The 71,262-nt window shown below is 52.9% G+C and overlaps 1 protein-coding gene and 1 non-coding gene across 2 annotated transcripts; one reads left to right on the top strand and one right to left on the bottom strand.

Moving 5' to 3' along the window:
• Nucleotides 1-20,849: 20,849 nt before the first annotated feature.
• On the top strand, nucleotides 20,850-20,977 carry LOC119936070. The gene has a single exon (XR_005453638.1). It is a non-coding gene; the product is annotated as a U6atac minor spliceosomal RNA (small nuclear RNA).
• A 667-nt stretch (nucleotides 20,978-21,644) lies between these two features.
• Nucleotides 21,645-65,459, bottom strand: TNK2 (tyrosine kinase non receptor 2). The gene is given in 17 exon segments (XM_038740886.1): nucleotides 21,645-22,573; nucleotides 22,754-22,881; nucleotides 22,992-23,087; nucleotides 23,357-23,546; nucleotides 23,548-24,676; nucleotides 25,742-25,786; nucleotides 26,446-26,537; nucleotides 31,722-31,916; nucleotides 39,331-39,425; nucleotides 39,732-39,878; nucleotides 47,640-47,766; nucleotides 49,242-49,519; nucleotides 50,337-50,489; nucleotides 51,890-52,117; nucleotides 53,579-53,649; nucleotides 55,501-55,714; nucleotides 65,342-65,459. Coding segments are annotated over 17 exon segments (3,249 nt in total). The 5' UTR covers nucleotides 65,396-65,459; the 3' UTR covers nucleotides 21,645-22,566.
• Between the last annotated feature and the right edge of the window lie 5,803 nt (nucleotides 65,460-71,262).

The following is a 71,262-nucleotide window of genomic DNA, read 5'->3' as shown; positions in this document are numbered from 1 at the left end:
AAGTTAAGTGACTTGCCCAAAGTCACACAGCTGACAATTGGTGTAGCCAGGATTTGAACCCATGACCTCTGACTCCAAAGCCCGGGCCCTTTCCACTGAGCCAGGTTGTTGAACGCCTTGAGTGCAAGAACAAGGCCTTGGGCTTCTGGTCTACTCCCCCTCCTCCCCCTCCCCATCCCCACCGCCTTACCTCGTTCCCCTCCTCACAGCACCTGTATATATGTATATATGTTGTACGTATTTATTTCTCTATTTATTTATTTATTTTATTTGTACATATTTATTCTATTTATTTTATTTTGTTAATATGTTTTGTTTTGTTCTCTGTCTCCCCCTTATAGACTGTGAGCCCACTGTCGGGTAGGGACCGTCTCTATATGTTGCCAACTGGGACTTCCCAAGTGCTTAGTACAGTGCTCTGAACACAGTAAGCACTCAATAAATATGATTGATTGATTAATTGCCAACTTGTACTTCCCAAGCGCTTATTACGGTGCTCTGCACACAGTAAGCGCTCAATAAATTCGATTGAATGAATGAATGAATGAATGAATGAATGAATGCAGGTACAGTGTCCTGCAGTCAGAAGTTGCTCAGTAAATTCCATAAAGTCTACTATTTCAGTGTTGAGAACCCAGGAGCCTGGGCTGGCCATGAGAAAGCATCTGGCTGGCTTTATCTCTCAGCTCCCGGGCCATCCTTGTCGGGCCCTGGCAGTCAGCTCAAGACCTGGCTCTCAGAGGATGGGAGATGTTCCCTTCCGGGAACCAGCCTGGGCCTGGGCCGGGGCCCGGGCCAGAGAGAAGCCCTTCTCTCTGGGTGTGGCAGCCACCCTTCTGACTAGCTCCCCGAATCTGCCAGTCCTCTCTCCGCTGCCCTCCCCCAACCACCCACTCTATCCTCTTCCCATAAAGCTTCTCTCCTAGCCTGGGGCCCCACTTTGAACAGCAGACCCCTCCTCTGGGGCTTGCCCCCTTCTTTCCCTTCTTATCTTGCCCCTTCTACCGCACCTCAATTCTCTCTTACTACAACCCAGCCTTCACACTTGTCTCCTTTAACGCTAACCTTCTCACTGTTCCTCATTCTCGTCTATCTCTCTGCTGACGCCACTGCTTCAACTACCATCTCTACGCTGATGACACCCAAATCTACATCTCCTCCCCTGTTGTTTCTCCCTCCCTCCAAGCTCGCATCTCCTCCTGCCTTCAGGACATCTCCACCTGGATAATAATAATAATACTAATGATGATGGTTGAGCATTTACTATGTGCCAAGCACTGTTCTAAGCGCTGATGTCCTCCCGCCACCTAAAACTCAAAATGTCCAAGACTGAGCTTCTTATCTTCCCTCCCAAACCCTGTCTTCTCCCGAACTATCCCATCACTGTGGACGGCACAACCATCCTTCCCATCTCACAAGCCCATAACCTTGTTGTCATCCTTGACTCTGCTCTCTCATTCACCCCACATATCCAATCCATCACCAAAACCTGCCGGTCTCACCTTCACAACGTCACCAAGATCCGCCCTTTCCTCTCCATCCAAACCACTTCCATGTTAGTACAATCACTCATCCTATACCTACTGAATTACTACATCAGTCTCCTTTCTGACCTCGCAATCTCCTGCCTCTCCCCACTTTAGTCCATACTTCACCTTGCTGCCCGGATTATCTTTCTACAGAAAAGTTCAGGGCATGTCACCCTCCTCCTCAAAAATCTCCAGTGGTTGCCTATCTACTTCCATGTCAAACAAAAACTCCTCACTATTGGCTTGAAAGCTCTCCATCACCTTGTCCCTTCTTACCTCACCTCCCTTCTGTCCTTCTCCAGCCCAGCCTGCACACTCTGCTCCTCTGCTACTAACCTCCTCACTGGGCCTTGATCTTGCCAGTCTCACCACCGACCCCAGGCCCATGTCTGGAAAGTACAATACAGCAATGAAGAGAAGCAATCCTTGCCCACAACGGGCTTAGAGTCTAGAGGAGTGGGAGACAGACATCAAAACAAGTAAACAGGTATCAACATAAATAAGTAGAATTGTATATATATATATATAAATGCTGTGGGGCGGGTGGGGGGGAAGAGCAAAGGGAGCAAGTCAAGGTGACGTGGAAAGGAGAGGGAGCTGAGAAAGAGGGAGCTTAGTCTGGGAAGGCATCTTGGAGGAGGTACGCCTTCAGTAGGGCTTTGAAGGGGGCAAGAGTGATTGGCCGATTTAAGGAGGGAGGGAGCTCCAGGCCAGAGGAAGGACATGAGTCGGTGGTGAGACAGGAAAGATCAAGGCCCAGTGAGGAGGTCAGTGGCAGAGGAGCAGAGTGTGCAGGTTGGGCTGGAGAAGGACAGAAGGGAGGTGAGGTAAGAAGGGACAAGGTGATGGAGAGCTTTCAAGCCAATAGTGAGGAGTTTTTGTTTGACATGGAGGTAGATAGGCAACCACTGGAAATTTTTGAGGAGGGGGGTGACATGCCCTGAACTTTTCTGTAGAAAGATAATCCGGGCAGCAGAGTGAAGTATGGACTAAAGTGGGGAGAGGCAGGAGATTGGGAGGTTAGAAAGGAGACATGTAGTAATTCAGTAGGTATAGGATGAGTGATTGTAATAATAATAATAATAATAACAATAATAATAATAATGGAATTTATTAAGCACTTACTATGTGCAAAGCACTGTTCTAAGCGCTGGGGAGGATACAAGGTGATCAGGTTGTCCCACGGGGGGCTCACAGTCTTAATCCCCATTTTACAGATGAGGCAACTGAGGCACAGAGAAGTTAAGTGACATGCCCAAAGTCACACAGCTGACAATTGGTGGAGCTGGGATTTGAACCCATGACCTCTGATTCCAAAGCCCGGGCTCTTTCCACTGAGCCACGCTGCTTCTCAAGTACAGTACAGTACTCTGCACACAGTAAGTGCTCAATAAATATGATTGAATGAATGAATGGGGCCAGCACAGTGTGCCCCCTTCTGTCATCCTTTTCCGTGTGTCCGAGGGTCCCCTCAGTACCCCCCTTCCCACCCTCCCTGGACAAGGAGGGAAGAGGACACTGGAGCTCAATGAAGACCTAGTAAAAAAGGAGCTGGGTTCTAAGTCTGACTCTGACAATTGTCTGCTGTGTGACATTGGGCAAGTTGCTTTACTTCTCTGGGCCTCAGTTTCCTCAAATGTAAAATGGGGATTCAATATCTGTTCTTCCTCCTACTTAGACTGTGAACATAATGACCTTGTAATAATAATAATGATGATGGTATTTGTTAAGCGCTTACTATGTGTAAAGCACTGTTCTAAGTGCTGGGGGGGACACAAGGTGATCAGGCACGTGGGGCTCACAATCTTAATCCCCATTTTACAGATGAGGTAACTGAGGCACAGAGAAGTGAAGTGACTTGCCCAAAGTCACACAGCTGACAAGTGGCGGAGCTGGGATTAGAACCCATGACCTCTGACTCCCAAGCCCAGGATGTTTACACTGAGCCATGCTGCTTCCCGTGTACCTACCCCAGAAGTTAGAACAATGCTTGGCAAACAGTAATTACTTGAGAAATAGCATTAATAATAATAATAACCTCTCCCAACCACCCAACCTGCCTGGGGAGCTTTCAAGGGGGGGTCAGAACAGGGTGGGACTCTTGGTTCAGCTGAGAGCCACTGGGGCTGCTGGATACAATCAATCCACCAATCAATCAATCAATGGTATTTATTGAGTGCTTACAATGTATAGAGCACTGTACTAACTGCTTAGGAGAGTACAACACAACAATATAAGAGTCACACTTTCTGCCCCCAACAAACTTACAGCGCAGAGGGACAGTGCTCTGCACACAGAAAGCACTCAATAAATACTACTGCCTGATCAATTGAAATACGTATACCTACTTAAAGACACACATCAGTTTGTGCTAATGTGAACCTGTATAAATCTGCTGTGTTGTACTCTTCCAAGCATTTAGTACAGTGCTCTGCACACGAGTGTTCATTAAATACCATCAATTGATTGATGGATAGTGTGTGTGTAGGCCAGTGTAATAATAATAATAATAATTGTGGTATTTGATAATAATAATAACGATGGTATTTGTTAAGCACTTACTATGTGCGAAGCACTGTTCTAAGCGCTGGGGAGGTTACAAGGTGATCAGGTTATCCCATGTGGGGCTCACAATCTTAATCCCCATTCTACAGATGAGGTAACTGAGGCACAGAGAAGTTAAGTGACTTGCCCAAAGTCACACAGCTGACAGTGATGGAGCCGGGATTTGAACCCATGACCTCTGACTCCAAAGCCCGTGTTCTTTCCACTGAGTCACGCTGCTTCTCCTGAGTGCTTACTTTGTGCCAGACAGTATACTAAGCGCTGGGGTGCATCCAAGCAAGTCGGGTTGGACTCAGTCCCTGTCGCATGTGGAGTCTCACAGTCTCAATCCCCGTTTTACAGATGAGGTAACTGAGGTCCAGAGAAGTGAAGCGACTTGCCCAAGATCACACAGCAGACAAGTGGCGGAGCCGGAATTAGAACCCATGACTTTCTAACTCCCAGGCTTGGGCTCTATCCACTGCACCATGCTGCTTCCGTGTGTGTGTGTGTATAATTAAATAAATCAATCTTATTTATTGAGCATTTGCTGGGTGCGGAGGACACAATAGTACTGTTTGTACTGAACTAAGCACTTGGGAAATTGCAACAGAGTTGGTAGACATGTTTCCTGCCCACAGGTAAGCTCAGCTGGACTCAGCAGTACTGTGTGCACTGTACTAAGCGCTTGGGAGAGTCCATTATCACAGAGTTGGTGGACTCGCTCCCTGCCCACACCGAGCTCTGCCAGGCACAGAGGTTTGGAGTCTGTCGGTCTGCTCACAGGCTGTTCCCCAGCCCTTCCCACGTCTCCCTGCTCAACCAAAGTGACACGTCTTGTGGAAAAAATAATAATGATGGCATTTATTAAGCGCTTACTGTGTACAAAGCACTGTTCTAAGCGCTGGGGAGGTAACAAGGTGATCAGGTTGTCCCACGGGGTGCTAACAGTTTTAATCCCCAAAGTGAGGGGACCGGCCTTACTGAGTAGATTCCAGGACAACAGGCCGGGTGTGGGCAGGGATTGTCTTTATTTGTTGTTGAATTGTACTTTCTAAGTGCTTAGTGCAGTGTTCTGCACATGGTAAGCGCTCAATAAATACGACTGAATGAGTGAATGAACTCTTCATTGCCCAGAATACTAATTTTTTGGTAGGCTGTGCTTAATCTCTTCCAAGCCAAGACCTAAGGGTCTGTGCTTCTAATAAAACAGTGGTATGTGTGGTGTGTGTGGATGTGTCTGTGTGTACTGTACTGTGCTTGGGAGAGTACAGTACACACAGACACACACAGACACACCCACAGACACATCCATACACACCACACATACCGCTGCTTTATTAGAAGCACAGACTCTGACACAGTAAGTACTCAGTGAACTGTTGATTCATCCATCATCATCATCATCATAATTATGGTATTTGTTAAGCACTTACTATGTGCCAAGCACTAAGTGCTGGGGTAGATACAAGGTAATCAGGTTGTCCCACGTGGGGCTCACACTCTTAATCCCCATTTTACAGATGAGGTAACTGACACTCAGAGTAGTGAAGTGACTTGCCCAAAGTCACACAGCTGACAAGTGGCGGAGCCGGGATTAGAACCCATGACTTCTGATTCCCAAGCCCGGGCTCTTTCCACTAAGCCACACTGCTTCTCAGCATCCATTCATTCAATCGTATTTTTTGAGTTCTTACTGTGTACAGAGTACTGTACTAAGCACTTGGAAAGTACAATTCAGCAACAATCATTCATTCAATCATATTTTTGAGCACTTACTGTGTACAGAGCACTGTACTAAGCACTTGGAAAGTACAATTCAGCAACAATCATTCATTCAATCATATTTTTTGAGCACTTACTGTGTACAGAGCACTGTACTAAGCACTTGGAAAGTACAATTCAGCAACAATCATTCATTCAATCATATTTTTTGAGCACTTACTGTGTACAGAGCACTGTACTAAGCACTTGGAAAGTACAATTCAGCAACAAAGACAATCCCTGCCCACAACGGGCTCAAAGTCTGGAAAAGGGGCGGGAGACATGATGATTTGTGCCCAGCTGATGAGTGGCGTTGGTACTATGTCTGACCTGATTATCTTGTATCTACCCCAGCGCTTAATAACAAAAACGGATGAGTGCATCTGTAAAACGCTTACAATGTGCCAAGCATGATACTAAGCGCTAGAGTAGCTACAAAAAAGCAGAGAGAAGAAGAAGCTACAGAGAAACTACAGAGGAGCAGCATGGCTTAGTGGAAAGAGCATGGGTTGGGAGTCAGAGGATGTGGGTTCTAATCCTCGCTCCACCACTGGTCTGCTATGTGACCCTGGCCAAGCCACTTAACTTCTCTGTGCCTCAGTTACCTCAACTGTAAAGTGGGGATTAAGACTGTGAGCCTCACGTGGGACAACCTGATTACCTTGTATCCACCCCAGCGCTTAGAACAGTGCTTGGCACACAGTAAGCGCTTAACAAATACCATAATTATTATTATTATTACAAGATCATCAAATCGATCAATCAGTCATTTTTATTGAGAGCTTACTATGCGGAGAGCAGGGTACTAAGCACTAGGGAGAGTACAATGCAACAGAATTAGCAGATATGTTCCCTGCCTATAAGAAGCTTACAGTATAGAGGGGGAGGCAGACATTAATATGAAAAGGTATTTTAAGGCATGTTTGCTTTCTTTGTGGCAGTTCATCCTTGCGCAGGCATTTGTGCTGGGGAGGAGGCAAAACACAGGGATTTCAGGGGCCAGAAAATCATTACTTATGCCCTCGGACAGTTTCAGAAAGCCAGAGAACAAATCCAACTCCTAAGAGCCACTTTTCTGAAAATAGAAGTCCTCTTGGAGAGGAGTAATAATCATAATAATTGTGGTCATTGTTAAGCACTTATAATGTACCAAGCACTGTACTAAGCACTGAAATAAAATAACAGAAAATCAGATTGGATCCAGTCCCTGTTCCGCCTGGGAAATGAATCCTCATTTTACAGATGAGGAAACGGAAGCCCAGAGATATTCATTCATTCATTCAATCGTATTTATTGAGCGCTTACTGTGTGCAGAGCACTGTACCGAGCGCTTGGGAAGTACAAGTCGGCAACATATAGAGACGGTCCCTACCCAACAACGGGCTCACATTCTAGAAGGCGGAGACAGACAACAAAACAAAACATCGTGACTTGCCCAAAGTCACACACCAGCCAAGTGGCAAAGCCAGGATTAGAACCCAGGTCCTCTGACGCCCAGGCCTGTGCTCTTTCCACTAGGCTACTCTGCTTCTATTCAGAGAAAACAGTGAAAAACTAAGTGTACAGCTATCCTGTTAATCCATAAATCAACCGATCAATCAATAGTACTTATTGAACGAGGGACTGTCTCTATATGTTGTCAACTTGTACTTCCCAAGCGCTTAGTACAGTGCTCTGCACACAGTAAGTGCTCGATAAATACGATTGAATGAATGAATGAACATTTATTTTACTTGTACATATTTATTCTATTTATTTTATTTTGTTAATATGTTTTGTTTTGTTGTCTGTCTCCCCCTTCTAGACTGTGAGCCTGCTGTTGGGTAGGGACTGTCTCTATATATTACCAACTTGCACTTCCCAAGCGCTTAGTACAGTGCTCTGCACACAGTAAGCGCTCAATAAATACGATTGAATGAATGAGTGAACTTTTATTTTACTTGTACATATTTATTCTATTTATTTTATTTTGTTAATTTGTTTTATTGTCTGTCTCCCCCTTCTAGACTGTGAGCCCGCTGTAGGGTAGGGACTGTCTCTATATGTTGCCAACTTGTACTTCCCAAGCGCTTAGTACAGTGCTCTGCACACAGTAAGCACTCAATAAATACGATTGAATGAATGAAAGAATATTTATTTTACTTGTACATATTTTTTCTGTTTATTTTATTTTGTTAATATGTTTTGTTTTGTTGTCTGTCTCCCCCTTCTAGACCGTGAGCCCGCTGTTGAGTAGGGACCCTCTCTATATGTTGCCAACTGGGACTTCCCAAGCGCTTAGTACAGCGCTCTGTGCACAGTAAGCGCTCGATAAATACGATTGAATGAATGAATGAACTACCATGCGCGGAGAAACAGAACCTGGAAGAGTACAGTAGACGTAGAAGACACAGTCCTGTCCACAAAGAGCTTATCATTTAGTAGAGGAAGAAAGACTTGAAATAATTGACGGAAAAGTGCTCAAATCGGACAACGGGTAAATCGATACATCCAAAAGGGCAGCAGAAAGTTGTGAGGGCAGGAGAGCAGAGAGGGTGCCAAACCATAGAGGTGATCGTAGGGACCGGGTAACCTGGAGAGAAGAAAAGGTGATCAGGAAAGCCTTCCAGGAGAGGATGGGACTTTGAGAGCTTTGAAGATGGTAGAGCATTCAGACAATTAATCAATCACTGGTATTTTTTTAATGGCATCAATTAAGCACTTAATAATAATATTAATAATTATGGTTCTTGTAAAGCACTTATTAAGTGTCAAGCACTGTTCTACGTGCTGGGGGAAATACCGGGTAACAATGATAATAATAGCGATAGCATTTATTAAGCATTTACTGTGTGCAAAGCACTGTTCTAAGTGCTGGTGAGGTTACAAGGTGATCGGGTTGTCCCATCACAGTCTTCATCCCCATTTTCCAGATGAGGGAACTGAGGCCCAGAGATGTGAAGTGACTTGCCCAAAGTCACACAGCTGGCAATTGGCAGAGCCGGGATTTGAACCCCTGACCTCGGACTCCGAAGCCCGGGCTCTTTCCACTGAGCCACGCTGCTTCTCAGCGTCGTAATCAGGTTGGTCACAGTCCCTGTCCCAGGTGGGGCTCATAATGCTTATCCTCATTTTACAGATGAGATAACTGAGGCATAGAAAAGTTAAGTGACTTGCCCAAGGTCACACAGAAGATAGAGCTGGGATTAGAACCCATGTCCTCTGATTGCCATGCTGCTTTATGGCCTCCATCCTGGCACTTCCTATGTGGCTAGAGCACGGAGCTGGGAGACAGGAGGATCTGGGTCCTAATCCCAGCTCCCCCACTTGTCTGCTTTGTGGCCTTGGGCAAGTCACTTCACTTCCCTGTGCCTCAGTTCCCTCATCTGCAAAATAGGGATCAAAACTTTGAGAAGCAGCATGGCCTAGTGGCTAGTGCACAGGCTTGGGAGTCAGAAGGTCATGAGTTCTAATCCTGACTCTGCCACTTGCCTGCTGTGTGACCTTAGGCAAGTCACTTCACTTCTTCCTGCCTCAGTTACCTCATCTGTAAAATGGGGATTGAGCCTGTGACCCTGATGTGGGACAGGGATTTGTCCAACCCAATTTGCTTGGATCCACCCCAGTGCCTAGTACAGTGTGTGGCACATAGTAAGCACTTAACAAATACCACAATTATTAGTAATTATTATTAGGTTGATCACAATTCACGCCCCCCATGTGACTCACCATCTTCATCCCTATTTCACAGATGAGGGAACTTGAGGCATAGAGAAGTCAAGTGATTTGCCCAAGGTCACAACAGCAGACAAGTGGTAGAGCCAGGATTAGAACCCAGGTCTTTCTGACCCTCAGGCCCGTGCTCTACCCAGTAGGCCATGCTGCTTCCCTATTTGGTATTTGGAATTTGAGTGCTTACTGTGTGCAGAGCACTGTGTTCATTCATTCATTCATTCATTTAATTGTATTTATTGAGGACTTACTGTTAGCGTGGCTCAGATGGGCCTTCAGATTTTAACAATATTGTGAAGGTGGGACCAACAGGGTTTAGTGATGGATTGAATGCTTGGGTTGAATGAGAGCAGCCCATTGGAGTCAGAGGTCATGGGTTCAAATCCCGACTCCACAGATTGTCAGCTGTGTGACTTTGAGCAAGTCACTTAACTTCTCTGGGCCTCAGTTACCTCATCTGTAAAATGGGGATTAAGACTGTGAGCCCCCCGTGGGACAACCTGATCACTTTGTAACTTCCCCAGTGCTTAGAGCAGTGCTTTGCACATAGTAAGCGCTTAATAAAATGCCATTATTATTATTATTACTAAGTGCCTGGGAGTGTATGATACAACAATAAACAGACACGTTTTCTGCCCACAACAGGCTTACAGTCTAGAGTGGGGGAGACAGACCTAAATATAAATGAATAAATTACAGATTTGTACATAAGTGCTGGGGGGCTGTGAGAGGGGATGAATAAAGGGAGCAAGTCAGGGTGACACACAAGGGTGTGGGAGAAGAGGAAAGAGGGCACTTAGTCGGTGAAGGCTTCTTGGAGGAGAGGGGCCTTCAATAAGGATTTGAAGTGAGGGAGAGTAAAGTGAGGGAGAGTCATTGTCTGTCGGATTTGGGCAGTGAGGGCGTTCCAGGACAGGGGCAGGATGAATCAATCAATCAATCAATCAATCGTATTTATTGAGCGCTTACTGTGTGCAGAGCACTGTACTAAGCGCTTGGGAAGTACAAGTTGGCACCATATAGAGACGGTCCCTACCCAAAAGTGGGCTCACTAGACTAGAATAGATCAAGGCACAGTGCGAAGGCTAGTATTAGAGGAGCGATGTATGTGGGCTGGGTTGTAGATAGAGAGGAGCAAGGTGAAATAGGAGAAGACAAGGTGATTGAGTGCTTTAAAGCCAATAGGGAGGAGTTTTTGTTTGATGCGGAGGTGAATGGGCCAACCACCAGAGGTTTTTGAGGAGTTGGGAAACATGAACCCCCTTTTTCCCCCAGACTGAACCCCCTTTTTCCTCTCCTCCTCATCCCAACACCCCCAGCCCTACCTCCTGCCCCTCCCCATAGCACTTGTATATATTTGTACAGATTTATTACTCTATTTTACTTGTACATATTTACTATTTATTTTGTTAATGATGTGCATATAGCTTTAATTCTATTTGTCCTGACGATTTTAACACCTGTCTACATGTTTTGTTTTGTTGTCTGTCTCCCCCTTCTAGACTGTGAGCCCGTTGTTGGGTAGGGACCGTCTCTATGTGTTGCCGACTTGTACTTCCCAAGCGCTTAGTACAGTGCTCTACACACAGTAAGTGCTCAATAAATATGATTGAATGAATGAATGTCCTGAACGTCCTTATGGAAAAATGAGCAGCAGAGTGAAGTATGGACTGGATTGGGGAGAGACAGGAGGCTGCGAGGTCAGCAAGGAGGCTGATGCAGTAACCCAGGGGGGATAGGATGAGGGTGGCAGTTTGGATGGAGGGGAAAGGGCAGATTTTAGCAACATTGTGAAGGTGGGACCAACAGGATTTAGTGATGAATTGAATACTTGGGTTGAATGAGAGCAGTGAGTCGAGTATAATGCCAAGGTTACAAGCTGGTGAGGCAGGAAGGATGGTGGTGCTGTCTATAATGACAGGGAAGTCAGGGGAGGACAGGGTTTGGGTGGGAAGATTAGCAGTTCTGTTTCAGACATGTTAAGCTTGAGGTGACGGGAAGACATCCAAATAGAGATGTCTTGAAGGCAGGAGGAGATGTGAGACTGCAGAGAGATCAAGGCTGGAGATGTAGATTTGGTATCATCCGTATAGGGGTGGTAGTTGAAGCCATGGGAGCACATAGGTTCTCCAAGAGAGTGGATAAAGATGGAGAATAGAAGGGGACCCAGAATTGAACCTTGAGGGACCCCCACAGTTAGGGGGTGGGAGGCAGAGGAGGAGCTCACAAAGGAGACTGAGAAAGAAAGGCCAGAGAGATAAAAGGAGAACCAGGAGAGGTCAGTGTCAGGGAAACCAAGGTTGGATAATGTTTCCAGGAGAAGGAGGTGGCCCACAGCATCGAAGGCGGTTGAGAGGTTGAGGAAGATTAGGATGGAGTAGAGGCCTTTGTATTTGGCAAGAAGGAGATCACTGGGGACTTTTGAGAGGGTGGTTTCTGTGGAGTGATGGGGACAGAAGCCAGATTGGAGGGGGGTCAAGGAGAGAATTGGAGGAGAGGAATTTGCGAAATGGGGTGTAACAACTCAGTCAAAGAGGTTGGAGAGGAATGATAAGAAGGAGCTGGGGTGATAACTGGAAGGAGCCGTGGGGTCCAGGGAGGATTTTTGGGGGATAGGGAAGATATGTGCATGTTTGAAAGCAGTGGGGAAGAAGCCATTGGAGAGCAAACAGTTGAAGATGGCTGTTAGGGAGAGAAGAAAGAAGGGGGCGAGCGTTTTGATAAGATGAGAAGGAATGAGTGCTGTGAGAGTACAGTAGAGTTGGAAGACATGATCCCTCTAGGAGCTCAAAATTTAGTAGGGGGGACAATTTGCTCCCCCTCCCCATCGCCCCGACTCGCTCCCTTTACCTCCCTCCCCCCGCCCACAGCACTTGTATATTTGTACAAATTTACATTTCTATTTATTAATATTAATGATGTGTATATATCTATAATTCAATTTATTTATATTGATGCTATTGATGCCTGTTTACTCGTTTTGATGCCTGTCTCCCCACTTCTAGACTGTGAGCCCGTTGTGGTTGGGGATTGGCTCTATTTGTTGCTGAATTGTACTCTCCAAGCGCCTAGTACAGTGCTCTGCACACAGTAAGTGCTCAATAAATACAATTTAATAAATGAATACAGGAGAAGAGTTTAAGAACATGTATATAAGTGCTGTAGGAGTGGGGTCGGTTCCAAAGTGCTTTGTAGGTAGTGGAAGATGAGATGAGAGCTTAGTCAGGGATGGCTTCCTGGAGGAGATAAAATTTTTTAAAAACGGGGAGAGTGGTCTGTTAAATGTACATATCTTTATATATTATAAATTACTCATTTATTTCTTCACATTAATGTTTACCTCCCCCTTTAGACTCAAAGCTTGCTGTGGTCAGGAAACATGCCTCTCCATTCTGTTGTATTGCACTCTCCCAAATGCTTAGTACAGTGCTCTGCACCCAGTAAGTGCTCAATAAATACGATTGAATGAATGAAAATGAACACTCTCCCAAGCGCTTAGTACAGTGTTCTGCACACAGTAAGTGCTCAATAAATACCATTGATTGATTGATATGTAGAGGAGAGAGTTCCAGGCAGGAGGGAGAAGGTGAACAAGGGGTTGAAGGTGAGAGAGACGAGATGGGGGCAAAGTGGATAGGTTGTTGTTAGAGGAAGGGAGTGTGCAGGCTGGGTTGTGGTGGAAGAGGAGCGACGACGTTAAGTAGGAGGGGAGGGAGTTGGATGAGTGTTTGGTGAAGAGTTTCTGCTTGATGCCGAGATGAGAGACGGGAGAGTAGTTGCCTGGGAGATTTGCAGGGGGAGAGACTGGTCCCCTTCTCTCTCTGTCTCTGTCCATCTCTGAGCAGCCGTCTGGAAAACGTATTTTCACTTAGTGCTGAGATAACAGGGCAGGAAAGTCTCGCTTCCTCAGAATTACCCCTTCTCTGGGCTAGGCCGGGGCTGAGGCCTAGGGGTTCAAGGAACACTGAACCCAATGGTTTTTCTTGAACACTTACTGGGGTCTGCTTGGCTGCATTCCTGTGACTTTTTCAAGTTTGGTTCACTTCAATCGTATTTACTGAGTGCTTACTGTCTGCAAAACGCTGTCCTAAGCGCTTGGGAGAGTAACTAACAATAAACAGACACATTCCCTGCCCGCAGCGAGCTTTCAAGTGTTTAGTACAGTGTTCTGCAAAGAGTAGGAGCTCAATAAATATCACTGATTGATTGATTGATTGAGCTGGAGTTGGCCCAGTAGACTTCTTGACCCTTTTATGTCCCAATTCATATCTCTTGGCTACACCCTTCAATCCCACAACTCCACAGTCCCCTCCTTAAAATGGACACAAACAAAGCCCAAACTTCAGGGACTTGTCTTTGATAACAGCCCCCATGATCTGGACACAAGACTGCAGAAAAGAGAGATTAAGGCTGAGGGTGTACGTTTGGGAATCAGGGGTTCTAGTCATGGCTATGCCATTTGTCTGTTGTGACTTGGGAAAGTCGCTTCACTTCCCTGTGTCTCAGTTCCCTCATTCGTAAAATGGGGATTATTCAGACTGTGGGACACGGACTGTGCCCGACAATGATTAGCTCATTGTGTGCACAGAATATGTCTGCTAATTCTGTCCCTCTAAGACAGTAAGCTCATTACGGGCAGGGAACATATCTGCTAATTCTGTTGTATTGTACTGTTCCAAGCACCTCATATAGTGCTCTGCACAGAGTAAGGGCTCAATATATACGATTGATTGATTGACTGATTAGAGATGGTCTTTAAAACTGTGGGACTGAAAGAGTTCTCCCAGGGAGTGAGTGCTGGGGGAGAACAGAAGGGAACATGTACTGAGCTCTGAAGGACTGCCACAGTTACAGCATGGGAAGCAGAGGAGGAGCCTGTTAAAGAGATTGAGGAGAAGTGACCAGAGAGATAGGAGGAGAACCAGGAGAGGACAATGAAGATAAGGTTGAATAATGTTTCCAGGAAAAGAGGGTGGTCCAGACTTAGAACAGTGTTTGGCACATAGCAAGCGCTTAACAAATACCATCATTATTATTATTAGGCAGCCAAGAGGTCTACCACTACTATTCCTGGCGAGTGTGAATGGGACTTTATTGTTGTGTACTCTCCCAAGTGCTTAGTGCAGTGCTCTGCACACAGTAACTACTCAATTAATACGATTGAATGAATGAATGTGGGCCAAAAAGAGTGCCACTCTATGGTGGGAAGAACAGAAGAGACAGCCCCAGCTCCATCTGTCTTCCTCTGGCTTTCGTCCCCTCACCAACCCGACCTCACCCTTCCCCCTTCTGTTCACCCTCGCCCCTTCAGCTCACCCTTGCCCCTTCGGCCCGCTCGCCAGTCCTATAACACAGGGTCACCTAGGCAGGTCTTCATGGTTCTAATTATTCTGAGCAAACCAGGAGTCCCCTGGCACTTGTAAATAATTCTGTGAATCATGTCTATAATAGGGAAATAATTGTGGTGTTTGTTAAGCCCTTACTAGGTGCCAACCAGTGTGCCAGCCTAGGGTAGCTAACAATTCAATCAGATCAGATACAGCTCCTGTCCCTCATGGGACTCCCTATCAAAGGAAGTGGGGGTGGGGAACGAACGGGCATTAAATACCCAGTTCACGGATACGGAAACTGAGACACAGAAGTTAAGTGACTTACCAAAGGTTATAGCAGCCAAGTGGAAAGGCCAAGATTAGAACCCAGATCTCCTGATTCCCAGTCCTATGCTCTTTCCACTTATCCATGCTGCTTCTCATTTTACCTATGTTGATATTCTCATTAGATACATATGTCGGCCGCTAACCTCCTCACTGTACCTCGTTCTCACCTGTCCTGCCGTCGACCCCTGACCCACGTCCTCCCCCTGGCCTGGAATGCCCTCCCTCCACACATCTGCCAAGCTAGCTCTCTTCCCCCTTCAAAGCCCTACTGAGAGCTCACCTCCTCCAAGAGGCCTTCCCAGACTGAACCCTCTTTCCTCTCCTCCTCCCCATCCCCCCGGCCCTGCCCCCTTCCCCTCCCTGTATATATGTTTGTACAGATTCATTACTCTGTTTATTTTACTTGTACACATTTACTATTCTATTTATTTTGTTAATGATATGCATGAAAAACCCCTTCCATGAGGTAACTGAGGCCCAGAGAAGTGAAGTGACTTGCCCATAGTCACACAGCTGACAATTGGTGGAGTGGGGATTTGAACCCATGATAGTGATGATAATGATAATAATGATAGACTGTGAGCCCGCTGTTGGGTAGGGACCGTCTCTATATGTTGCCAACGTATACTTCCCAAGAGCTTAGTACAGTGCTGTGCACACAGTAAGCACTCGATAAATACGATTGAATGAATGTTTTTCCCCCTTCTAGACTGTGAGCCCACTGTTGGGTAGGGACCATCTATCTGTTGCCAACTTGTACTTCCCAAGCGCTTAGTACAGTGCTCTGCACACAGTAAGCGCTCAATAAATACGATTGAATGAATGAATTTAGCTTTAATTCTATTTATTCTGACGACTTGACACTTGTCCACATGTTTTGTTTTGTTGCCTGTCTCCCTCTTCCAGACTGTGAGCCCGTTGTTGGGTAGGGACCGTCTCTATATGTTGCCGACTTGTACTTCCAAGTGCTTAGTACAGTGCTCTGCACACAGTGAGCACTCAATAAATACGATTGAATGAATGAATGAATATGTTACTCTTTTCTATGGCTTCATGTTTCTGTCACACGGGTGCATGTGTGTGGCTTTGTGGATACAGCACAGTCCAGGGACTCAGAAGGACCTGAGTTCTAATCCTGACTCCGCTTCTTGTATGACCTTGGGCAAGTTGCTTAACTTCTCTGGGGCTCAGTTACCTCATGGGGGTCAAGACGGTGAATCCCATGTTGGGCAGCGACTACATCCAACCTGATTAGCTTGTATTCATTCATTCACTCATTCAATCGTATTTATTGAGCGCTTACTGTGTGCAGAGCACTGGACTAAGCGCTTGGGAAGTACAAGTTGGCAACTTATAGAGACAGTCCCCTACCCAACAATGTGCTCACAGTCTAGAAGGGGGAGACAGATCATAAAACAGAACATGTGGACAGGTGTCAAGTCGTCAGAACAAATAGAATTAAAGCTAAATGCACATTAACAAAGTAAATAGAGTAGTAAATATGTACAAGTAAAATAAATACAGTAATAAACGTGTACAAATATATGCAAGTGCTGTGGGGAGGGGGAGGAGGAGAGGAAAAAGGAGGCTCAGTCTTGGAAGGCCTCCTGGAGGAGGTGAGCTCTCAGTAGGGCTTTGAAGGGAAGAAGAGAGCTAGCTTGGTGGATGTGTGGAGGGAGGGCATTCCAGGCCAGGGGGAGGATGTGGGCCGGGGGTCGACAGCAGGACAGGCGAGAATGAGGTACAGTGAGGAGGTTAGCGGCAGCAGAGGAGGGTGCGGGCTGGGCTGGAGAAGGAGAGAAGGGAGGTGAGGTAGGAGGGGGCGAGGGGATGGACAGCCTTGAAGCCGAGAGTGAGGAGTTTTTGCTTGATGCGTAAGTTGACTGGCAGCCAGTGGAGATTTTTGAGGAGGGGAGTAACATGTCCATAGCGTTTCTGCACAAAAATAATCCGGGCAGCAGCGTGAAGTACAGACTGAAGAGGGGAGAGACAGGAGGTTGGGAGATCAGAGAGGAGGCTGATACAGTAATCCAGTCGGGATAGGATGAGAGTCTACCCTGGCGCTTAGAACAGTGCTTAACATAGTAAGCGCTTAACAAATGCTATTATTACTGTATACAGAGCACTGTACTAAGTGCTAAGAAAAAGTATTCGGGAGAAAGTTAGCTGCAGTCCTTGGCTTTCAGAACAAGGGAGGAAGAGCCAGGGGCGGGTGGGTGGGCTGACCAGAATAAGAGGAATGAGGGACAGCAGCTAACAGCCGAGGCCCATAAACTACCCACCCGCGGGGCTCCCTGGGACTTTGGTGGGTTCTACATTGAGAGAACAGATCGGAAGGAGACAGTCAACAGGTCTACTAACTCAGTCATATTGTGCTTTTCCAAGCACTTGGAACAGTGCTCTGCACATAGCACTCAATAAATACCACTGATTGATTGACAACCGGGCTCCACAGGGCCCCTTGCCAGCCAGGCCCAGAGGCAGCACCCACATAACGCACTTTGGCATCACCACCGCTTCCTCATTTCAATCAATCAATCAATCGTATTTATTGAGCGCTTACTGTGCGCAGAGCACTGTACTAAGCGCTTGGGAAGTACAAGTTGGCAACATATAGAGACAGTCCCTACCCAACAGTGGGCTCACAGTCTAAAAGAGGGAGACAGAGAACAAAACCAAACATACTAACAAAATAAAATAAATAGAATAGATATGTACAAGTAAAATAAATAGAGTAATAAATATGTACAAACATATATACATATATACAGGTGCTGTGGGGAAGGGAAGGAGGTAAGATGGGGGGATGGAGAGGGCGACGAGGGAGAGAGGAAGGAAGGGGCTCAGTCTGGGAAGGCCTCTTGGAGGAGGTGAGCTCTCAGTAGGGCCTTGAAGGGAGGAAGAGAGCTAGCTTGGTGGATGTTTGGAGTGAGGGCATTCCAGGCCAGGAGGATGACGTGGGCCAGGGGTCGATGGCGGGACAGGCGAGAATGAGGTACGGTGAGGAGATTAGTGGCAGAGGAGCGGAGGGTGCGGGCTGGGCTGGAGAAGGAGAGAAGGGAGGTGAGGTAGGAGGGGGCGAGGTGATGGACAGCCTTGAAGCCCAGGGTGAGGAGTTTCTGCCTGATGTGCAGATTGATTGGTAGCCACTGGAGATTTTTGAGGAGGGGAGTAACATGCCCAGAGCGTTTCTGGACAAAGACAATCCGAACAGCAGCATGAAGTATGGACTGAAGTGGGGAGAGACACGAGGATGGGAGATAAGAGAGAAGGCTGAAGCAGTAGTCCAGACGGGTTAGGATGAGAGCTTGAACGAGCAGGGTAGCGGTATGGATGGAGAGGAGAGGGCGGATCTTGGCAATGTTGCGGAGCTGAGACCGGCAGGTTTTGGTGATGGCTTAGATGTGAGGGGTGAATGAGAGAGCGGAGTCGAGGATGACACCAAGGTTGCGGGCTTGTGAGACGGGAAGGATGGTAGTGCCGTCAACAGAGATGGGAAAGTCAGGGAGAGGGCAGGGTTTGGGAGGGAAGACAAGGAGTTCCGTCTTGGACATGTTGAGTTTTAGGTGGCGGGAAGACATCCAGATGGAGATGTCCTGAAGGCAGGAGGAGATGCGAGCCTGGAGAGAGGGGGAGAGAGCAGGGGCAGAGATGTAGATCTGGGTGTCATCAGCGTAGAGATGATAGTTGAAGCCGTGGGAGCGAATGAGGTCACCAAGGGAGTGCGTGTAGATCAAGAACAGAAGGGGACCAAGCACTGAACCTTGGGGAACCCCCACAGTAAGGGGGTGGGAGGGGGAGGAGGAGCCTGCAAAAGAGACTGAGAATGAACGACCGGAGAGATAAGAGGAGAACCAGGAGAGGACGGAGTCTGTGAAGCCAAGGTCAGATAGCGTGTTGAGGAGAAGGGGGTGGTCCACAGTGTCGAAGGAAGCTGAGAGGTCGAGGAGGATTAGGACAGAGTATGAGCCGTTGGATTTGGCAAGCAGGAGGTCACTGGTGACCTTTGAGAGGGCAGTTTCCGTGGAATGTAGGGGACAGAAGCCAGACTGGAGGGGGTCGAGGAGAGAGTTGGTGTTGAGGAATTTGAGGCAGCACGTGTAGACAACTCGTTCAAGGAGTTTGGAAAGGAATGGTAGGAGGGATATGGGGTGATAACTAGAAGGTGAGGTGGGGTCAAGAGAGGGTTTTTTTTAGGATGGGAGAAACATGGGCATGTTTGAAGGCAGAGGGGAAGGAACCAGTGGAGAGTGAGCGGTTGAAGATGGAAGTTAAGGAGGGGAGAAGGGATGGAGCGAGAGATTTCATGAGATGAGAGGGAAGGGGGTCAGAAGCACAGGTGGCCGGAGTAGCACTTGAGAGGAGGGAGGAGAGCTCCTCTGAGGATACCGCTGGGAAGGATGGGAGAGTAGTAGAGAGTGTTGAGAGCCGGGGGGTTGGAGAAGGGGGGGAAGTGACTTTCCCAGTCTCCTGTCCTCCTGGCCTCTTCCCATCCCCTGCTCACAAATCTCCAGTGGCTGCCTGTCAACCACACATCAAGCAAAAACTCCTCACTCGTCTTCAAGGCTGTCCATCACCTTGCCCCCTCCTACCTCACCTCCCTTCTCTCCTTCTTCAGCCCAGCCCACACCCTCCGCTCCTCTGCCGCCTCTAACCTCTTCACTGGGCCTTGTTCTCGCCCGTCCCACCGTCGACCCCCGGCCCACGTCCTCCCCCGACCACATCCTTCCTCCACACATCTGCCAAACTAGCTTTCTTCCTCCGTTCAAAGCCCTACTGAGAGCTCACCTCCTCCAGGAGTACTATCCAGACTGAGCCCCCTTTTTCCTCTCCTCCTCCTCATCCCCCCCGCCCTACCTCCTTCCCCTCCGCACAGCACCTGTATATATGTTTGTACAGATTTATCACTCTATTTTACTTGTGCATATTTACTATTCTATTAATTTTGTTAATGATGTGCATATAGCTTTAATTCTATTTGTTCTGACGATTTTGACACCTGTCTACATGTTTTGTTTTGTTGTCTGTCTCCCCCTTCTAGACTGTGAGCCCATTGTTGGGTGGGGACCATCTCTATATGTTGCCAACTTGTACTTCCCAAGCGCTTAGTCCAGTGCTCTGCACACAGTAGGTGCTCAATAAATACGATTGAATGAATACCTTACAGGACCCCACCTGCTTTTCCCTTCTCCACCCCGTTCCTGGTTTAATGGGTGAGGGGGAACCCAACTGAGGACCCCACTGACCCTTCCGCTGGTGGAGAAAGTTCAGGAGTCAGGGTCTACTTCCATTTGGAACAGAAGAATATCCCTCTTGCCCCCACTGGACCACAAAATCAGGAGTTGCAGAAGGGAGGGGTTTTTCCCATGCCCAGGCATCCTTGGTGGGGGGCTGGATGGGGGGGAATGGTGTCTGCAGGAGGGCCCTCTCCCTCTGGACCCAGATCCCGTCTTCTGCGGCTGGCCCACAACCCCACTGCCCTTCCAACTGCGGAAGCCCAGAAAGAACCCTCCCCTGGCTGCCACCACCTTCTTCTCCCCTTCTCCCATCCTTGGTAGGACACACCCCACTCAGAGAGGGACCGTGGGTAAATTTATTTATTTAGATTGATGTCCGTCTCCCCCACTCTAGACTGCGAACGCATGTGTTGTATGAAAGGAGAGAGGGCTAGAACTCCCCTTGAGACGGACGGAAGAGGTCCTAGTGGCCTTTACAACATATATATGGTAAAGGCATTGCCACCTACTTCGTGGCATCTAACCAGGTTTTTTCCAGCGCTTAGAACAGTGCTTTGCACATAGTAAGCACTTAACAAATACCATCATTATTATTATTGTGGGCAGGGATTGTCTCTTTATTGCTGTACTGTACTCTCCCAAGTGCTTAGTAGTGTACTGCATGCAGTAAACGCTCAATAAAGAGAAGTGGCGTGGCTCAGTGGAAAGAGCCCGGGCTTTGGAGTCAGGGGTCATGGGTTCAAATCCCAGCTCTGCTAATTGTCAGCTGCGTGACTTTGGTCAAGTCACTTAACTTCTCTGTGTCTGTTATCACTTCTGTAAAAATGGGGATTAAGACTGTGAGCCCCCTGTGGGACAAACTGATCTGCTTGTAACCTCCCCAGCGTTTAGAACAGTGCTTTGCACATAGTAAGCGCTTAATAAATGCCATCGTTATTATTATTATTAATAAATACGATTGAATGAATGTTAGTGGCTCCCAGCAGCCCTCAGCTCCCTGGCCCTATCCTAGAGAGGGGCTGCTCTGTGGACTTTGTTTGTCCTCTGGCCCGAAAAGGGTGCCCAGGGGTGGGAGCACCTAGAGCCCAGGCAGACTGCCTAGGGAACAGGGCAGAGCCCTGGAAAAGCCACACACACACACACACACACACACACACACACACACCACACATGCATGTACATAGGCCCGCCACAAGCTTGGATAACATAAAATAGAAACTACCTTTATTTCTCAGGGAGAAGCAGCTACTGAGGGCAGGGAGAGATGTAGCAGTTTTGACATCATGTGGACACACAAGATACTGGGGTGCTGTGGAGGGGTGGCTGTGAAAGAAACAGGGGCCCATACCCCTTCCCTACCCCTTCTGGGTTCTAGCCACTCCTCACTGAAGCACTCGCCCTCTGGCTTCCTAAGAGACCCTTGGTTGGGGCCGCACGGCTGCCCTGACCCCGCTTCACCGTCCCGCTGCCGGGGATGGGTCACCACTGGGTCCCCCTCTCCCTTGGGCTGCCTCCTCATCTCCCCCTGAAAGGCTCAGGCCCCCTCGGCCTGGCCAGGGCTCCAGCCACCCATCCAGATAGCCAGTCTGGGTCCTGCCCTATCCTCTCTGTTTGGGGGGTAGGGGGAGAGGGAAAGGGCTCTCCACTCTACCCACTTGGCCCCTGCCAGGGAGAATCAGGCAAGGGTGGTAAAGGGAGAGAAGGAAGAGAAGCAGCAGGTCTGTTGTGCGTGTGTTGCAGGGTGGCAAGGAGGTGTCTGGAGAGCCGCCACCTGTCTTCTCTCCCGGTCCAGCCCGGGGCCAAGGATTCCTACGCACCGCACCGACATTTCCTTCGACAGTTTTGCCGCACGAGACCCTCCTGGGCCGGGGTGGGGTGAGTAGGCGGGTGCGGGACAGCAGCTGAAGGCGTGGCGGGGTGGAGGGCGACGGGAGCTCCTGGGGCCTCCCCGCTCCTCCACAGGGCCTCAGGTGGGGAGGCTGAGGTTGGGACAGCAGCAGGGTTCCTCCAGCTCCCCGAGAGGCCGGGCCTCCTCCTCTTCCTCCTTCAGACACTCACCACGGCCTCCTTCTCGGCTCTGCCTCCGGGGCTCTGGGGCTTCAGGGTGGGCTTGCGCTGCTCTCTTCAGCGCCTGGAGGGAAGGGAGAGCCCCCTGGGCAACTTGGCCACACAGGCCTCGGAGGGGTTTCCCAGCTCGACCCCTCCACAAACCCCGATCCTCAGGGAGGTCTCCCCCGGTGGGAGGGAGGAGGGCTCTCCAAAGCCCCGTGGTGGCCTCTGAGGCCAGGACGGAGGGGTGGTCGGGGCTCACTTGTGCCGGGTGGGCCCACACGAATCGAGCAGGTGGCCGCCGGCCTGCTCCAGGTTCCAGTCGAACATCTCCAGCACCTTGTGGCACTCGAGCCGGGGACGCAGGCCCAGACAGAACAGCTGCTCCACCTGCAAGGGGCAGACCCCAGCCTCACGTTGGCAGTGCGGGCGGAGGCCAGGGCATCGCAAGCGGGAATGGGGGGCGGGGGAGCTGAGCCCAGGGGCTGGAGATGAGGTACCTTCAGATACTGGACAGCCCTCTGGACGTTCCAGCCATGGCTCTGCAGGGCAGCCTGGCACTCCTCTGTGGTCACCCCATGCACCGTGGCCTGCACCTGGGCACACCCCACCCCTGCCTCCATCAGCACCCCGCCTGGGGCTGGGCCTGCCCCCAGGGGGAGGGTCTTCCTGGCTCCCCTTCACCGTCCCCGGCCCGCCACTCCCCAACCCCCAGCAAGCCGGGCCTCCCAACCCTAAGGTCCCGGACACAGAGCCTGTGTTGTGTGGTCCCCGGCTCACAGGGTAGAGACCGTCCAGATCCAGGACCCGGCCCCTCCCCACCCACCCCGCCAAGTCCCGGTGCCCACTCCCCACTGGCACTCACCATCTGAATCTTGTCAGCGGGCCTCCCGGCTTCCTCGGGCCCCTCCCCGGGGCAGCCCCAGGGTGACCCTCCGGTCGCCCGCGAAGCCGGAGTCGAGGCCCCGGGGTTGCTGTTGTTGGCGGAGAAGTTGGCCTTGGGGTCGGGGGCGAGCTGGGGCATGGGGCGCACGGTGGCGGTGGGGGCGACGGGGGGGCGGCGGGCCGGGCTCGGAGTCGCCTCCCTCGCGCAGGTAGCGCTGATAGCGCTCAAGGTACGGCGGGCGCTCAGGCAGCAGGTAGTAGTGGGTGCTGCTGACCTTCTTGCCGTCGCGGACGATAGGCAGGATGCAGGGCCCCGCCCGCGGGCCGGGCGCCTGGATCACCTGCGGCGCGGCGTACTTGGGGTCCGACGCAAAGCTCTGGGTGGTGGGCATGCCCTTGCCTGGTGACCCGGCCAGGACAACCATGGGGCTGGGGGTGCGGGAGCCCTGCGGGGACAGGGGCTCCCGGGGGGGCACCAGGGGCGGGGTGGTCACCGCCGCCCCTCGCCGGTGCCCTGGCTCCTCCTCGCCCATGGGGGCCGGGGACGGCTCCCCTGAGCGGCTGCCCGAATCGCCGCCACGGCGGAGGGGCCGGGGAGGAATGGGCACCCGCGGGGGCACCCGGGGCTTGTCCTCGCCTGGTCGGGGGACGGGCGCAGAGGGCAGCGGGCCCGGGACTGCCCGCAGCTGACGCAGGCACTCCTGCTGCAGGGCCTGGAAGATCTGCGCCGTTTGCAGGGAGCCTGGGCCCGGCGGGAGCGGGTCCTCCGCCGGGGGCGGCCGGCCGGCCTCGGGCACGAAGCCGTAGTTGGTCTCGCCCTGGGGCGCGGGCGGCGGGCCCCGGGCCCCCACCAGGGCACAGTTGATGGAGCAGACCTCGAAGTCGTCCTCGTCTTGGGCCACGTCGTCGTAGGCGGGCGGAGGGGGCAGGGGACGGGCGTCCCAGTCCACCACGGGTGTGGGGTGCAGCGGCCGGGGCAGCGCCCGCGTGGGGCTCTGGGGGGGCGTCTTGTCCAGCAGGGAGCAGGCGTCCATGGCCAGCCGGGCGAGGGACAGGGCGCCGGGTTGGGGAGAGGGAGTCAGGGAGGCCGCCGGTTCGTCCCCGAAGTCGATGAGGGTCACCTCTCCGCCGCCTCCCTCGCCCTCACCGCCCCCGGGCCTGCCCGCCCTGGAGCCAGGCCCTCGGGCCGCCGGTTTCACCAGCCACAGTCCCCGGGGCGGAGCGGGCTTCCGCAGGCAGAGCCGCCGGAGCCCCGCTCCCAGCGGGTCCTGATCCTCACTCACGGGGTCGTAGGTCGGCTCTGTGGAGCAGGAGGGGAAGCGGACGGCTCCTGGGGTTTGGGGTTCAGGTTAGGCCCCCCAACCTCCCGCCCACCCCAGCCACCGGGACCTCTCCCTCTCTCCTCCCTCTGCCCGCCTTCCATGCCAGGGCAGGCCTAGTTCTCAGAGGGGAAAGGGGCAAGCAACATTTCTTCCCAGAGAGCCTCAGACTGCGGCTTTGGAGTCTCAGGCTGCCCTGCCAGGCGGGGTCTGCCTCCGCCCCCCCCCCCCCCCATCCCATCCCCTCCCCAGTCTCCCCGGTCCCCTCCCCCATGGACCCGGGCCAGAGGATGTCTCCAGTAACAGCACACTCGCATTAGTATGGGAAGCGGGGAGGGGTCCGAGTGGGAAACATTCTGCAGGACCAAACCTCCGGGACCAAAGGTGAGGCGCCCGAACCCATTCTGGCCACCTTCTTTCCCCTCTGGCCTCCCAGAGGGGCCGGGGGCTAAGCTGGCAGCAGGGATGCTTTGGAGCCTGTGGAGGCTGGTGAGACCGAAGCCCTTTTCTCGGGATTCCGAGGCAGGGTGGCCAAATGGAAAGAGCACGGGCCTGGTGGTCGGGAGATCTGGGTTCTAAGTCCCTCTGTCACTGGCCTGCCGTGTCACCTTGGGTAAGTCGCTTAACCTCTCTGGCCCTCGGTTCTGTCGTGTGTTCAATGGGGAGAAGATAGTGGTATTGTCTACCTCAGACCAAGAGCCCTTGGGTGGGGCAGGAACTGTGACTGATCTTGTACCTGCTCGGTGCTTGGCACATGATACGTACAATCACCATTACTAATAGCTCTCTAGAAGTGCCAAACCCAGATAGTGACGCTGGGGAGCTGAGGGAGGCTTGGGGGGGAGAAGGGAGGAAGAAGGGGGATGAGGGACGGCTCCCCTGGCCATGCTGGGGTCCAGCAGCAGGAAAGCTCACAGCACACCCCGCCTGTCCCTCCATCCCACGCCCGCCCCAGCCTTCCAGCCATGTACCTGCCAGGCGAGGAGCTAAGAAAGAACGGAAGGGACAGGGGCACAGGCCGGGACAGCATGGATGGCCCCACTTACTCTGAGCGAAGATGGCGGGCTGAGGTGGGCGAGGCGGAGGCTCCCCTGCAAGAGAGGCCGCAGGGCGGGGCAGACCCGAAGGGCGGGGAGGAGGTGGGTGGCAGAGAGAGAAGAGTGACAATGAATATACAAGGACAGGCGGAGAGGTGAAAGAAGGGGGAATTGTTGGGATGGGGGAGAGGAGGACAATGAATGAGCAGGTGGGAGATCGGCTAGGGGCAGGAGCAGGAGGGAGCCCATCCTGAGGAGAGTCTAGAGGGGGGCGGGCCAGGCCACGGGGATTCTGAGGCACTGAGAGGAAAAATGGGTGGGGGGCAGGGGGAGGCATGGCTAGAAAGCAGTGAAGATGAAGGAGGAGCCATGGGAAGCAGCTGACAGCAGGCAGGGATAGGAGCGGGGAGAGGGCCGGGACAGGACAGGACCGGACCGTTGCGGAACTACCCTGGATGGGGTCCAGAGAGTGGCCAGATAGCGAGGCCCGGCAACAGCCCGTACCACAGGCTAACCTGTCTCTACCGCCAAAACCACCATTCTACCTCCAAGATCCCAGCTGGCACACGTGTACGCACAAACCCACACCCCCCTTTCCGCCACTGGACCCAGACGAGAGAGGCCAGGGGGAGAGAGCCCTCCCTCCCACCAAAGCCAAGGCCAGAGAGGCAGAGTTGGGGTCGTGGGTGGGACGGGGTGGTTTGGTCTCTTACTTTTTGCCCTTCCCGGGAGCTGGGTGGGTCGGGCGGCGCTCAGCTCCACACCTAGCAGGTCTGGAGGGTCCATGGGGTTTCCCAGGTAGAGCCTGGTGGGGGTAGGGGAAAGCCAGGTCAATTCTATAGTCTGTCATCAGGAAGGGGAAGGGTGGGGAAGGATGGGGATACAATAACCTTTCACCCGTCTTAGACTGTGAGCCCCATGTGGGAAAGGGACCGTGTCTCACCTGATTATCTTGTACTTTCCCCACTGCTTAGCATACAGAAAGCACTGACAGATGCTATTATTATTATTAATTTTTATGGTATTTGTTAAGCACTTACTGTATGCCAGTCACTGGACTAAGCACTGAGGTAGATACAAGCTAACCAGGTTGGACACAGTCCCTAGCCCACGAGGAGCTCACGATCTCCATTTTACAAACTGAGGCCCAGAGAAGTGAAGTGACTTGCCCAGGGTCACACAGCAGACCAGTGGAGGAGCTAGGATCAGAACCCAGGTCCTTCTGATTCCGAGGCCCGTGTTCCATCCTCTAGGCTACGTATTGTTACCGTTAGGGAGTGGTGAGGGAAATAACACAGACAGCTCGGTCTCGGTTTCCTCACCAGAGAAAGCATAACACCGGGGCCTAAGAACCAGCCACCCCGCCCCACCTCCCTGCAGCTCCTGCTCCAGCTGGCAACCCTACAATTTTCACCTGCCTGCTCATTTATATCCACTTGCAAACATTATGCATCTAGAAAATATTATTCTTTAAATTGGGTAATTACATGACTATTTTTCCCCACCTCCGCCAAAAAGGGGAGGGCGTGGGGGGAGAGAGAGAGAGCCCCAAAGGAACAGGGGTACAGTCAGAGACAAACAGAGGGAACAGAGAAGCAGTGTGGCCTAGTGGAAAGACCCTGGGAGGCAAAGGACTTGGGTTCTTATCCTGATTCCAAAAAGTGTGACCGTGGGCAAGTGCTGCTGATGGTGATGATGGTATTTACTAATTAATCCCTTACTATGTGTGGAGCACTGTTCTAAGCACTGGTGTAGATCAAAGCTAATCAGGTTGGACACAGTCCCCAGAGAGGCAACATGGGTTCTAATCCCGGCTCCGCCGCTTGTCTGCTGGGTGAACTTGGGCAAATCATTTAACTTCTCTGTGCCTCGGTTCCCTCATCTGTAAAATGGGGATGGAGACTGTGAGCCCTATGTGGGACAGGGATTGTGTCCAATCCCATTATCATGTATCTACCCCAGCGCTTAGAACACTGCCTGGTAAATAGTAAGCGCTGAACAAATACCACCATCATCATCATCATCAATCGCATTTATTGAGAGCTTACTATGTGCACAGCACTGTACTAAGCGCTTGGGAAGTACAAATTGGCAACATATAGAGACAGTCCCTACCCAACAGTGGGCTCACAGTCTATCACATTATCATTATTATTATTATTATTATTCCACATGGGGCTCACAGTCTTCATCCCCATTTTACAGATGAGGGAACTAGGTACAGAGAAATTAAGAGTCTTGCCCAAGGTCACGTGGCAGACAAGTGGCAGAGTCAGGATTAGAACCCGGGTCCTTCTGACTACCAAGCCCATGTTCTCTCCACAAGGCCATGTTGTTTCTCTAGGCAAGTCACTTAACCTTTTTGTGCCTCAGTTTCCTCACCTGAAAAATGGGCATTAAGACTGAGTCCCATGTGGGACACGGACTGTGTCCAACCTGATGATCTTGTATGAACCCCGGTGCTTAGTACAGTGCCTGGCACGTAGAAAGTGCTTAACAAATACCATTTTTTTTTTTTACCAAAAAAAAAAAAAAAAAGCAAAGTAGCGTGGTTAGCGGTAAGAGCCCAAGCTTAGGAGTCAGAGGTCTAGGGTTCTAATCCCGCCTCTGCCACTTGTCAGCTGTGTGGCTTTGGGCAAGTCACTTAGCTTCTCTGTGCCTCAGTTACCTCATCTGTAAAATGGGGATTAAGACTGTGAACCCCACGTGGGACAATCTGATTACCTTGTACCTACCCCAGTGCTTAGAACAGTGCTCGGCCCATAGTAAGCACTTAACAAGAACCATCATTATTATTATTATCAGATACAGGCTCAAGGACCAAAGCAACCAAACATCAACTGTCCCTGGGACACAACAGCTTTCACCTCTGAGCCAACACACCTCATAATGATAATAATAATAACAATGGAACTTAAGTGCTTACTGTGTGCCAAGCACTGCTGTAACCACTGGGATAGATACAAGTTAATTACGTTGGACACAGTCCCTGTCCCACATGGGGTTCACGTTCTCAACCCCCATTTTGCAGATGGGGTAACTGAGGCCCAGAGAAGTGAAATGACTTGCCCAAGGTCACACAACAGATAAGTGGTGGAGGTGCGATTAGAACCCAGGTCCTTCTGACTCCCAGATCTGTGTTCTATCCACTACGCCACGCTGCTTCTCATCACCTCAACTCCTACTGCTTCTTCCCAAATCTCCCAGCCACCACAAAGAGTTCCCGGATCATGCTCTCCACTGCCCAGCTCATCCACTCAGTCCAGCTCCCCTCTACTTATAATGATGATGGCATTTATTAAGCGCTTACTATGTGCAAAGCACTGTTCTAGGCGCTGAGGAGGTTACAAGGTGATCAGGTCGTCCCACGGGCGGCTCACAGTCTTCACCCACATTTTACAGATGAGGGAACTGAGGCTCAGAGAAGTGAAGTGACTTGCCCAAAGTCACTCAGCTGACAATTGGCGGAGCCGGAATTTGAACCCATGGTCTCTGACTCCAAAGCCCGCGCTCTTTCCAACCGAGCCAAGCTGCTTCTCTACTTCTTGCTGCTCTTCTTGTACACAGAACAATCCTTTTGTTTTGACTCCCAAGCTTCACCAACTGAACTAGCAAAGAATCTGTGGGGGTTTCTGACCCGCCCCCTGCTCGTTTCCAAACTCCAGTTTGGCGGTTCGGTGGACGGGAGTTTGGCCTTCCCGGTTTCCTGATGTTAAAGCCACAGAGGCCCGGTCCCGTTCCCGGGATGGTTCCCAGAGTTTGGCCATTCCTGCCGGGATGCGGGGGTGCGGCAGGACCCCGGGATGGAGTATCAGTGGGCATCCCGGAAGGCATTCCTTTTAGGCTGTGAGCCCACTGTTGGGTAGGGACTGTCTCTATATGTTGCCAATTTGTACTTCCCAAGCGCTTAGTACAGTGCTCTGCACATAGTAAGCGCTCAATAAATACGCCTGATGATGATGATGATGGGCAAGCGGTAGGGTTCTGCGGCCACAGGCCGGAAAAAGAAGCTGCTCCATCCTTCCCCCGCTGCTGCCCGCCCTTCCCTGCCCTACCCACTGGCAGTCCGGGCCTTAGTCACTGCCACCCTTTGGTACTGGGCTGGACTCCCCAAGCCACCCCTCCCCTCGGGCAGCGGGCACCGGCCCAGCAGGGTCGGCTCTCATCCTCCTGGCCGGGAGAGCTCTCCGGTGGCCCCTCCGGCCTGGTCAGCCCTACTAAAGCCCCCAGGGACATTCTGGTCAGCGGTCACCCACACGGTGGCCTGGTCCTGTGCCATCCAGGAAGCTCGCCAGCCTCGGAATGAGTCACCTTCCTGGATTCTCCTGCTCCCTCCTCCGGGTGGGTCGTACACTGACACACCAGGTCACAGGGAGACTCACCCGAACCCCGGGAAGCACGCGCCCGCGCACACCCTCACACACGCACACCCTCCCCACCCTTCTCCCACAAACCAGTTCCTCCAGTTGTGAGTGCACACATATGTGTGTGTATGTGTGCGCCCATCCTGGAGCCCGGGGTCAAAGGCTGCAAAGGCTGCCTCAGCTGACGGCAGAAGTCGGGGAGCCCAGCGGAGGGGGAGGCTCAGGGGCGAAAGAAAAGAGAGGAAGCCAAGCTAGGGAGGGGGACAAGCCAACTCCAGCAGGACGGCCTGAGGCTGGCCCGCCTCATTGCAGTTCTTCCCAGTGAATAACCAACCCATGACTTGTACTTCCCAAGCGCTTAGTACAGTGCTCTGCATACAGTAAGCGCTCAATAAATGCGATTGATTGATTGATTGATCTCAGCTCCCCTCGCCCACCCGGTTTCGGCTTGGCCTCCGGGGGCAAACGATGATGATGATGATGGCATTTATTAAGCGCTTACTATGTGTAAAGCACTGTTCTAAGCACTGGGGAGGTTACAAGGTGATCAGGTTGTGCCAAGGGGGGCTCACAGTCTTAAAACCCATTTTCCAGATGAAGTAACTGAGAAATGAAGTGACTTGTCCAAAGTCACACAGCTGACAAGTGGCGGAGCCGGGATTTGAACCCATGACCTCTGCCTCCAAAACCCGTGCTCTTTCCATTGTGCCACGCTGCTTCCTTCCCTCTGCCTGGAGCTGCGGGGTTCAGTCGGTTCCCGAGGGCCTAAGGATAATAGTGTAGTGGATACGATACGGGCCTGGGAATCGGAATGATCTGGGTTCTAATCCCAGCTCTGCCACTTGTCTGCTTTGTGACCTACGGCAAGTCACTTCTCTTCTCTGGGCCTCAGTTACCTCGTCTGTAAAACGGGGACTGAGAATGCGAGCCCCACATGGGACATAGCTCTATTTATCTATAATTTTGATGGAATTGATGCCTGTCTACTTGTTTCATTTTATTGTCTGTCTCCCCCTTCTAGGCTGTAAGCTGGGTAGGGATTGTCTCTGTTGTCGAATTGTACTTTCCAAGTGCTTAGTACAGTGCTCTGCACACAGTCAGCACTCAGTAAATATGACTGAATCAATGAATGAATGAATGACAGGGACTGAGTCCAACTCAATCTGTTAGTACCTACCCAGTGCTTAGTACAGTGCCTGGCACGTAGAAAGTGCTTAACAAATAATAATAATAATAATAATAATAATAATAATAATGATGATGGCATTTATTAAGCGCTTACTATGTGCAAAGCACTGTTCTAAGCACTGGGGAGGTTACAAGGTGATCAGGTTGTCCCCCGGGGGGCTCACAGTCTTAATCCTCATTTTACAGATGAGGCCCAGAGAAGTTGTGACTTGCCCAAAGTCACCCAGCTGACAAGTGGCGGCGCCGGCATTTGAACCCGTGACCTCTGACTCCAAAGCCCGGGCTCTTTCCACTGAGCCACCGCGTTTCTTCCGTCATCATCATCATTATTATTATTCTTATGTGCTGGGCAGCAGACATTCCTGGGGGAGTGAAAGGGGCACCCAACCTGAGAGAGGGGCAGGGAGACACACACACACACACAAACACAAACTTACTCATCGATCTTGTCCGGGAAGCCCCAGCAGTGGCGGGGGTCGCTGGCCCCATGGCCGGTGTGGATGAAGCTGTTCTGCAGAGGCTGGCTGATGTCGTGGGCCGACAGCCCGGCCACGGAGGTCACGGCGTTGCGGGGGAAGGGTCCCACCCGCAGCGTCCGCGTGTTCTGCCCGCGCCACCAGTAGTTCTCGGCCCTGCAAGGCGAAACGACCCCGGAGGTTGAGGGACAGCCCTCACCTGGGGCGAGGTGGCCGGTTTCAGACCCCTCCTATCCCAAATGTGTCCTGGGCCCACAGGGAATGCAGGTGGCAGCAGCATGAGACCCCCAAACATTCCAGAACATTGGGAAGCGTTGGCTTTCCTGTTGCATTTTAGATTATCTCCCCTTTCCTAGCACATCTGTTACCAAACCTTTCCACGCTTTATTCTTAGATTGCAAGCGCCTACGGGGACCGGATCTACCGCTCACCTGTGTATCTTTTCCAGGGCTTAGTACAATGGTGAGCACGCAGTACGCGCATAATACATACCATTATTACTACTCATTGAAGGAATGCCCTCTCACAGCAGGAGTTAAGTCACTCTGGACTCGGGAGGATGGGGAGGGAGGGGGAGAGAAGCAGCAAGATGAGCATTAAAAGCTAATTAGAAAAGAGTTCACTTTCCAGCACTTAGCAGGGGCTAAGTCACTCTAGACACTGGGGTTGGGGGGAGAAGGGAAGGGAGGGGAAGAGAAGAGATGAGCAATAAAAGCTAATTAGAAAAGAGTTCACTTTCCAATACTTAGAACAGTGCTTCGCACATAGTATATATGTATCTATGTTTGTACATGTTACTCTATTTATTTATTTTGCTTGTACATATCTATTCTATTTATTTTATTTTGTTAGTATGTTTGGTTTTGTTCTCTGTCTCCTCCTTTTAGACTGTGAGCCCACTGTTGGGTAGGGACTGTCTCTATATGTTGCCAACTTGTACTTCCCAAGGGCTTAGTACAGTGCTCTGCACACAGTAAGCGCTCAATAAATACGATTGATTGATTGATAGTAAGCACTTAGAAGGTACCATAATTATTATTTCACCTCCTCCTCCTCTACCAAACATGTTTAGCTTCCTACTCTGGGGTGAACTTCCCTCACATGACCGAATGGCTCCCAGTGGCAGGGCAGGTAGTGAGGATGAAACCGGGGGTTTTGGGGTTCCATAAGGGAATGACTGGGGACGAGGACTGATGCCTCTTTACTTATTTTGATGTCTGTCTCCCCGCTTCTGGACGGTGAGCCCATTGTGGGCAGGGATTGTCTCTATTCAATCAATCAATCGTATTTATTGAGCACTTACTGTATGCAGAGCACTGTACTAAGTGCTTGGGAAGTACAAGTTGGAAACATATAGAGACAGTCCCTACCCAACAGTGGGCTCACAGTCTAAAAGGGGGAGACGGAGAACAAAACCAAACATACTAACAAAATGAAATAAATAGAATAGATATGTGCAAGTAAAATAAATAGAGTAATAAATATGTTCAAACATATACACATATATACAGGTGCTGTGGCGAAGGGAAGGAGGTAAGATGGGGGGATGGAGAGGGGGACGAGGGGGAGAGGAAGGAAGGGGCTCAGTCTGGGAAGGCCTCCTGGAGGAGGTGAGCTCTCAGTAGGGCCTTGAAGGGAGGAAGAGAGCTAGCTATTCACTGTTGAATTGTACTTTCCAAGCAGTCAGTACAGTGCTCTGCACACAGTAAGCGCTCAATAAATACGACTGAATGAATGAATGACAGTTCAGCCTAGGGGCCCCCACCGAGGGAATGACCCAGGCGCTTTTCCCTTGTGGAGTCTCAAGGCGAGTCACCAGGCCTCAGACCTCTCGGGATCACTCTCCTGACACCAGACTTTACCAAGGGGGTGTGGGGGAGTGGTGGGCAGCCTGGCCAGCAGACCCCAGAGCCACAGGAGCTTTGGGCTTTGTACAGGGATAGGAGTTGAGGGGGGCATCAAAACACGACCAGGATACCAGCATTAGACAAGAAGATTGCCAATCACCCCACACTCCACCCAGGAATGAGCTTGGGGGAGGAAGAAGGCACCGAAAAGCCCCCTCCTTCCCTTAGCTCTGGAGTTCCTAGCCCTCTGTCTGCTCCCTTTCCCCCCCGCCGGCCACTGTCACCTAGCTCCAGGGGAGCCACGGTAACCCCCACCCGTCCCCACCCAACCCAACCCTTCCCATTTTTTGAAGGATGAGATGGACACAAGCTCAGGTCATGGGAAATGGGCTGGGGTGGGTGGGCCTAATCCAGTGCTCCAATAAAAATTATAGGGTATTTGTTAAGCGCTTACTATACGCCAGGCGCTGTACTAAGCACTGGGGTGGATACCAGCAAATCGGGTTGGACACAGTTCCTGATCCACATTGGGGTCACAGTCTCAATCTCCATTTTTCAGATGAAGTAACGGGCAGAGAAAAGTCAAGTGACTTTCCCAAGATCACGCAGCAGAAAAGTGGCGGAGCAGGGATTAGAACCCATGACCTTCTTACTTCCAGGCCTGTACTCTATCCACTGGGGGACACTGCCCCTCTTGGGGGTCCTCTCAGACCTTTGTTTTTCTTCATTCATTCATTCAATCGTGTTTATTGAGCGCTTACTGTGTGCAGAGCACTGTACTAAGCGCGACCGACCCAAAACGAGCTTACAGTCTAGAGGACTGGGAGGACTGCCCATCCGCCCTAGGAGGGCAGAGGACCACTGACACCTCGCTCTCCCCCCCCAGCCGCCCCGTGATTGCCACGGACCCTCCTGGCACACGCATACTTCCTCCTCCTCCTCCTTTTCGCATGAGCTGTCCCCGCAAGAAGGCCGACTCAGGGCACCATCAGCGTTCCCATAGCAACGAGAGGGCAGAGCTGACAGTCGGCGTCACTGCTGGAAGGCGATGGAGAGTCCCGAGGTGAGCCGGAACGGGGAGCTCGGCAGCTGCAGCCCTCTCTGGTCCCAGGGACAGCTACCATCCCTGACGGTCAGCGGGAACAGGGAAAGGGCTAACTCCCTCAGAGGGAGGCAGGGGCTGGGAGAGGGACTCGGGGAGGGGAAGGGACAGGGGAACAAGCTGTCCGGGAGCGGCAGAAACAGGCACGGAGTGCTGGCCCACCCCCACTCACCCACCTCTGACAGTACCAGCTGGACAAATGTTTGGTTTCCAAAAAAATAAACAAAAATCCACCCACTCCTCAACCCTCACCCTGCTTTCCGGAGGCTCCAGCCAGCCCCAGGGTCCCTCGCGGAGTTGGGAGAAGAGAGGAGGTAAAGAGCAGTCTGATCCCTGGAATGCCCCAGCCCCAAGACCCACAGGCCAGGAGAGCCCGCATCTCCCCACCCACGGCCTGCTCCTCTATCACCCCGTGGGTGGGCTTGGTCCATAAGGTTCTCTAGGACGACAACCACACCCCCCGCCCCCCGTCTCTCTGAAGAAGTCTCAGCGCTCAAGGTCACCAGCCTGGGCATTGCCTCTCCCCCATGGAAAGGGAAACTGAGGCATGGGGCCCTTTGACTAGGAGACCAAGCTCAAAAGGGACCCAGGAAAGCCAGCTCTCCTCCCCGTCTTTTCTAGCTCCTTGTGGCCACAGAGAGGAAGAGGGAGGGAGGAAGGAATCCTAAATCCAAGAACGTCCGGGCTGCCTCCTCGGGTGGGGGGGGCTATCCACCCACCCTGCCCACTAGCCCAGCCTTTCCCTCCACCCGGCCCTGGCTCCCAACCTCCAGACCTTTAAAAACTTCCAGGCTGCAGGCGTGGAACTAGACTGTAAACTCTTCGAGGGTTGGGGTGCTACCTATCAATTTGTACTCTCCCGAGCGCTTAAGACGGTGATCCATTAAGGCTATTGATTGGTCGACTGAGCTGGCTAGTCCCTGGTGCACAAGCAGCAGAGAGAAGCCCATCTTAGAGGCCAGAGACTAATGCAGGGAGAGAGAAGCCAATGGAACAGAGTAAAAAGAACCCAGACAGGGAGCCAGCACACCCGCGCACACCCACCCAGGCTCGATACCCACCCCCACCTCCGTCCCTCAATGCCCACCTTCTCCAAGTTCCCAGAAGAGAGAGGGCAGAGGGCTGCCGGTTGGTCCGGCGGGTCAGAGGCCTCCTGGAAAGGTGGTACCAGTGCCCGAGCTGCTTGTTACTCAGGAGCCGAGCCTCCCGGGGGCTAGTGATACAAGCGGCAGGGCAGGGAGCACCCACGCCGCCCCTCCCAGGAAGGAGCGGCAGGCCTGGCCGGGCCCACCCACCTACCGCCTCCCTGTCGTCGTCCCCCGCCCTCTTCCAGCAGTGCCACAGAAAGAGCCGGGCCCCAAAGACACACACGCCAGCCGCCTGAGTCAGCCCCAGGGGAATGACTCCTTGTTGGCTGGGTTCGGCCCGGCTCGCCTCGCAAACCCCGTACTGCCCGGAGGCTGAGCGTGACGTGTGATAGGGAGCAGGGGAGAGGCCGGGGAGAGAGGTCTCAGGGGGCCAGACCCCCCACGTAAGGGAGTCGGTGGCGGCGGAGGGGCAGAGGGGGCCACGGTGGCAGTGAGCACTAGAGCTCAGGGTAAGAGGCAGCCCAGGATTTGCCTGGAAGTTCCGCCAAGTTCGCTAGCGCTCCATAAATATGATTGAATCAATGACATGTTTTGTGACCCTGGGCAGCTCATTTAACTTATCTGTGCCTCAGTTACCACATCTGTAAAATTCATTCAATCTTATTTATTGAGCACTTACTGAGTGCAGAGCACTGTACTAAGCGCTTGGTAAATGGGGATAAGAGTGTGAGCCCCCTGTGGGACAGGGACTGTGTCCAACCTGATTAGCTTGTATAATAATGATGGCATTTATTAAGCACCTACTAGGTGCAAAGCACCGTTCTAAGCGCTAGGGAGGTTACAAGGTGATCAGGTTGTTCCATGGGGGGCTCACAGTACTAATCCCCATTTTACAGTTGAGGTAACTGAGGCCCAGAGAAGTTAATAGACTTGCCCAAAGTCACACAGCTGCCAAGCGGCAGAGCCAGGATTTGAACCCATGACCTCTGACTCCCAAGCCCGTGCTTTTTCCACTGAGCCACGCTGCTTCTAATCTACCCCAGCACTTAGAACATTGCTTGGCACAGAGTAAGCGCTTAAGTACCATTCTTAGTTTTGGAAAGGAGGGGCCAAGTCCTCCTTTATAATGATGAAGGTATTTGTTAAGCGCTTACTCTGTGCCAAGCACTGTTATAAGCGCTGGGGAAGATATAAGGAAATCAGGTTGTCCCATGTTGGGCTCACAGTCTTAGTCCCCATTTTACAGATGAGGTAACTGAGGCATAGAGAAGTGAAGAGATTTGCCCAATGTTTCTTCATACAGCTCTATACTCCCCTCTCGCCCAATTAGGCCCTCTCCCTTTCTATTCTCTCTCCGCCCCTGCTCGCTGGTCCTCAGAACCTGCCCTCTTCATCAGTGCCAAGGCCCACCAGTGCCCCGGTGCCCAGGACAATCCTGGCCGCATCTCATGGCCCAAAGTCTCCTCAGGAAGGGTCCAGGAAAAAGGATCCTAGCCCCGCCTGGGAAAACCTTCCCTTCCCACAGTCCTCAGAGGGACCTGGGAAGTCGGGGAGCACTGGCAGCTTCCAGGCCCTTGGAACGAATGGGTCACGTTTCCCTACATGCCCGCCCGATCCTGACTGCACACGTGGCAAGTAGACACCCAACCCGGGCAACCACTGACTCAGTCCTTCCCCTCACCCCCGAGGGAAAAGTAAGGGAGAGGCCCCCTGGGCCAGCTGCTAGGGTGAAAGGGGAATGAGAGAGAGAAGTAGTATAACAATGGAAATAGCCCGAGCTTGGGAGTCAGACGACATGGGTTCTAATCCCAGCTCCGCCACTTGTCTGCTGTGTGACCTTGGGCAAGCCACTTCACTTCTCTGTGTCTCAGTTACCTCATCTGTAAAATGGGGATTAATACTGTGAGCCCCACGTGGGACAACCTGATTACCCTGTATCTACCCCAGTGCTTAGAACAGTGCTTGGCACATAGTAAGCACTTAAATACCATCATTGTTGTTGTTGTCCTTCAGAAGAGTTGGTTAGAGGATGGTTTCCAGGGCCACGGGGCAGTGGAGAATGGCGGGGAAGGAAAAGGTGGCGAGAATGGGCATAATAATAACATAATAATGGCATTTGTTAAGCGGTTCACAAAGCACTGTTCAAAGCGCTGGGGAGGATACAAGGTGATCAGGTTGTCCCACGTGGGGCTCACAGTCTCAATCCCCATTTTCCAGATGAGGTAACTGAGGCACAGAGAAGTGAAGTGACTTGCCCAAAGTCACACAGCTGACAATTGGCGGAGCCAGGATTTGAACCCATGACCTCTGACTCCCAAACCCGTGCTCTTCCCATTGAGCCACAAAGCAGACAGAATTGTCCCGGCCCCTCCCGCCCCCAACTCCTGAAGGATCTCCTCAGCTGGAAAGGTAAAAGGGTCCTCACCCCGACATCCCTGCCTGCACCCCTCTAGACTGTAAGTACACAGTAGTTAGTTCAGTGTTAGTATTAGTTAGTACCGCACTGTTGGTTCAGTGCTCTGCAAACAGTAAGCGCTCAAAAAATACAATTGACTACAGTAGAGAGGAAGGGGGAGGAGGGTAGATAGCCATCCCCAGGGGCCCCCATTCCTCTCCATGACCCCCGGTCCTGCCCCAACCAGCTCCGACTCCCAAGGGATCAGATGATGGCAGGCGGAGGGGGACCAGGCCAGAGCACGTGTGGGATCTGCAGGCAGGGTCCGCAGGGACGGAGGCCGTGACTCCGGTCAGGTGGTACCCCCCGGCAGAGAAATGTGGGGGGCCTTTGGGGCAGGATCAGAGAAGACCCTAGCTCTGAGCCACTGGCAGGTGCGAGACGGGGCGCTGGAGGCCCGGGGTGCCGGGATGCCTGGTTCTGCGGGCACGCGGCCCGGCCGTGGAGGCAACCGAGGCACCCGCCGGGGCTCTGGTGCCAAGCCCCTCCCAAGGGCTGACTCACTGCCCTCAGTGAGGGGCCGAGGCCGGAAGACCCGACTGAGCAGGAACCGGTGAAGGGGCAGGGACAGCGGGTGGGGCAGCAGGAGGAAAGGAGAGGATGGCTGGCACAAACACGCAGACCCAAGGACACGTGAAAACACGGACATACGCACAGACACACCAATGCACATATGGACGTAGGGGCACAGGGACACATTATGGTCGATGTCATTAGGAGTGAAGTGTTCTCCAGTCCCAGACCGGGGCTTGCAGGCAGCCTCCCGCCCCTTCCTTCCTTCCTAGGGCGAGACCCTTCCCCTCCACAAGCCCTTTGTCCCTTCTCCGGCCAGGAGGGGTGGCAGCGGCAGGGGCAGGCCAGGGGCAGGCCAGGGGCCTGCCGAGCTCCCTAGTAGAGCCGGGCAGTGGCGGATGGGATGCCCTCCAATGGTTCTACCTTCTGCTCTTGTGATTACGATGGTGAGGGGGCTGGGAGCCAGCCAGACGGGGATGGACGGACGGACAGACATACACATACAACCACACCCCTTCCCACCCCCACTACCGATTTGTCCTTAGGCCTCTCTCTCCATCCGTACCTGCCCTCGATGACAGTGATGACGTCATTCATCTGAATGTGTAGCTTGTCCGGCTCCTCAAAGTCCTGCAAGGCCCGCATGTCTGTGGGCTGCGCCTAGACGGAGGGGAAAGGAGGGAGGGAGGGAGAGGGGGAGAAGCTGCATTCAGCGCTGAGGGGCTCCTCAAGTCACTTGTCCTCCAAGATTCAACCCCATCTCTGCCTCATTCACATCCACAGAGCCTGGGCACAGAACTACGCCTCTCCCGTGCCAGAGAGAGAGAGAAAGACATACACAAACACACACTCTCTCTCTCACCTCCCCGCACCCCATCCCTGCCACAGGGATCCCAACCGCAGCTCCCACAGTGCCCGCCTCACCCCCATGGTGCCAGCCTCGCTCCAGTCTCCGAGGATACTCACCTCCAGCAAGAAGTCCCTCAGGGCCACAAAGGTGGGCCTGTCTTCGGGCTTGTGGGCCCAGCACTGCACCATGACGTTGTAGATGTCCTGGGGACAGTCTTCAGGCCGTGCCAGTCGCTCCCCCTCCTTGTCAATCTTGTGCAGGATCTGGAAACGGAGCCACTGAGCCTGGACCCCGAGGCTCCCCCCCGCCCCCCTACAGAGGCTGCTTTTCCCCCCTCACCCTCCCCTCCACCTCCCAAGAGCTCTGTTCTCCAGCGCCTGGACCCCTGAACTGAGGCGAGGTGGGCTGGGGCAGAGGAAGGGCAACCTTCACACCACTGCTAAAATCCACCCTTCCTCTCCATCCAATCTGCTACCATGTTAATCCAAGCACTTATCCCATCCCTTCTTGATTACTGTCCTCAGCTTCCTTGCTGATCTCCTGCCTCCCGTCTTTCCCCAGTCCAGTCCACACTTAATCCTGCCGCCCAGGTCATTTTTCTACATAAACGTTCAGGCCGCATTTTGGTTTTCTCCCCTCCTCAAAGATCTCCAGTGGCTACCAATCAATCCGCGCATCAGGCAGAAACTCCTCACCCTCGGCTATAAGGCTGTCCATCACCTTGCCCCCTCCTACCTCACCTCCCTTCTCTCCTTCTACAGCCCACCCCACACCCTCCACTCCTCTGCCGCTAATCTCCTCACTGTGCCTCGTTCTCGCCTGTCCCGCCATCGACCCCCGGCCCACGTCCTCCCCCGGGCCCGGAATGCCCTCCCTCTGCCCATCCGCCAAGCTAGCTCTCTTCCTCCCTTCAAGACCCTACTGAGAGCTCACCTCCTCCAGGAGGCCTTCCCAGACAGAGCCCCTTCCTTCCTCCCCTCCTCGTCCCTCTCTCCATCCCCCCCATCTTACCTCCTTCCCTTCCCCACAGCACCTGAATATATGTATATATGTTTGTACATATTTATTACTCTATTTATTTATTTATTTTACTTGTACATATCTATTCTATTTATTTTATTTTGTATGTTTGGTTTTGTTCTCTGTCTCCCCCTTTTAGACTGTGAGCCCACTGTTGGGTAGGGACTGTCTCTATATGTTGCCAACTTGTACTTCCCAAGTGCTTAGTACAGTGCTCTGCACACAGTAAGCGCTCAATAAGTACGACTGATTGATTGATTGATCTACCCACCTCCGCATCAAACCGAAAGTCCTCACCATTGACTTTAAAGCGCTCAATCACCTTGCCTCCTCCTACCTCATCTCGCTACTCGCCTACTCCAACCCACCCCTCTAATGCCAACCTACTCACTGAACCTCAATCTCATCTATCTACCAGAGAAGCAGCACGGCTCAGTGGAAAGAGCCCGGGCTTTGGAGTCAGTGGTCTTGGGTTCAAATTCCGGCTCTGCCAATTGTCAGCTGTGTGACTTTGGGCAAGTCACTTCACTTCTCTGTGACTCAGTTACCTCATCTGTAAAATGGGGATTGACTGTGAGCCCTCAATGGGACAACCTGATCACCTTGTAACCTCCCCAGAGCTTAGAACAGTGCTTTGCATATAGTAAGTGCTTAACCAATGCCATCATTATTATTATTATTACTATTATTATCTCACTGTCAACCTCTTGCCCACATCCTGCCTTTGGCCTGGAATGCCGTCCTGCTTCATATCCCGCAGACAATGACTCTCCCCCACTTCAAAGCCTTACCGAAGGCACATCTCTTCCAAGAGGCCTTCCCTGACTAAGCCCTCTTTTCATTCCTTCCTCTCTTCTGCATCATCCTGACTTGCTCCCTTTATTTATTTACCTCCCAGCCCCACAGCACATAGGTACATCTCCATAATTTATTATTTATATCAATGTCTGTCTCCCCCTCTAGACTGTAAGCTCATTGTCGACCAGGAATGCGTCTGTTCTATTGTTATACTGTACTCTCCCAAGCACTTAGTAGAGTGCTCTGCACACAGTAAGTGCTCAATAAATACAATTGACTGTGGACATTTCACTCCCTCCTCAGGCCCCCTGTTCTTTCCCCTCCTCCATCCCTCACCCCCAACCATCCGGCCAACTACTTCATTAGGAAAATTAACACCATCAGGTCTGAGCTCCCCAGTCACCCCTGCCCCTTCTCCAAACCACCCCCCCACCAGCTCTGAACCCTCTCCTCTACTTTCCCATCCTTCCCAGCACTATCTTCAGATGAGATCTCCTCCCTCTTCTCAGGTGCCACCTCATTCACCTATGCTTCAGACCCCATTCCCTCTCATCTTATAAAAACTCTCACTCCTTCCCTCCTCCCCCCAACTTCCATCTACCACTGTTCACTCTCCAATGGTTTCTTCCCCTCTGCCTTCAAGCAGCATGGCTCAGTGGAAAGAGCATGGGCTTTGGAGTCAGAGGTCATGGGTTCAAACCCCGGCTCTGCCAATTGTCAGCTGTGTGACTTTGGGCAAGTCACTTAACTTCTCTGTGCCTCAATTCCCTCATCTGTAAAATGGGGATTAAGACTGTGAGCCCCCCGTGGGACAACCTGATCCCCTTGTAACCTCCCCAGTGCTTAGAACAGTGCTTTGCACATAGTAAGCTCTTAATAAATGCCATCATTATTATTATTATTATTCAAGCCTGCCCACATATCCCCCATCCTAAAAAAACCCTCTTGACCCCACTGCCCCTTCCAGCTACCGCCCCATCTCCCTCCTAGCCATTCCTTTCCAAACTCCTAGAACGAGTCATCCACTCACTGCCTCAAATTCGACTCCAACTCTCTCCTAGACCCCCTCCAATCTGGCTTCCGTCCCCTACGCTCCACAGAAACTGCCCTCTCAAAGGCCACCACTGACCTCCTTCTTGCCAAATCCAATGGCTCCTCCTCTATCCTAATCCTCCTCGAACTTTCAGCTGCCTTTGACACTGTGGACCACCCCCTTCTCCTCAACACGCTATCCGACCTTGGCTTCACAGACTCCATCCTCTCCTGGTTCTCCTCTTATCTCTCCGGCTGTTCATTCTCAGTCTCCTTTGCAGGCTCCTCCTCCCCCTACCATCCCCTTACTTTAGGGGTTCCTCAAGGGTCGGTTCTTGGTCCCCTTCTCTTTTCCATCTATACTCACTCCCTTGGTGAACTCATTTGTCCCCATGGCTTCAACTATCATCTCCACATAGATGATACCCAAATCTACATCTCCTCCCCTGCTCTCTCCCCCTCCCTCCAGGCTCGTGTCTCCTCCTGCCTTCAGGACATGTCCACCCGGATGTCCGCCTGCCACCTAAAGCTCAACATGTCCAAGACTGAGCTCCTTATCTTCCCTCCCAAATCCTGTCCTCTCCCTGACTTTCCTGTCCCTGTGGATGGCACTACCATCCTTCCCGCCTTACAAGCCCACAAACCTTGGTGTCATCCTCGACTCCTCCGCTCTCTCATTCACCCCACACATCCGATCCGCCACCAAAACCTGCCGGTCTCACCTTCCCAACATCGCCAAGATCCGCCCTTTCCTCTCCACCCAAACCACTGCCTTGTTGGTTCAATCGCTCATCCTATCCCGACTGAATTACTGCATTAGCCTCCTTTCTGATCTCCCATCCTCCTGTCTCTCTCTGCTTTAGTCTATACTTCACTCTGCTGCCCGGATTATCTTTCTACAGAAATGCTCTGGGTGTCACCCCCCTCCTCAAAAATCTCCAGTGGTTGCCTATCAACCTATTTAAGTGCTAACTATGTGCCAGGCAGTGGGGTGGATACAAGCAAATCGGGTTTGGATACAGACCCTGTCTATATGGGACTCACAGTTTCAACCGTCATTTTACAGATGAGGTAACTGAGGCCTAGGGAGGTGGAGTGACTTGCTCAAGGTCACACAGAGGAAAAGTGGTGGAGCCGAGATTGGAACGTATGACCTCCTGATTCCCAGGCCCATGTTCTATCTACTATGCCATGTTGCTATTCCACCTTGATAACTGCATCTAAGCTCCCCTTTTCCTCTGCTCCTCCTCCCTTCCCCATTGCCCTGACTCCCTCCTTCTGCTCTACCCGCCTCCCTGTCCCACAGCACTTGTGTATATATGTACAATATTTATTATTCTATTTACTTTAGGAATGATGTATATAGCCATAATTCTATTTATTTATATTGATGCTATTGATGCCTGTTTATTTGTTTTGATGTCTGTCTCCCCCCGTCTAGACTGTGAGCCCGTTGTTGAGTAGGGATTGTCTCTATTTGTGGCTGAATTGTAGTTTCCAAGTGCTTAGTACAGTTCTCTTCACACAGTAAGCGCTCAATAAATATGACTGAATGAGTGAATGAATGTGGGACAACCTGATCACCTTGTAACCTCCGCAGCACTTAGAACAGTGCACTACCATCCTTCCCGTCTCACAAGCCCGCAACCTTGGTGTCGTCCTCGACTCCGCTCTCTCATTCACCCCTCACATCCAAGCCGTCACCAAAACCTGCCGGTCTCAGCTCCGCAACATTGCCAAGATCCGCCCTTTCCTCTCCATCCAAACCGCTACCCTGCTCATTCAAGCTCTCATCCTATCCCGTCTGGACTACTACACCAGCCTTCTCTCTGATCTCCCATCCTCGTGTCTCTCTCCACTTCAATCCATACTTCATGCTGCTGCCCAGATTATCTTTGTCCAGAAACGCTCTGGGCATGTTATTCCCCTCCTCAAAAACCTCCAATGGCTACCGATCAATCTGCGCATCAGGCAGAAACTCCTCACCCTGGGCTTCAAGGCTGTCCATCACCTCGCCCCCTCCTACCTCACCTCCCTTCTCTCCTTCTACTGCCCAGCCCGCACCCTCCGCTCCTCCGCCGCTAATCTCCTCACTGTACCTCGTTCTCACCCGTCCCGCCGTCGACCCCCGGCCCACGTCATCCCCCGGGCCTGGAATGCCCTCCCTCTGCCCCTCCGCCAAGCTAGCTCTCTTCCTCCCTTCAAGGCCCTGCTGAGAGCTCACTTCCTCCAGGAGGCCTTCCCAGACTGAGCCCCTTCCCTCCTCTCCCCCTCGTCCCCCTCTCCATCCCCCCATCTTACCTCCTTCCCTTCCCCACAGCACCTGTATATATGTATATATGGTTGTACATATTTATTACTCTATTTATTTATTTATTTATTTTACTTGTACATTTCTATCCTATTTATTTTATTTTGTTGGTATGTTTGGTTCTGTTCTCTGTCTCCCCCTTTTAGACTGTGAGCCCACTGTTGGGTAGGGACTGTCTCTATGTGTTGCCAATTTGTACTTCCCAAGCGCTTAGTACAGTGCTCTGCACATAGTAAGCGCTCAATAAATGCGATTGATTGATTGATTGATTTGCACATAGTAAGCGCTTAATAAATGCCATTATTATTATTATCAACCTTCGCATGAAGTAAAAACTCCTCACTATTGGCTTCAAAGCTCTCCATCACCTCGCCCCCTCCTACCTCACCTCCTTTCTTTTCTTCTCCAGCCCAGCCCACACACTCCACTCCTCTGCCGCTCACCTCCTCACGGGGCCTCGTTCTCGCCTGTCCCTCCGTCGACCCCCGGCCCTCGTCCTAACCCTGGCCCGGAATGCCCTCCCTCCCCACATCCGCCAAACTAGCTCTCTTCCTCCCTTCAAAGTCCTACTGAGAGCGCACCTCCTCCAGAAGGCCTTCCCAGACTGAGCACCCCCCTTTTTCCTCTCTTCCTCCTCCCCATCGTCCCCACTCCCTCCTTCTGCCCTACCTCCTTCCCCTCCCCACAGCACTTGTGTATATTTGTACATATGTATTACTCTATTTTATTGATGATGTGAATATATCTATAATTCTATTTATCTATTTGGACGCTATTGATGCCTGTCTACTTGTTTTGTTTTGTTGTCTGTCTCCCCCTTCTAGACTGTGAGCCCGTTGTTGGGTAGGGACTGTTTCTAGCTGTTGCCGAATTGTACTTTCCAAGCGCTTAGTCCAGTGTTGTGCACACAGTAAGCGCTCAATAAATACACATGAATGAATGAATGAATGATTGATTGAAGTGCAGGGAAGCAGTGTGGCCTAGTGGAATTAGCACAAATGAGTGTGGAAGTCAGAGGATGTGGGTTCTAAACCCAGTTCTGCCTCTTGCCTGTTGGGTGACCTTGGGCAAATTACTTCACTTCTCTGTGCCTCAGTTACCTCATCTGTAAAATGGGGACTAAATCCTCCTCCCTTTCTTTTCCTCAGCTCCCCCCAATTCCGCGTCACCTCGACTTGCTCCCTTTGTCCCTCCCCCACCCGCCCCACAGCACTTATGTATATATGTATATAACTATAATTCTATTTATTTATTTATTTATCTGTAAAATGAGGATTGACTGTGAGCCCCCGGTGGGACAACCTGATCACCTTGTATCCTTCCCAGCGCATAGTAAGCGCTTAATAAATGCCATTATTATTATTATTATTGATGCCTGTTTGCTTGTTTTGATGTCTGTCTCCCCACTTCTAGACTCTAAGCCCATTTTGGGCAAGGACTGTCTCTATTGCTGAATTGTACTTTCCAAGTTCTTAGTACAGTGCTCTGCACACAGTAAGCGCTGAATAAATACAACCGAATGAATGAATGAATAATATATACTCCGAGTCCCGTGTAGGACAGAGACCATGTCTAATCTGAAGATCGTGAGCTTAGTACAGTGCTCTGTACAGAGTAAGCACTCAATTCTGATGATAACGATGATGATGATCTTGTATCCACCCCTGTGACTACTCAGGAGCCTCGCACGTGGTAAGTGCTTACCAAGTACCATTAAAAAAAAAAACAAACCAGGGCTTAAGATGCCAGGACACCTAGGTCTTCTTTGAGGCCTCAGATTGCTTCCTTTCCCAGGCTTTTTCCTGCCTGCCCTTTCCCCAGGTAGCTACCACTGAGGAGTAAGGACGAAAAACAGGCATGAGAAAGTCAATTTTGACTATGATGGGAATAATAACAATATAAATAATGCAGCGTGGCTTAGTGATAAGAGGCCGGGCTTGGGAGTCAGAGGTGGTGGGCTCTAATCCCGGCTCTGCCACTTATCAGCTGTGTGACTTGGGGCAAGTCACAACTTCTCTGTGCCTGTTACTTCAACTGTAAAATGGGGATTAAGACCCTGAGCCCCACGTGGGACAATCTGATCACCTTGTATCTACCCCAGTGCTTGGCACATAGTAACGCTTAGCAAATACCAACATTATTATTAAACACCTACCATGTGCCAAGTACCGTACTACGCACTGGAGTAGAGACAAGATATCAGATAGGATATAGTCCCACAGGGGGTTCAATCAATCAATCAATCAATCGTATTTATTGAGAGCTTACTATGTGCAGAGCACTGTACTAAGCGCTTGGGAAGTTCAAATTGGCAACACATAGAGACAGTCCCTACCCAACAGTGGGCTCACAGTCTAAAAGGGGGAGACAGAGAACAGAACAGTCTACAGGGCATGGAGACCAGGTACTGGTCCCCCTTTACGTTGATGAGACATTTATGTGATTTGTCCAAGGTCACCCAGCAGACACGTGATCGTTATCATCATCGTCTTCATCAATTCATCATCTCTATTTATTTATTTATTTTACTTGTACATTTTATTTTGTTAATATGTTTTATTTTGTTCTCTGTCTCCCCCTTCTTGACTATGAGCCCACTGTTCGGTAGGGACCATCTCTACATGTTGCCAACTTGTACTTCCCAAGTGCTTAGTACAGTGCTCTGCACACAGTAAGTGCTCAATAAATACGATTGATTGATTGATTGATCAATGGCACTGAGTGCTGACTCAGAGCCCTGTACTACGTGCTTAATGCGAGTTGAGGAGTTCTGGTTGCTCCCTCATCCCCACTCTGCCCCAGGAGACCCACAGAAAGCGCGGGTCATCTTGAGCAAGTAACCTCGCTGTCCCTTCACACTCACCTGGCTACCATTAAGGCCGATCCAGGGCTCCTGGCCATAGGTGAACATCTCCCACAGGGTCACCCCAAACATCCAGGTGTCGCTGGCATGGGAGAAAGTGCGGGTCTTCAGGCTCTCAGGGGCGCACCTGGTAGAGGGGTGGGATGGAGCGAGGCGGGTTAGGGTTCAGGCCCGCCACCCCAGAACCTGCCGGCATCCCGCGTGGCCGGCCCTGAGTGGGTCGAGAAGGTGGCGGGGGCTTCTTCAGAGGGCCCGGAAAGACAAGGAAGGGGCCTCCAGATCTAGCCTGGGGTTGGGGGGTGTCAGATCCCACTTGGGGGATGTCGAGAGGGGGTGGCTGAGGGAGGGGGATTCTGCCGCCGCCCGCCCGGACCCAGGACCCCATGCAAGGTGGAAAGCACTGAGGCAGACTTCCTGGGGGTAAGGACCAGGTTTCCCGAGGTGACCCAGACTGTGACCTCCTTGTGGGCAGCACCATTTATTTAGTATTGTACTTTCCCAAGCACTTAGTACGGTGCTCTGCACACAATAAGCGCTTACTAAATACAACCGAAGTATGATTGAATGACTGAACGACCTGGGGTTGTTGGAGCCTCACTGAGACAGCGAGGCCCTTGGCAGCTTCCAACAGGGGACAGAGCAGGGCTGAGCTCACCCCATGCCCATGAGCCCCTGCAGCTGCCAGGGAATGGGGGTGGTCAGGTGACTGGGCATAATAATAATAATGACGGTATTTGTTAAGCGCCTACTATGAGCAAAGTACTGCTCTAAGCGATGGGGAACAATAATAATAATAATAATAATAATAATAATAATAATTGGCATTTGTTAAGCGCTTACTATGTGCAAAGCACTGTTCTAAGCGCTGGGGAGGATACAGGCTGATCAGGTTGTCCCATGTGGGGCTCACAGTCTTAATCCCCATTTTACAGATGAGGTAACTGAGGCCCAGAGAAGTTAAGTGACTTCCCCAAGATCACACAGCAGACATGTGGCAGAGTCGGAATTCGAACCCATGACCTCTGACTCCAAAGCCCGTGCTCTTTCCACTGAGCCCTGCTGCTTCTCTGTATATTCTCTGTATCTTCTTGGGGAACATACAAGGTGATCCCATTTGTACTTCCCAAGCGCTTAGTACAGTGCTCTGCACATAGTAAGCGCTCAATAAATACGATTGATGATGATGATGATGATGATCAGGTTGTCCCACGTGGGGCTCACAATCTTAATCCCCATTTTACAAATGAGGAACTGAGGCCCAGAGAAGTGAAGTGACTTGCCCAAAGTCACACAGCTGACAAGTGGCAGAGCCAGGATTAGAACCCATGACCTCTGACTCCCAAGCCTGGGATCTTTCCACTGAGCCACGTTGCATGCCTGGGGTCAGTCCTGGGGTCCTCCGGCCTGGGGTCAGGAGGGGAGGGCATAGGGTGGTGGAGAAGGCTCCAGGAGGAAAGACCCCCAGGGAAGGCCTGGCTGACCAACCCGGTGGGACGAAGCCAGGGTCAGCACAGCGGTGGTGAGGGGGCAGGGAGGTTTGATAACGCCTGGGGTGGGGGACAGCATAGGGAGGAGTTGAACAGAAATGCCCTATGCCCTCACCAGGCAAAGGGCACCTTGCGGTGCTCCTGCATGACGTAGTGGTCGTCGTTCTGCGGCAGGGCCCGCATCAGGCCGAAGTCGCCGATCTTGACCAGGTCTCGGGAAGCGAGCAGCAGGTTACGGGCGGCCAGGTCCCGGTGGATGAAGCGCTTGGCCTCCAGGTAGCCCATGCCTTCCGCCACCTGCACGGCATAGCGGCTCAGCGTGCCCAGCAGGAAGTGGCCCTGGTGCTTCCGCAGACGGTCCAGCAGCGAGCCCAGCGGGGCCAGCTCTGTCACCTGGGGCCGGGGGGCAGGGCGCGGGTCACCAGGGAGCAAGCACCCGACCTGACCTCCACCTGTTCTCCTCTCCTCCCCCATTTCATCTTCCTCTCCCCGCACTTTCCCATCTCCTCCTTCCCATCCCAGCTAGCCCCGGGCAGTGGGCTCTGTTGGCATCCGGAGGAAGGTCTGTCTGTTCCAGGATGGCCAGGTTCGATCAACCGCCCTGGGGAGACCGGGTTCAGGTGGAGATCCTGTCTCTGGGAGGCCGTACGGAGCTCCAGCTCCAGGATCCCGCCTATGTCCCAGATCGCCACGCTGTCCCCGCCCTATCGTCCCACGGCCTGGGTGGTCAACCACAGCCAGCTGCTAACCGGCCCCCTCCTCCGCAACCAACGCTCTGCCCCAGCATCCCCTTCCTTCCCTCTTCTCACTCTCCCAGGGCACAGCTTTGTGTTACCCCTCTTCTGAGGATCTCAAAGCATTTTCCAGGCCCCTTCCCTGGAAGCACCTCCCACTCAAGGAGGCCGGAAACTCCGTGGTCACCACCAGTCGGAGCCTGCATTCTGAGGCTCCAGCTGCTCACAGGCAGGACAGAGATCCCAGGAAGGGGAGCCTGGGGCCTCCAAACCCCTCCTGGGAGGCTGGGCCTCGCCGCCCCCAGGTAGGGAAGCCGAGGCACGGAGATAGGCTTCCTTCAGGCGGGGGTAAGAATTGTGTCCTGGACCAGCGCGTGGAGTTGGAGGCGAGATCGGTGTACCAGCCCAGACTTGGGGGGGGGGTCCCAAGTATGGCCGGCCGCCCTCCTCCCCCCAAAAGAGGGGGCCCCCCTCACCATCTTCATGGGAGGGGTGAGCACCACCCCGTAGAGACGGATGAGGTTGCGATGGTCCAGGGAGTGCATGGCGTTCACCTCGCGGATGAAATCGTCCAGGGCTTCGGGCTGGCTCAGCACGTCTGGCTTCAGGCACTTGACAGCCACGTTCACCTGCCCGGGCCAGGCACATTACGGGGGCGACAGGCTGGGGTTACGGGGGGACTCCTGGATCCCCAGGGAGGCTTAGCGGCCGAGCGGCATCGCCTGCCTCCTCCCGCCCTCACTCCCTTCCCCAGCATGGAGGCCCTGCTAGGATATCCCTGTAGCCACTCTGAGATGGGGCCGGGCCGGCGGCAGATATTTTGCCTATCTCTCCCTCCTGCGTCACCTTATATTATCGCTAAAGACAACAACTGTAGCAGTTGCTAAGTGCTTGCTATGTGCCGAGAAACATGGGGTAGAAACAAGATAATCACATTAGATACAGTCCCTGTCCCACACGAGATTCGGTCTGAAGGGGAGGAAGACCAGGTATTTCATCCTCATTTTACAGATAATAATAATAATGGTCATAATGATGGCATTTATTAAGCGCTTACTATGTGCAAAGCACTGTTCTAAGCGCTGGGGAGGTTACAAGGTGATCAGGTTGTCCCACGGGGGGCTCACAGTCTTAATCCCCATTTTATAGATGAGGTAACGGAGGCACTGAGAAGTGAAGTGACTTGCCCAAAGTCACACAGCTGACAATTGGCGGAGCCGACATTTGAACCCATGACCTCTGACTCCAAAGCCCGGGCTCTTTCCATTGAGCCAAAGGACAGAAAAGCTTTGTGACTTGCCCAGGGCCACCCAGCAGGCAAGCGGGATTAGAACCCAGGTGTCCTGATTCCTTTAGATTAAAATGTCACTCACTGCACGCCCGGGGCGGGGTCACTGATCAACTTTTCCTTTTTCCCTTCCTTTGCTCCCTTCCAGCAGCCACTGGCCCAACTCTCCCCAAATCTGGGAGAAATCCTGAACGGCGGGAGGCGGCTCTGGGAGCAAGCCCTACTGAAAAGCCGCAGGGTGCAGCCTGACACTTGTAGACTGTGAGCCCGCTGTTGGGTAGGGACTGTCTCTATATGTTGCCAAGTTGCACTTCCCAAGTGCTTAGTACAGTGCTCTGCACACAGTAAGCGCTCAATAAATACGACTGAATGAATGAATGACATCCCTGGCCCCCAGGTGGTACTGGTATTTGTTAGGCGCTTACTATGTGCCGGGCACTGTATTAAGCACTGGGGTACATACAAGATAATCAGATCAGACACAGTCCCTGTCCCACACAGCGTTCACAGTTTTAATCCCCATTTTGCAGATGAGGTAGCTGAGGCATGGAGAAGTGAAGTGACTTACCCAAGGTCACACAGCAGGCGGAGCTGGGATTAGAAGCCAGGTCCTCTGACTTCCAAACCCGGGCTCTTTCCGTTAGGCCACGCTGCTTGTCTCTCCAGTGCAACTCAGGCCCCCGGTTCACGCCCACCCCCACCCCAAGAGACGCCCGAGGGGGCGGGTCTCCCCCAACGTACCGTCTTCCCGGAAGGGGCGTCCCACTCCCCTCGCCGCACCACCCCGAAGGAGCCGTCCCCCAGCTTCTCCAGCAGCCTCAGGTCCTTCTCCCCGATGAGGCAGGTGAGGCTCTGCAGCGGGTTCTCGGAGGCCCCGGGGAACCCCCCCGGGGGTGGGGAAGCCTGGTGGAACGTGCTCAGCGCTGGCAGAGGGGGCAACTCTGCCTCCGGTCTCTTCCCGCTGAACACCTGAGGGGAGGCCGGGACCACAGAAACGACATCGGAGGGGAGAGGGAGTGGGGCGAGACAGAGGCACAGAGAAAGAAGCAGGACGGTGCATCAGCAGGTGGCCTAGGAAAAGCCACCCCGGCCACTGCCCGGGCTACTCCGGCCCAGTCCGGGGCTGGGGGTTAGGTGGAGGGGGCAGGCCGCAGGCCTGAACCACCGCCCCTCCTGAAGGCTGACAAAATGGTCCACCTCCGAGACAGATCCCCACTGGCCCCAGGGGCAATGATCGTGCCCTCGGCAGCCCGGGGCAGGATCACAGCCGGGAAGCCCCAGGCAGACAGGCTGAGCGACGGGAAGGGGATGAGAGAGAAACCCACCAAGCTGCCCTTATTTTTAGCTCTGGCTCTCTCTCTCTTTTTCTCTCCACCAGCCACTTGGTGCTGTCTCTCTCTCTGGCCCTTCCTGGGAGGGGGCCGCCTTGGCCCTTGCCCGGCTGGGGGGGGTGGGGGGGAGGAAAGAAGGGGGAGGAGGAGGTGGAGAAGATAATTTTAGCTCTGGAGGTTGGAGGCAGGGTGGGGGAATGTAGTGGGGAGTCTCGTGGCGGTGCCGGGCCCTCAGATTGCAGGAAGGAGATGGGAGCCTGAAGCTGACGGCTGAGCAAGATGGCAGACAGGGGAACTGAGGCCACAAAGGAAAAACCAAAGTGGGTGAGGAGAGAGAGGAAAGCCAACGGTTGGGGATTAGGGGAAGCGTGGTCAGAACCCTCCAAACTAGGTCCTGCAATGGGAGGCTGAGGCGAGGTGGCCCTGCTGACCCTGGCAGAATCGCTGATGCCACCCAAAGCTGAATCCCAGTGCCCCCTTCTCCCTCCGCCCCTTGCCAGCCTCGCCACTGAGCTCTGCCAGCAGGCTGAAGGCCAGATCAGTGCCTGCAGGAAGCCACTTTGTCTGCAGCGGCGGCCCCTTATCAAGTCCTTAAGTGGCCCGCCCGCCCCCGCCTCCCCTTGCCAAGCCCCTCTCCCCGACCAGCCTGATCTCCCGCTCTTCAGGCGGGACTTGGGGGGCAGAGCAGAGACCTAGCTCTGTTCTGTGGAGCCAGAGAAGGACCAGCGGCAGACTCTCAGGAAGCATCCCCTCTCCCCCGGCTCACCCCCGTCTTTCTGGGACTAAGCAAAGAGCTTCACGGGGCACAATGAACTAATTAAGCTCGTTTGGCAGAGGGGCCTAATTGGATCAGAGAAGGGCTGTAAGGGCTGGGAGAGGCAGGCAGAAGGCAGCCAAGGGACCAGAGCCAGGTGAGAGCCGGGGAGGGAGGGAAGTTCTGACACGTGTAGGGGAGAAAGTCTCCTCACCCAAGGCCGGTTCCATTTAGACCGGATCCCAGGACGATGTGTATCTCGCCCCCCGAATCCTCCCCCGTCCCCACTGGTGGCTCGGTCAGCTCCCAACCCTTCCCCAGCATCCCCCCTCTGCTCCCACCCACCTTGCTCATCCAGGACTTGCGCTTGCACACGGCCTTCCTCCGCTTCACAGCCTCCCAGAGTCGCCGCTGGCCTGCAGGAAACAGGCATCGCCATCAGCCGGACCCTCACCCGTGGAGTCCGGAGCCCTCCGCTCCAGACCTGGCACCATCCCTCAGTGGGCACACACACAGCCTCGGGGACGAGAGAGGCGGGCAGAGGGACACGGACGGGGAAAACGGGGGCCGTCGGGAGCCGAGAACTGACCCTCGGCACGGCACGGACCACTCTGGTTTGCCCACCAGGAATGGCTGGCCAAGCATTCAACGGCTCCAAATACCTCAGGGGGACCGCCCCTCCCATGGACAAGGAGGCCATTCCCTGGATTGCCCTCCCCGCCCACATCACCCCCACTTCATCCTTCCCTAGATCCAACCCCTCAGTAGGCATACCTGAAATAGGGATTAAATACCTGTTCTCCGTCCTGGTGACAGGGAGGGGGAACCTAATCCTGGTGCCAGCGACCTGGGACCTCAAAAATCTCCAGTGGCTACCAATCAATCTGCGCATCAGGCAGAAACTCCTCCCCCTGGGCTTCAAGGCTCACCATCACCTCGCCCCCTCCTACCTCACCTCCCTTCTCTCCTTCTCCAGCCCAGCCCTCACCCTCCGCTCCTCTGCAGCTAATCTCTTCAACGTACCTCGTTCTCGCCTGTCCCACCATCGACCCCTGGCCCACGTCATCCCCCTGGCCTGGGATGCCCTCCCTCTGCCAATCCGCCACGCTAGGTCTCTTCCTCCCTTCAAGGCCCTACTGAGAGCTCACCTCCTCCAGGAGGCCTTCCCGGACTGAGCCCCTTCCTTCCTCTCCCCCTCGTCCCCCTCTCCATCCCCCCATCTTACCTCCTTCCCTTCCCCACGGCACCTGTATATATGTACATATGTTTGTACATATTTATTACTCTATTTACTTATTTATTTTACTTGTACATATCTATTCTATTTATTTTATTTTGTTAGTATGCTTTGTTTTGTTCTCTGTCTCCCCCTTTTAGACTGTGAGCCCACTGTTGGGTAGGGACTGTCTCTATATGTTGCCAACTTGTACTCCCCAAGTGCTTAGTACAGTGCTCTGCACACATTAAGCGCTCAATAAATACGATTGATTGATTGATTGATTGATTGGGACTGAGGCCTGGAAAGCAGCCCGGCCCCCTCGATGGCCAAGGCGAGTCCTAATGCCACATCAGTGTCCCTGGAAAGCCATGCCAACGCTGCCAACGCTGTTCCCAACAACCCCCACCACTTCCACTTCCTCAAATATATTATAATAATAACGGCAATTGCTAGGCGCTTACTGTGTTCCAGGCACTGAACCCAGCATCCCCATTACCCAAACCCAGACCAACTATTGTTCCCATGTGTGACAGGGATTGCACCCCACCTGACTGACGTACACCTACCCCAGTGCTTAAAACCATGCTTGACACACACAATGCCATTATTATTATTATCACCATCATTATTCCCATCCACTGTTTTGGGGGCCGGGGCCTTCCTGGTGGGATGCTCAGGGAGGGACGGGAGGAGCTGTCCCTGGGATAAGACACTGGGGAACACTACGTTTAAGGGCTGGGAGTCTAGTGCCTAATCGCTGGCACCAGGAGACTAGGTGGGAGGAGGAAGAACAGGTATTTAATCCCTATTTCAGCTATGCCCACTGAGGTGTCGGATCCAGGGAAGGACGAGATGGGGGTGATGTGGGCGGGGAGAGCATCCAGGGAACGATCTTCTTGTCCATGACAGGGGCTGTCCCTCTGATGTATTTGGATCCATTGAGGGCTTGGCAAGGAGGAAAGCCCAGAGGTACAAGAAAGGGGTTGGGGGGAAAGGGGTGTACAACGGCTGGGGTAACGCAGGGGCGGGGTGGGGGGTCTCCACCTACCAGGCCGGCCCATGCCGATCTTCTCCAGGTCCTCATTCTTGACATACTCAAAGTGGGAGAGGCGGGTGATGTTGAGCTCGTCGCGCAAGCGCAGGAAGTACTGCTGCAGCTGCACCTCAGCCAGCAACTCCAGCAGCCAGCCCGTGCCCTCCTCCGCTCGCATGCTGCCACCGCCACTGCCTCCGCCGTTGCCGCCGCTGCTGCTCTCCAGCCTCTGGGGAGGCAGACGAAGCCGTCAAGACAGAAGCGGCGGCTCAGGCCCCGCCCGAGGAGTCCGAACTGGGCCTGCCGGGATGACGGGAGAGGACCAGGAGCCAGACTCCCTCCTCGCCCCTCTATCCCTACCTCCAACCCATCCCTAACCTTCTCCGTCAGGAGCACCCCATTCCCTCCAGATCCCTCTTCCCAGGGAAAGAAGCCAAGTTATCCCCCTCACCAACTTCACAAGTCAGTCTCGTGGCTCCCCCCACCCCCCAACAAGTACCCTCCCAGAATATCTGCATCTTCCCATCTCCTCCCTCGGTCCATTCTGCCTCTCTTTCTCCCTCCATCTTCTCCTGCCACGGTCTTGGGAGAAAAGTGGGGGGAGGAGAGGTGTTGGGCCAGAGAAGAGGGCTGACATGGGAGCGGGAAGAAAGAAGTTCTCATCCCCTAAGAAATCTCCCCTGGCACCTTCCCAGTGAGCAGCCCTTGAGGCCCAAATGGACAGTGGGTACCATCCAAACCTGGGCCACACTGCAGGGTGGGCTAAGTGGTGGGGAGGGGGAACCTAGCCCTGGTGCCAGGCCTGGAAAGCAGCCCGGCCCCCTCAATAGCCAAGGAGACTCCTAATACCACGCCAATGTCCCCGGACGACCCACCAACATTCCCAACAACCCCCACCGCCCCAATTTCCCCCCATATAGCCCCTAGCATCCCCACTGCCCAAACCCACACCACCTGTTGCCATTCCTCAAATTCTGAACAACTAATTTTTTTCCCTGATTTGGGTAACAGCACTAACACCCTTGGCTTTCAGGACTCAAAAGCTCCTACCCCTCACAGCAATTCCGCTGGCAGCCGCGTAGGTAGTTTTCTTCCCGTCGGATACCCTCTGGCACCCCCCTTCCCCGGCAGAAACAGGGATCTCTCCTCTCCAACGAAACCCAAAGGAAACAGGGATAATGTGGCCATCTCTTGGGAGAGGGACAACATCTGGAGAGAGTCTCAAGACAGTAACGTGGCCTAGTGGAAAGAACTCGGGCCTAGCAGTCAGAGGACCTGGGTTCTACTCCCAGCCCTGCCACTTGTCCGCTGTGTGACCCTGGGTAAGGTGCTTAACTTCTCCATGCTTCAGTTCCCTCATCTACGAAATGGGGATTCAATACCTTTTCTCCCTCCTACTTAGACACTGAGCCCCCCTATGGGACATGGTTTATTTATTTATTTATATTGACGTCTGTCTCCCCATCTAGATTATACAAGCTTGTTGCGGTCTCTTACGCTGTTATATTGTAGTCTCCCAGGTACTTCGTACAGTGCTCTGCATACAGTAAGCGCTCAGTAACTATGATTGGCTGTCAGTATCCACCACAGCGCTTAGCACAGTGCTTGATCCATAATAAGCGGTTAACAAATAGCATAATTAGTATTATTAGTGGCGGTATCTGGAAAAGAGTCTCCTCCCCGACCTGGGGCAGGCCCTTGGGAACCAGATGGTCAAGCAGAGGCCTCAGTGCCCCCCACCACCCGGTCTGAGGTGGGCAGGAAGCCCACCCTTTTGACTGCAGGATACCGTGAGCCCCGTGGGATGAAGAAAAAACCCCTGGCCTTGGGGTCTGGGCAGGCAGGCACATTTGTCCCCCTGCCAGGCTGCCCGCTGCTTGGGAGGCCGGGCCGGGAGAGAGGTGCCTGGTCCCACAGTCTGGGGGGGAATCTGCAGGGCAGAGGGTCTGGGGGTCAGAGGTCCAGGTGTCTGGGCAGAGGAGAACCCAAGGGTCTGGGGGTTGGAAGGTCCGGGGAGCTGGGGGATTCAGGGGTTGGGGGTCAGAAGGCCCAGGGGTTGTAGGGACTGGGGGGTCAGAGGGTCATAGGGTCCCAGGGGTTGTAGGGTCCGGTGGTAGGAGGTTAGAGGGGCTGGGGCCTGTGGGTTGGAGGGTCCGCTGTGTCTGGGGGTTGGAGGTTAGAGAGTCTGGGGTTGGAGGGTCTAGGGGTCAGAGGGTCCCAGGGGTTGGGGGGGTCTGGTGTGTCCGGGGGCTGGGGGTCGGAGAGTCCCAGGGGTCCTGGGGTCCAGTGTGTCCAGGGGCTGGGGGTCAGAGGGTCCCAGGGGTCGGAGGGTCCAGTGTGCCCGGAGATTGGAGGACCCGGGGGCTGGGGGTCAGAGGGTCCCAGGGGTCGGGGGGTCGGAGGGTCCAGTGTGTCCAGAGGTTGGAGGATTTGGGGGCTGGGGGTCAGAGGGTCCCGGGGGTCAGAGGGTCCAGGGTGTCCAGAGGTTGGAGGATCCAGGGGCTGGGGGTCAGAGGGTCCCAGGGGTCGAAGGGTCCAGTGTGTTCAGAGGTTGGAGGATCCGGGGGCTGGGGGTCAGAGGGTCCCAGGGGTCGGGGGGTTGGAGGTTCCAGTGTGTCTGGAGATTGGAAGATCTGGGGGCTGGGGGTCAGAGGGTCCCGGGGGTCAGGGGGTCCAGTGTGTCCAGTGGTTGGAGGATCCGGGGGATGGGGGTCAGAGGGTCCCAGGGGTCGGGGGGTCGGAGGGTCCAGGGTGTCTGGAGGTTGGAGGATCCAGGGGCTGGGAATCAGAGGGTCCCGGGGGGCGGGGGTCTGGTGTGTCCAGTGGTTGGAGGATCAAGGAGCTGGGGGTCGGAAGGTCCCAGGGGTCGGAGGATCCAGTGTGTCCGGAGATTGGAAGATCTGGGGGTCAGAGGGTCCCGGGGGTCGGGGGGGGCCGGTGTGTCCAGGGGTTGGAGGATCCGGGGGCTGGGGGTCGGAGGGTCCGGGGTGTCCGGAGGTTGGAGGATCCGGGAGCTGGGGGTCAGAGGCTCCCGGGGGTCGGGGGGTCTGGTGTGTCTGGGGGCTGGGGGTCAGAGGGTCCCGGAGGTCGGGGGGTCTGGTGTGTCTGGGGGCTGGGGGTCAGAGGGTCCCGGGGGTCAGAGGCTCCCGGGGTTCGGGGTCAGGGGTCAGAGGGTCCCGGGGACTCACTGTGTAGAGGCGGCGCCGCAGCCGCGCCAGGAAGGGGCGAGCGCGCTCCGGGACCGGCAATGCCCCCAACCGAGCCCGGCCCCGGCCCAGACGCAGACCCCGCATCTCGGCTGCCCCGACCCCCGGACCCCCGGAGCCCCCGACCGGGCCGGGGATGGAGGCGGGGCCGGGAAAACGGCCAACGGGGGCTCCCGAAGGCCGGCCGGAGGGCAGCGGAGCGGGGGGCCCGACGGCCGGACGGCCGGGCCCCCTAAAAATAGGAGCCCGAAGGCCCGACGGCCAATCAGCGGGCAGGGGGCGAGGCCGGGACCCCCCAAAATAGGAGCCTGACAGCCAATCAGCAAACAGGGGGCGGGCCCCCTAGAAACACGAGCCTGACAGCCAATCAGCAGGCAGGGGGCGAGGCCGGGACCCCCAAAATAGGAGCCCGACAGCCAATCAGCAAACAGGAGACCGGCCCCCTAGAAACACGAGCCTGACAGCCAATCAGCAGGCAGGGGGCGAGGCCGGGACCCCCAAAATAGGAGCCCGACAGCCAATCAGCAAACAGGGGGCGGGCCCCCTAGAAACACGAGCCTGACAGCCAATCAGCAGGCAGGGGGCGAGGCCGGGATCCCCAAAATAGGAGCCCGACAGCCAATCAGCAAACAGGGGGCGGGCACCCTAGAAACACGAGCCTGACAGCCAATCAGCAGGCAGGGGGCGAGGCCGGGACCCCCAAAATAGGAGCCCGACAGCCAATCAGCAAACAGGAGGCCGGCCCCCTAGAAACACGAGCCTGACAGCCAATCAGCAGGCAAGGGGCGAGGCCGGGCCCCCCCAGAAGGAGCCGGACAGCCCGGCAGCCAATCAGGAGGCAGGGGGCGGGGCCAGCACCCGAGAAATAGGATCCCGCCAGCCAATCAGCAAACAAGGGGCGGGTCCCCTAGAAATAGGAGCCCGACAACCAATCAGGAGGCAGGGGGCGGGGCCGGCACCCTAGAAATAGGAGCCTGACAGCCAATCGGCAAACAAGGGGTGGGGCTCCCTAGAAATAGGAGCCCCACAGCCAATCAGCAAACAGCGGGCCGGGCCCCCTAGAAATAGTAGCCCGACGGCCAATCAGCAGGCAGGGGGCAAGCCGGGCCCCCAGAAAGAGGAGCCGGACAGCCCTACAACCAATCAATCAATCAATCAATCAATCGTATTTATTGAGCGCTTACTGTGTGCAGAGCACTGTACTAAGCGCTTGGGAAGTCCAAGTTGGCAACATATAGAGACAGTCCCTACCCAACAGTGGGCTCACAGTCTAAAAAGGGGGAGACAGAGAACAAAACCAAAACATACTAACAAAATAAAATAAATAGAATAGATATGTACAAGTAAAATAAATAAATAGAGTAATAAATATGTACAAACATATATACATATATACAGGTGCTGTGGGGAAGGGAAGGAGGCGGGATGGAGGGGGGACGAGGGGGAGAGGAAGGAAGGGGCTAAGTCTGGGAAGGCCTCCTGGAGGAGGTGAGCTCTCAGTAGGGCCCTGAAGGGAGGAAGAGAGCTAACTTGGCGGATGGGCAGAGGGAGGGCATTCCGAGCCAGGGGGATGACGTGGGCCGGGGGTCGATGGCGGGACAGGCGAGAACGAGGTACGGTGAGGAGATTAGCGGCAGAGGAGCGGAGGGTGCGGGCTGGGCTGGAGAAGGACAGAAGGGAGGTGAGGTAGGAGGGGGCGAGGGGATGGACAGCCTTGAAGCCCAGGGGGAGGAGTTTCTGGCCCCCAGAAAGGGTTGGACAGCCAATCAGCAAACAAGGGGCGGGGCCCCCTAGAAATAGGAGCCCGACAGCCAATCAGTAGGCAGGGGGCGGGGCCGGGCCCCCTAGAAATAAGAGCCTGACAGCCCCTCACACTGTTCATTCATTCATTCATATTTATTGAGCGCTTACTGTGTACACAGCACTGTACTAAGCGCTTAGGAAGAACATACAGAGACAGTTGGCAACATACAGAGACAGTCCCTACCCAACAGTGGGCTCACAGTCTAGAAGGGGGAGACAGAGAACAAAACAAAACATATTAACCAAATAAAATAAATAGAAACAAAATAAAAAACACTGTTGGGTAGGGACCGTCTTTGTATGTTGCCAGCTTGTACTTCCCAAGCGCTAAGCGCTCATTAAGTACGATTGAATGAATGAATGAATGAATCGGAGGGGGCGAGGGCCCCCTAGAAATAGGAGCCCGACAGCCAATCAGCAAACAGGGGGCGGGGCCAGGCCCCCTAGAACTAAGAGTCTGACAGCCAATCAGCAAACAGGGGGCGGGGCCGCGCAGCCAAGAAACAGGTGCCCGACAGCCTATCAGTAAACAAGAGGCGCCCTAGAACTAAGAGCCTGACAGCCAATCAGCAAACTGGGGGCGGGCCCCCTTAGAAATAGCAGCCCGACAGCCAATCAGCAAACAGAGGGCGGGGCCACACCGCCTAGAAATAGGAGCCTGACAGCCACTCAGTAGACTGGGGGCGGGGCCGAGCCCCCTAGAAAAAGGAGACGGACAGCCCAACACCCAATCAGCAAACAGGGGGCGGGGCCGGGGCCGGCCCCCTCCCCGCAGTAATAGGAGCCCGACAGCCAATCAGCAGGCAGGGGACGGCGCCGGGCTCCCTAGAACTAGGAGCCTGACAGCCAATCAGCAAACAGTGGGCCGGGCCCCCTAGAAATAGGAGCCCGGGCCCCCTAGAAATAGGAGCCCGACAGCCAATCAGCAAACATGGGTCAGGGCCCCCTAGGAATAGGCCCACGCCATCCCCCTGGCCTAGAATGCCCTCCCTCGGCACATCCGCCAAGCTACCTCTCTTCCTCTCTTCACAGCCCTACTGAGAGCTCACTCCTCCAGGAGGCCTTCCCACACTGAGCCCCCTCCTTCCTGTCCCCCTCCTCCCCCTCCCCCCTGCCTTACCTCCTTCCCCTCCCCACAGCACCTGTATATATGCTTGTACGTATTTATTACTCTATTTTATTTGTACATATTTAATCTATTTCTTTTATTTTGTTAATGTTTTGTTCTCTGTCTCCCCCTTCTAGACTGTGGGCCCGCGGTTGGGTAGGGCCCGTCTCTAGATGTTGCCAACTTGTACTTCCCAAGCGCTTACTACAGTGCTCTGCACACAGTAAGCGCTCAAGAAATACGATTGAATGAAGGAACAGGAGCCTGGCAGCCAATCAGCAGGCAGGGGGCGGGGCCTATCTGGGGGGCGGGACCAATCGGCTCCCCCCTCCCGCGCGCGGCCCTCAGCCCCGCCCCCTGCCGGTGGGGCGCGCGCGCATGCGCACGGCGGGCCCGCGCTCTCCCCACCCCCCATCCTCCCTCCCGGTCGCCTCAGCGCGGGCCTCAGGCCTGCTGCCATCCCTCTAAAGCAGCAGGGTGGCTCAGTGGAAAGAGCCCGGGCTTGGGAGTCAGAGGTCGTGGGTTCTAATCCCGACTCCACCAATTGTCAGCTGCGTGACTTGGGGCAAGTCACTTCACTTCTCTGAGCCTCAGTTACCTCATCTGTCAAATGGGGATGAAGACTGTGAGCCCCACGTGGGACCACCTGATCACCTTGTATCCACCCCCAGCGCTTAAAACAGTGCTTCGCACATAGTAAGCGCTTCACAAATGCCATCATCATCATTACTATTACTGTATCCACCCCCAGCGCTTAAAACAGTGCTTCGCACATAGTAAGCACTTAAATACCACTATAAGCAGCAGGCTGCCCAGGACGGGTGGGGATAGAGTTAAACTCAGTGTGGCTCAGTGGAAAGAGCCCGGGCTTCGGAGTCACAGGTCGTGGGTTCTAATCCCGACTCCACCAATTGTCAGCTGCGTGACTTTGGGCAAGTCACTTCACTTCTCTGTGCCTCAGTTCCCTCATCTGTAAATTGGGGATGAAGACTGTGAGCCCCAAGTGGGACAACCTGATCACCTTGTATCCTCCCCAGCGTTTAGAACAGTGCTTGGCACATAGTGAGCCAAGCTTTTAGACTGTGAGCCCACTATTGGGTAGGGACTGTCTCTATATGTTGCAAATTTGTACTTCCCAAGCGCTTAGTACAGTGCTCTGCACATAGTAAGCGCTCAATAAATATGATTGATGATGACAGTGAGCGCTTAACAAGTTCCATTATTCTTATTCTTCTATTATTATTATTAAACAGAGTAGAAGCTTCAGTTAGCGTGGCTCAGTGGAAAGAGCCCGGGCTTTGGAGTCAGAGGTCATGGGTTCAAATCCCAGCTCCGCCAACTGTCGGCTGTGTGACTTTGGACAAGTCACTCAACTTCTCTGTGCCTCAGTTACATCATCTGTAAAATGGGGATGAAGACTGTAAGCCCCCCATGGGACAACCTGAGCACCTTGTAACCTCCACAGCACTTAAAACAGTGCTTTGCACATAGTAAGCTCTTAATAAATGCTATTATTATTATTATTATTATTACTACTCCTTCTGAGCCATCCTTCAGAGTCATTCCAAAGCACCTGTCAGGGCTCTAGGGGGGCTCCAAGATGGCTCAAAGTGGGGTCCTCAGGACTCAGGAGAGGTGGGAGGAAAGTGTAGAACCCCATGAGGAGTCACTCACCTGGGCTAAGTGGCAGAACTAATGGGTCAAGGCTGAGGATGGGGGAGGAAAAGTCTGGCCCTCATTCAGGGAGGACCGTAAAAATGCTCCCCAAAAGGGTCTCCTCCCAAGATCCTGGAGGCCTGGAGGGATCCTGACCCTAGCTGGAAATTGGAGTGCCCACCCCCTTCCCTCCCACTCCCGATTCCACCTTCACCCGGGCACAGGTGGCAGAGCTCCACCATCTTTACTGTCTCTCTTTATTGCTGTACTGTAGTTTCCCAAGTGTTTAGTAACAATAATGATAATGATGGCATTTATTAAGCACTTACTATGTGCAAAGCACGGTTCTAAGTGCTGGGGAGGTTACAAGGTGATCAGGTTGTCCCACGGGGGGCTCACAGTCTCCATCCCCATTTTCCAGATGAGAGAACTGAGGCCCAGAAAAGTGAAGTGACTTGCCCAAAGTCACACAGCTGACAGTTGGCGGAGCCGGGATTTGAATCCATGACCCCCGACTCCGAAGCTCGCGCTCTTTTCCACTGAGCCACGCTGCTTCTCTAGTACAGTGTCCTGCACACGGTAAGCGCTCAATAAATAGGACTGAATAAATCTTTTGGTGATCACTACCCGCTGCTGGCTCCTCCGGGGCTCAGTGGAAAGAGCCCGGGCTTTGGAGTCAGAGGTCACGGGTTCGAATCCCAGCTCCACCACATGTCTGCTGTGTGACCTTGGGCAAGTCACTTAACTTCTCGGAGCCTCAGTTCCCTCATCTGTCAAATGGGGATGAAGACTGTGAGCCCCACGTGGGACAACCTGATCACCTTGTATCCCCCCCAGCGCTTAGAACAGTGCTTTGCACATAGTAAGCACTTAACAAATGCCATCATTATTATTATTATTATTATTATTACCCAGATACCTACTCTGCAACCTAAATCTAGACATCTGTACCCCAACTTTTCCCTCCATTCCTGGCGGGGGGGGGGGGGGGGGGGGGGCTACGCAGGGCTCCATCCCTCAGCCTCTCCCTCTCACATGACACACACCTCGTAGCGGTCTAAGGCGCTGCGTTCAGGTCACAGTCTCCCCTGGAGGTGTGGGTTCGAATCCCACTTCTGGCAGTCAATCATTTGAGAAGCAGCATGGCTCAGTGGAGAGAGCACAGGCTTGGGAGTCAGAGGTCATGGGTTCAAATCCCAGCTCCACCAACTGTCAGCTGTGTGACTTTGGGCAAGTCACTTCACTTCTCTGGGCCTCAGTTCCCTCATCTGTAAACTGGGGATGAAGACTGTGAGCCCCACATGTGACAACCTGATCCCCTTGTACCCTCCCCAGCGCTTAGAACAGTGCTTGGCACATAGTAAGCGCTTAACAAGTACCAAAATTTTTTGAGAAGCAGTGTGGCTCACTGTAAAGAGCACAGGCTTTGGAGTCAGAGGTCATGGGTTCAAATTCCAGCTCCGCCAATTGTCAGCTGTGTGACTTTGGGCAAGCCACTTAACTTCTCTGTGCCTCCGTGACCTCACCTGTAAAATGGGGATTAAAACTGTGAGCTCCCCGTGGGACAACCTAATCACCTTCATCATCATCATCATCAATCGTATTTATTGAGCGCTTACTATGTGTAGAGCACTGTACTAAGCGCTTGGGAAGTACAAATTGGCAACATATAGAGACGGTCCCTACCCAACAGTGGGCTCACAGTCTAAAAGACGTGTAACCTTCCCAGGGCTTAGAACAGTGCTTTGCACATAGTAAGCGCTTAATAAATGCCATTATTATTATAATAAGCACTTAACAAGTACCATAATTATTATATTCCACGGTGCCCAGCACTACTGAGTAGCCCTCTTCTATCAGGGTGAAAGGGAGGAAGAAAAAGGTGCGGAAACCAGACAGACTAAGAAGAAGAAGGCAGGCCGAGACTCTCCAGGACCCCCCTCCCTGCAACCTCCCCTGGTCCATGCACTTCGGTCCCCTCCCTGCTGCTCCCCAGCCCACCGGGTGCCCCGAATGTGGGCACGGGGGGTGGCACATATATCTTGGATTCGCCCCCCGCCCACACAATCCCCTCCCCAGGTACCTGCTGGTCCTCCTGGCCACTAGCCAGCCGCTGGTAGACGGACTTCTCCCCCATGCCGCCGGACGGCCCGGGCTGGGGTGCCAGCTTCTGCTCCCGCCGGTCACATGGCACGGGGAGAGGCTGCAGGGCCAGGAGAGAGGCGCGGGCGTTGAGTCAGCACACTGGACTGGAGCAGAAGGCACCGCCAGCCCGTCTCCGGGGGGCTTCGAGGGCTGAGAAGCCCCCTGCCCCGCCCAGCTCAGCCCTTCCGCCAGCTCCATCCCGCCGCCCAATCTCTCCCGGGTACCTCCCTCCTCATCCACCCCTGCCGCTAACAGGGACAGTGCAGAAAACCTCCAGGAGGGCAAGGATCACCCCCTACACCAAGTCTACTGTATTGAGTCTTTCCAAGCGCTTAGTACAGTGCCTTGCACGCAGTAAGCGCTCAACAGACACCACTGATGGGGCACCGTTTCCTCCCTACCCAAGGGAAACCTCCGTGGGTCCCCGTCTCCCTTCCCACATTTCTGGCACCTGCTCTGGCCGGCCGGAGGTAGGAGAGAGACAGGGAGAGACAGATGAGAGGCAGACGGAGAGAAATACACACACATATACATATTTGCAGAAAACCAGAGACTCAGAGCAAGTGAGACGGCTGGGGCTCTCACTTGGGCTGTAATCGAACTAACTCCTTCACTGATTTGACACCAACTGGAGAACATACACAGTGTGGCCTAGTGGAAAGAATAAAGGATCTGGGAATCAGGGGACCCAGGTCCCAATCGCAACTCTGGCACTTGTCTGCTGTGTGATTTTGGGCATGACACTCACCTCCTCCAAGAGGCCTTCCCAGACTGAACCCCCTTTTCCCTCTCTTCTTCCCCATCCCCCCCGCCCTACCTCCTTCCCCTCCCCACAGCACCTGTAAATACGTATGTACAGATTTATCACCCTATTTTTCTTGTACATATTTACTATGTACTTCCCAAGCGCTTAGTACAGTGCTCTGCACACAGTAAGCGCTCAATAAATACGATTGATTGATTTTGTTAATGATGTGCATTTACCTTTAATTCTATTTGTCCTGACGACTTGACACCTGTCCACATGTTTTGTTTTGTTGTCTGTCTTCCCCCCTTCTAGACTGTGAGCCCGTTGTTGGGTAGGGACCATCTTTCTATGTTTTTTTTGTTTTTGATAGCATTTATTAAGTGCTTACTATGTGCAAAGCACTGTTCTAAGCGCTGGGGAGGTTACAAGGTGATCAGGTTGTCCCATGGGGGGGCTCACAGTCTTCATCCCCATTCTCCAGATGAGGTAACTGAGGCACAGAGAAGTGAAGTGACTTGCCCAAAGTCACACAGCTAATTGGCAGAGCCGGGATTTGAACCCATGACCCCTGACTCCAAAGCCCATGCTCTTTCCACTGAGCCATGCTGCTTCTGCCAACTTGTACTTCCCAAGCGCTTAGTACACTGCTCTGCAAACAGTAAGCGCTCAATAAATACAGTTGAATGAATGAATGAATCTGTGCTTCAGTTTTCTCATCTGTAAAATGGGGATTCCATACCAGTTCTCCTTCCCTCCACCATGGTGAGCCTCAAGTGGGTCACAAACTGTGTCCGACCTGATTATCCTGTATCTACCCCAGCCTAAGCGCTTAATAAATGCCACAATTAGTATCATCAGCTTAATCAGCTCTCCCCCTCCCACCTCACCTCACGGATTTCCCCGTACAACCCAGCCAGTGTACTCTGCTTCTCTAAAGCCAACCCACTTCCTGTACCTCCGTTAGCTATCTTGCCCCCGCCCCCGCAGCGTGGCTGAGAAGCAGCGTGGCTCAATGGAAAGAGCACGGGCTTTGGAGTCAGAGGTCATGGGTTCAAATCCCCGCTCTGCCAATTGTCAGCTGTGTGACTTTGGGCAAGTCACTTCACTTCTCTGGGCCTCATTTACCTCATCTGGAAAACTAAGCCCCCCGTGGGACAATCTGATCACCTTGTAACCTCTCCAGCGCTTAGAACAGTGCTTTGCACATAGTAAGTGCTCAATGCCATCGTCATCATCAGCCTACCTCTCCCATAGAACTCCCCCTCCCTTTGTATCCGACACACCACCCACTCAATCCATCTTTAAAGCCTTATTAAAAGCCTTATTATATGTATATATGTTTGTACATATTACCCTATTTATTTGTTTATTTTACTTGTACATATCTATTCTATTTATTTTATTTTGTTAGTATGTTTGGTTTTGTTCTCTGTCTCCCCCTTTTAGACTGTGAGCCCACTGTTGGGTAGGGACTGTCTCTATCTGTTGCCAATTTGTACTTCCCAAGCGCTTAGTACAGTGCTCTGCACATAATAAGCGCTCAATAAATACGATTGATGATGATGATGATGATTAAAAGCACATTTCCTCCAGGAGGCCTTCCCTGACTAAGCCCCCATTTCTTCTATTGGCCCTCCCTCCTGCATTCACCTATGTATTTGGGTTTGTACCCCTTAATAATAATAATGTTGGCATTTGTTAAGCGCTTACTATGTGCAAAGCACTGTTCTAAGCACTTGGGGGGGATACAAAGTGATCAGGTTGTCCCATGTGGGGCTCACAGTCTTAATCCCCGTTTTACAGATGGGGTAACTGAGGCTCAGAGAAGTTAAGTGACTTGCCCAAGGTCACACAGCAGACATGTGGCGGAGCCGGGATTCGAACCCATGCCCTCTGACTCCAAAGCCCATGCTCTTTCCACTGAGCCACGCTGCTTCTCAAGTACTTAATATTCACCCCACCTCCAGCCCTAGAGGGCTATGTCCACATCCTTAAACTCTGCCAATTCCCCTACCTGCAGTTTTTAATAATACTAATAATAATAATAGCATTTATTAAGCACTTACTGTGTGCGAAGCACTGTTCTAAGCGCTGGGGAGGTTACAAGGTGATCAGGTTGTCCCACGGGGGGCTGACAGTCTTAATCCCCATTTTACAGATGAGGTAACAGGCCAAGAGAAGTTAAGTGACTTGCCCAAAGTCACATAGCTGACAATTGGCGGAGCCGGGATTTGAACCCATGACCTCTGACTCCAAAGCCCGGGCTCTTTCCAGTAAGCCACACTGCTTCTCATTTTTCTTAATGATTGTCAATTCCTGGGGGGCAGGGATCTTATCAACCAACTCTATTCTACCGTACTCTAGCAAGCATTTAGTACAGTACTCTGCAAATGGTAAATTCATAATAATAATGACATTTATTAAGCGCTTACTATGTGCAAAGCACTGTTCTAAGTGCTGGGGAGGTTACACGGTGATCAGGTTGTTCTAAGGGGGCTCACAGTTTTAATCCCCATTTTACAGATGAGGTAACTGAGGCCCAGATAAGTTAAGTGGCTTGCCCAAAGTCACACAGCTGACAAGTGGTGGAGCTGGGATTTGAACCCATGACCTCTGACTCCAAAGCCCGTGCTCTTTCCATTGAGCGCTCAATAAATACGATTGATTGACTGATCCACGATGCATTCAATTATACTTACTGAGCGCTTACTGTGTGCAGAGCACTGTACTAAGCGCTTGGAAAGTACAATTTGGCAACTGATAGAAACAATCCCTACCCAACAATGGGCTCACAGTCTAGAAGTGAGAAGCAACGCAGCCTAAGGGATAGAGCACAGGCCTGGGGGGTCACAAGGTCCTGGGTTCTAATTCCGGCTCTACCCCCGTCTGCTGTCACCTTGGGCAAGTCACTTCACTTCGATGTGCCTCAGTTACCTCATCTGTCAAATGGGGATTAAGACTGTGAGTGTGTGTGAAGGGGAATTTGGCAACCAGACCTAATAAGGCCTGGGACCTTGGCTACTTTGCATTTATTGAGCGCTTACTGTGTGCAGAGCACTGTACTAAGCACTGTACTAAGTTACTCTCGCTAGCAGGGTCCAGGCTCGGGAAAGTGGGATTGTGTCCCCTCCAGACTGTAAGCTCGTTGTGGGCAGGGAATATGTCTGTTTATTGTTGCACTGTACTCTCTCAAGCGCTTAGTACAATAAATATTCTTGAATAAATGAATGAACGAGCCCCTAGTGGGATGGAGACAACCTGTCCCACCTGATTAGCTTGTACCTAACCCAGTGCTTAATACAATGCCCGGCACATAGTAACCACTTAAATCCCATAAAATAAAAAAGCGCTTAGTAAATACTGTTATCATCAGTGTAAATATCAAGAGAGTTCCGGGGTTCTAATCCTAACTGTGCCACTGGGTCTCCTGAGTGATCCTGAACCTCCAGTTTCCTCAACAATAAAATGAAAATCAGATCCTTATTATCCCTCCCTCCTAGACTGAGTGCCCCAAGTGGGACAGGGACTGTGTCCAAACTGATTACCTTACGTCTACCCCATGGTTAAGTTCAGGACTCAACAAATAATAATGATGGTATTTATTAAGTGCTATGTGCAAAGCACTGTTCTAAGCACTGGGGATGTTACAAGGTGATCAGGTTGTCCCACAGCGGGCTTCACAGTCTTAAACCTCATTTTACAGATGAGGTAACTGAGGCCCAGAGAAGTGAAGTGACTTGCCCGAAGTCACACAGCTGACAATTGGCGGAGCTGGGATTTGAACCCATGACCTCTGACTCCAAAGCCCGGGCTCTTTTCACTGAGCCACAAATGCCACCACAAATTCAATTTTCAATCGGAGTGGCATTTGAGCCAAGGGTTCACCACCCCAAAAGGCTCCAGTCCCCTGCCCTTAACTTCAGTAGGGTAAAGGGGTGGGGAGGATCAGAATCTGAAGACTTGGGGGTGCCCCGGGGAGAAGGGGCCTAAGGGGGGGGGGGGGGAGGTATGACCTCACCCCCAGCAGGGCAATGAGGCTATAGGCCACTGAATGTTGCCAACTTGTATTTCCCAAGCGCTTAGTACAGTGCTCTGCACACAGTAAGCGCTCAATAAATACAACTGATTGATTGATTGATTGAATGGACTGGGGAGGGTGTGGGGGCCTGACAAGACAAGGTCCTAGCTCTGCTGGAGGGCAGCTGTGGGGAAGAACAGCTCCAACCCTGGGTCTCAGTTTCCCCCTCTGAGCAATAAAGGTAATCCTGTCCCTCCCACCTCATATCTGACAGACAATGACTCTCCCCCTTTTCAAAGCCTTATTGAAGGCCCATCTCCTCCAAGAGGCCTTCCCTGACTAAGCCCTCTTTTCCTCTTCTTTCACTCCCTTCTGCGTCACCCTGACTTGCTTCTTTTATTCATCCCCTGTCCAGCCCCATTGCACTTATGTACATACCTGTCATCTATATTCATATTATATATAAATTTATATTAATCTATGTCTCCCCCCTCTAGACTGTAAACTCAATGTGGGCAGGGAATGTGTCTGCTTATTGCTAGAAAAGCAGGGTGGCTCAGTGGCAAGAGCCCGGGCTTTGGAGTCAGAGGTAATGGGTTCAAATCCCGGCTCCACCACTTGTCAGCTGTGTGACTTTGGGCAAGTTACTTAACTTATCTGGGCCTCAGTTCCCTCGTCTGTAAAACGGGGATTAAGACAGCTCCCTCATCTGTAAAATGGGGATTAAGACCACGTGGGACAACCTGATCACCTTGTAACCTCCCCAGCGCTTAGAACAGTGCTTGGCACATAGTAAGTGCTTAATAAATGCCACTGTTATTATTATTATTATTGTCTGCTTATTACTCTGGCACAAGCAGCACTCAATAAATATGATTGAATGAATAATTCCCTTTCCCACCACAACCCAGCTCATTCTCTCCTTTGCTCTAAAACTAAACCACTCAAGATGGTGCTTTTTCATCTCTCCCAAAGCCACCAATCTCTTGCTCCCAGCCTCTCTCCAGTCTGCAACCCCTTTCCACGTTGCAACTGGCAGACCACACAATTCTCCCCATCTTCCAAGCCTTCCGAAATCCCCTCCCTTCCAAAA

The sequence above is a fragment of the Tachyglossus aculeatus genome, chromosome 1 (genome assembly GCF_015852505.1).
Source record: "Tachyglossus aculeatus isolate mTacAcu1 chromosome 1, mTacAcu1.pri, whole genome shotgun sequence".
In the NCBI taxonomy this organism is placed as follows: Eukaryota; Metazoa; Chordata; class Mammalia; order Monotremata; family Tachyglossidae; genus Tachyglossus; species Tachyglossus aculeatus.
This window is presented reverse-complemented; position numbering and strand designations above follow the sequence as displayed.